The sequence below is a fragment of the Polypterus senegalus genome, chromosome 3 (assembly GCF_016835505.1).
Source record: "Polypterus senegalus isolate Bchr_013 chromosome 3, ASM1683550v1, whole genome shotgun sequence".
In the NCBI taxonomy this organism is placed as follows: Eukaryota; Metazoa; Chordata; class Cladistia; order Polypteriformes; family Polypteridae; genus Polypterus; species Polypterus senegalus.
Genome location: NC_053156.1, coordinates 31,642,939 through 31,715,027, shown reverse-complemented (window position 1 = coordinate 31,715,027; position 72,089 = coordinate 31,642,939). Strand labels below are relative to the sequence as shown.

The 72,089-nt window shown below is 39.5% G+C and overlaps 1 protein-coding gene across 1 annotated transcript; it reads right to left on the bottom strand.

Moving 5' to 3' along the window:
- Positions 1 to 34,012: 34,012 nt before the first annotated feature.
- Positions 34,013 to 70,697, bottom strand: LOC120524991 (asialoglycoprotein receptor 1-like). The gene is made up of 7 exons (XM_039746908.1): positions 70,458 to 70,697; positions 62,578 to 62,679; positions 49,984 to 50,130; positions 47,820 to 47,972; positions 42,889 to 43,040; positions 38,272 to 38,378; positions 34,013 to 36,233 (listed from the first exon to the last, which is right to left on the bottom strand). The coding sequence occupies exons 1-7, from the start codon at positions 70,675 to 70,677 to the stop codon at positions 36,083 to 36,085; spliced, it is 1,032 nt and encodes a 343-aa protein (XP_039602842.1). The 5' UTR covers positions 70,678 to 70,697; the 3' UTR covers positions 34,013 to 36,082.
- Between the last annotated feature and the right edge of the window lie 1,392 nt (positions 70,698 to 72,089).

The following is a 72,089-nucleotide window of genomic DNA, read 5'->3' as shown; positions in this document are numbered from 1 at the left end:
CATTCACTTTAGTGCACTCATATGTATAATACATTCCTTTGTACCAAACTCACTCTACATGGATACGTGTGTTGGGACATGATACAAGATGCAATGTGAATAATACCCACTAAGCACTAGTCAGCTAGCATGTAGAACATATGTAGTATCTAGTAGATATGGAGGTACTGGACATACTGTACTTGTTTAAGAACAAGTGATACATTATTCTAACAGAGATTTATGCTGAAGGAAAAGAAATAAATCAGCCATTTAGTAAGTCTATCAATTTATTTATTAATCAGAACACTTTCTATTCAGCCTTAGTTTAAAGGCCATTATAATATCAAGTTTCTCTTCTACTGCATAGTAATCAGTATGATGCTTTTATATTCTATCATTTAAAAACTGGAGTAATGTTTTCTAAAAAGGCTTAGTTACAGACTTACCTGAGGTTCCAAACGAAAGAATTCTAGTCGTTTACCACAAGGTTTGCCTTTTTCTACCAGGTAAGCAGAGTAGAGAGGAATTCTCTGGCCCCTGTCATATAAAGTGGCAAAATAATACTGTTTGCTGTCTGGTATCTTGTGGCAGATATAAGCGGGTGAACTTTGCCGATAGGCAGCTAGACATTGGGGTGCATTGCTGTCAGGGAGAGACTCTTCTGGAACAGGCAAGGCAGTCTTCTCAAAGCCAGTTGGGGGTTTTCCCCCAAAAAAGTATTTAATACTAGACGAGAACAGGCCATTCAGCCCAACAAAGCTCGCCAGTCCTATCCACTTGCTTCCTCCAAGAAAACATCAAGTCGAGTTTTGAAAGTCCCTAACGTCTTACTGTCTACCACACTACTTGGTAGCTTATTCCAAGTGTCTATCGTTCTTTGTGTAAAGAAAAACTTCCTAATGTTTGTGCGAAATTTACCCTTAACAAGTTTCCAACTGTGTCCCCGTGTTCTTGATGAGCTCATTTTAAAATACAAGTCTCGATCCACTGTACTAATTCCCTTCATAATTTTAAACACTTCAATCATGTCACCTCTTAATCTTCTTTTGCTTAAACTGTAAAGGCTCAGCTCTTTTAATCTTTCCTCATAATTCAACCCCTGTAGACCTGGAATCAGTCTAGTCACTCTTCTCTGGACCTTTTCTAGTGCTGCTATGTCCTTTTTGTAGCCTGGAGACCAAAACTGCACACAGTACTCAAGATGAGGCCTCACCAGTGCATTATAAAGGTTGAGCATAATCTCCTTGGACTTGTACTCCACAGATCGTGCTATATAACCTAACATTCTGTTAGCCTTCTTAATGGCTTCTGAACACTGTTTGGAAGTTGATAGCTTGGAGTCCACTATGACTCCTAAATCCTTCTCATAAGGTGTACTCTCGATTTTCTGACCGCCCATTGTGTATTCAAACCTAATATTTTTACTTCCTATGTGTAATACTTTACATTTACTGACATTAAATTTCATCTGCCACAAATCTGCCCAAGCCTGTATGCTATCCAAGTCCTTCTGTAATGATATAATGGATTCCAAATTATCTGCTAATCCACCTATCTTGGTATCATCTGCAAACTTAACCAGCTTGTTACTTATATTCCTATCTAAATCATTTATATTTATTAAAAGTAGCAGCAGTCCTAGCACTGACCCTGTGGAACACCACTCTTAACATCGGCCAGTTTTGATGAGGTTCCTCGCACCATCACCGTCTGCTTCCTGTGTCTGAGCCAATTCTGCACCCATCTAAAAACATAACCCTGAACTCCCACTTCTTTTAACTTGATGCCCAACCTCTCATGTGGCACCTTATCAAATGCTTTCTGAAAGTCCAGATAAATAATATCATAAGCTTCACTTTGATCGTATCCTTTTGTTGCCTCCTCATAGAATTCCAACATATTAGTAAAACACGACCTCCCTCTTCTGAACCCATGCTGACTGTTCAGAATAACTCCTGTCCTTGTCATGTGTTGCTCAATCTTATCCTTAATAATTCCTTCCATTAATTTTCCTGTCATGCATGTTAAGCTTACTGGCCTATAGTTGCTTGGATCTGCTCTGTCACCCTTTTTATATAATGGGATGATATTTGCCATTTTCCAGTCCTTTGGAATCTCTCCAGTGCGCAGTGACTTCCTAAAAATATGTATCAAGGGTTTATATCTGTACTCACTAGCCTCCTTAAAACACGAGGATAAATATTATCTGGGCCTGGTGATTTGTTTGATTTCATCTTATTTAATCTGAGCAGCACTTCTCCCTCTACAATTTCCAAATCCCTCAGTACCTCCTTAGTAGTCCTGTTTACCCCTGGGAGGTTATCCACTTGCTCACTTGTAAACACCTCAGAAAATGTAAGTTTAGGACATCTGCTATTTCATTGTCTGTATCTTTTAATTCCCTTTACTATTCCTGATGAACTTGACCTCCTCCTTAACTGTTCTTTTACTACTAAAATACTGAAAGAATCTCTTGGGGTCTTCTTTCGCCTTATCTGCTATATTCCTCTCCAACTGTCTTTTAGCCTCTCTGATATCCTTCTTAATGGTTGCCTTCATTTTCTCATACGTGCTACGATTCTCTTTGCAGTCATTAGTCTTATATGCCTTATACAGCAGTTTCTTCCTTTGCAACTTCTTTTTTAAATCTTTATTAATCCATCATGGAGTTTTTTTTAGTTTCCTATTACTTCCAAATTTAGGTATGTATCTGTCCTGCATTACATGTAAAACATTTTTAAACCTGTTCCACTGCTCCTCGACTGTCTCCACATTTAAAAGCTTATCCCAGTCTATCCTACTTAGACTTTGTCGCCTTTGTTAGACTTTGTCGCATCTGCTCAAAATTAGCCCTACAGGGTACTTCCAACTGATCCAGAAACACTTCCTGGAGACAATGATTTGGTAATGAAAATACTGATGAGTCAGGTTTAAAAGGGAGCCCACCTCATGGCCCAGTGAGTTGGAGTTAGATGTGAATGAAGGATAAAGCTCACCTGGGAGGGCTGGAGGAAGAAAACAGTAAGAAAAAAAATTATAATGTGTATTCTGGGTTGCAGAAGAAAACATTTATGAAAGATATTCTGTTTATGAAACCCAAGACTGTTGCCTGTGTAGTTGCGTCAAGTGAATGGGGCTCAGTTACATAAACTGATGGACACAATTGTCGTAATTGGCAGAATTTTCCTGGCCATCTGCTTGGCAGGGACGTGCACATTATTAAATTAATTGTGGCTAAAAGCTCTGACACATCTTTGCACTTTATATTTAAACATGATTGTCAAACCTTTATTATGGTAGAAAAAAATGCTAAAAGGTGTGAACAACCTTGGGAAACAGATTTTCTGTTGACATCACTCACCTGTGAACTTGCTTGGAGTGGAATAATGAATAGGGAAATCAGAGATGAATATCCAAGGTATATTCACAAACTTAAGAGGACTGCTGCATAGACAGCAACAGCAAACTCAGCATTATGGAGATGTTCACCGATGGGCCAGGCAGAGAGGTATGTGCCATCACTGGGTCTAATCAACAAGGGAATGACTTACAGTATTTCTCATGTCTTGTAGCTACCTGCACCTTGTAGTGAGAAAGTGGCATGCTATCTGCCGGACTTCCAAATCCCCAGACAAGATGGCGATGATACGCTGAGGGCGAGACTATTACCAAAGTCCTTGGTCCACCATTGGCAGATAACGATCTTGTGAGCGAAAGTGGAGAACCCTGGGACCATCATAATGACAACTTGATCCCGGATCTATTTTTTCCTGAGCCAAATGCCATTGATCAAACCTATCAAAGACATTTCGTGAGTGACTGTGTTTTGAACGTATGTAATATTAGAGGACGGGATTCCAGCAGCCTTTACTATATGCACTTCAGAACAGGTCATCCACCTAAAGCTAAACATGTTCAGGCCCAGCTAGTACTTGGATGGGAGACCAGCCAGGAATAGTTGGGTTGCTGCTGGAACAAGTTTTGAAGAGGCAAGCAGGTGTCACTTACCCTGTGGTCTGAATGTGTATCCCAATGCCCCAGTTCAGTGATGGGGACTCTATGCTGTAAAAATCATGCTGTCCTTCAGATCAGACATAAAACTTTGTTCCTCAATCTTGGTGGTCATAAAAGACCTATGGACATCCTTTGTAAAAGGTAGGGTGTATCCCGATGACCTGGCTAAATTGCCAACCTCAGCCTAGTTATTCTGGCCACCGAACAATCTCCTGTTTCTAACTGGCTAACTATCTCTCACTCCTTCAGCACCTAATAGCTCACATGTGGTCAGCATACTGGTGCAAAAATAGCCAACAATGCATCATTCAGGTGGATGCTACACATTAGTAGTGATTCTCCCCACTCACTATGTAAAGTGCTCTGAGTAGTTAAGAAAGCTCCATATATAATTCTAAAGAATTATTATTATAATTATAATTATAATTATTATTATTATTATTATTATTAAATTGATGCCGGGTTGGTCATGTAAAACACCAACAAGATTAAAACTGGATATGAGGTATGACTTGATCCTGGAACTATAGCCTGTGTAGTTGTGTCAAGGGGTTGGGGCTCTGTTAGTGGTCATAGTGGCTAAAAAATTTAAAACACAAAATTACTGAAAGCATAAGTATTCACACCTAAATTCTCAATGGTGCAGGCATTTGGGTTTAGAAGTTCCAGAGTTAGTCCAATGTAGATTACCCATGTGGTAGTTCAGATGGCTGCTGTATAAATGCACTTGTATGTGGTAGGACCAATTTGTGGAGTGCCTGTATAGTGGGCTAATCAACACAATGAAGACAAAAGAACACTCCAAGCAACTCTATGAAAAGGGTTTGAAAAGCACAAATCAGGGAATGGAGTCAAGATAATATCAAAGTCACTGAATTTCCCTTAAGGTCCAGTTAAATCAATCATTATGAAATGGAAAGAATATGAATATGGCACAGCTGTAAACCTCCTGGAGCATGCCTGAGTGATCGTTCAAGGAGAGAATGGGGGAGGAAGGCCACCAAAACACCAATAAGAACTCTTAAGGAGTTACAAGCTATATTGAGGTAGATTGGAAAGACTTTGCAGACAGTTCTTGCTTCAGGACTTCAGCAGTTGCAGGTTTATGGGAGAGTAAGAAAGAATAAAATGCATAGGACATCTTGACTAGAGTTTGCCAGAAGATACACAGGGAACTCTGAGGACAGCTGGAATAAGGTTCTATGGTCTGATGACACAAAATCAAGTTTTTTGGCCAACTAAATAAATGCAATGATTGAGCACTGCACTTATTTAAAAACCACCATGCTGACTGTGATGCATGATGGTGGCAGTGTTGTGCTGTGGAGATGCTTCTCTGCAGCAGGTTTAAATGACACCTGCATCTGAGGAGATTTGTTTCCCAACAAGACAACAACTATAGGATACAATCAACGCTATGCATGCTTGGCTTAAAAACAACAATGTTAATTTCCTGGAGTGGACAAGTCAGAGTCCACATCTCAATCCAACTAAGAGTTTGCGGCTGGACTTCACAAAGGATAGAGACCTGTACACACGGACTCAGTTGTACACACAGAATCTAATGAATACTGAATTTATGGGGGTGAATACTTTTGTGACAAATATTTTGAGTTTTATTGTTGTAAATAATTTAGACCACTTTGTGGAGAAGCCAAATTAAAACCATGGTGATTTAATTTTGCATAAAAATAAAATATGAAAACTTCCAAGGGGTGAATAGTTTTTAAAGGGATTGTAATGTATCCAGAGATTTTTTTTTTATCTTCTGTGATTGGTTATGTACAAAAAACTATGCCACTAAAGAGGCAAAGTAAGTGTATTAAAAATGTGCACAAGCACACAGTCAGGGGACAGTAGGCTCTGTGAGTTTACAAGTTGTTCCCCAAGTGCAATATCATGGAAGAGACAGAGAGAGCTGCAATGTGGGAGGAAGTCACTAGTGTTTTCATAATACTCATAAGGGTAGGTAGACCCAGCAGTTGCTAGAGATATAATGCTAATTTTGTGGAGGCCAGTAAAGGTTGACAGGAATACATTCTAGTCAATAGAAGGAATCACTCAGCCGCAGGTTAGCAGAAGTGGGATTATGTTTCCTTTTTAAAGGAGGAGGCTAGAAGGACTGACAAAGAGGCCATGAGATACCCCCTAAATCTATTAGTTGGCACTGCACAGTATTAAAATGAAAGAAAACTAATAAAACCAGAACATTAGGAGAACAAATTAAAGTGGTCTGAAGAAGCCACCAGATGGTACTCTGACTTGTTGACCCTTAACAAATCAAACTGTGCAAGTATTACAGGATTTGGTTAAAAGTGGCTGTGTGAAGCTTGAAGCCACCTCAAATTGTGGACCACAGAGCTTAAGGCTGTGATGGGAGCTGGGGTTAGGGCTTACTGGCTGGATTAAAAGGAGGCAGAATAAGTACAGAAGAAAAGAAAGAAGATAAGAGAAGAGAGTACTTTATATGTTGCAGAGGTGGGGAAATGGCCAAAGAACTCTTTGTGGTAGAAAAGGAGTTAACACCTATAAATGTAGGCTTAGGCAGGCTGGAGTTGTTTTCCTATTGTTACTTTGTCTTTGTCCAGATTTGCCACTTCTGTGTAATTTTGCTTCCTTGTTATTTAGTTTAAGTTTAGAGGGTAATTATTAAGGTCCCCTCCATTTACAATCCTAATATGTTTCTTAAAGTGTTAGACAACATTAACAATGGCAATCAAATGAGGGCAAATTCCTATTATTGAACTGACCATATAAGCAAAGGGATATATAAACTCAGATCTGAAGAAACCCTTTAACGTTGGCTTAATGCAGCAGAACAGCAGTCAAAATGAGGACAAGGTAAACACATTGGGAAGGTAATACAGTGCAATCCAAAAAGTATTCACACAAAGTTAGTTTGAATCCTATGTTTCATCAGCCTTATAGCTTCATATGCATATGCATGTATACTTGTAAAAGATTAGTATATATTAACAACTAGCAAAATACCCGCGCTTCGCAGCGGCGAAGTACTGCATTAAAATTTTTATTAAGAAGAAAATTAAACCTTTTTAAACTTAGGGATAATATGCCAATAATTATTTGTTAAGGATCTCTTTGTATGCCACGTTGTCAGTTCGGCCCTCCGGTTGTAATTTGACCAAGCTGTGCGCTGAGCTTACTCTTGAGCATGCAACATACAGTTGGCCATGTGAACAGTAATCTTGTTTCAAATCTTGGATTGCTGCTGTCATAATCGTTTTGAGTTTCATGGTTTGTTTCAATTATGACAGTATTGCAGGACTTGTGTTGAAGTGACATTCGGCATCTGTCAAGCGTTGTAAGCATACAACCGGTTTCATCGATAACTTCACATCCAGCTTTTGAGAATTTAAACATTCATAAACATCAAAGTGTCCACTACTGTAATCATCGCCTGTCAATCTAAGATGTTTAAGAGGAATTGGCGGTTGTCGAAAGGTGTAAAATATTTGGCTATTTCGGTACACTTGAAAGCGACAACAGAACAATTCAGCGGCAGCCATCAACTCACATACAGAACCATAGTTGAAGGGCTTAAGCATTTCACTCTTATAGTGCTAATGTGTAGTATAATTATCTCCTGTACCGTCATCAGTCCACTTGAACCTTGAACTTGAACCTGTCCCAGTCATTCAATACATAAGACACAATGTTCCTCCGGATATCAAGAGTGAGCCTGATATGGCCGTGCAATATATAACAAAGAGAATGGAAAAGGTAGGTGCCATCTCCAGGCATGGAGATAATAGTTCTTTGATCGATAGTGATCATCTCGATAGACATGGTAATAGGGGTACGGTTGGAATGACAAAGGATATGGGTACCTGAACAATGTAAAGTAAGTCTAAAATACCTACACAATAACTATAATCATGATAAATGAACAATAAAACAGCGGAGAAGCCGTGGATTAAATAAAAAGGCTGTTGTTATCAGTAGGGAGACGAGAATCCCATGGTGAAGCAAGGAAGGGAATGTAGAGATCGGAGCGACGGACAGCCTTATATAGGCAGGCAGCCAACAACGTGGGAGGCGTTGGGATGGGGGACCCAACGCTGCCTCACACGGTGACCGAGCTGCAGGCTATGGACGTATATATATACGTAAGTAGGATTCAGTTAGCGTTGGGAACCCGTGTACCAAACTTCTTGAAGATGGGCCCATAAGTAACAAAGACTGTTGAAAAGTTCAATATGGCAGCAGACAGTGGCATCATATCACCGAAATAAGTACGTACATTGGTTTCGGTTAGCGCAGGGAAGCCGCCTACCAAATTTCGTGAAGATGGGGCCATAAATAAGATGTTGTCGACCGTTACATGTAGAATTTCAAAATGAAACCTACTCAATTTTTGTAAGTAAGTTGTAAGGAATGCGGCTGCCAAATTTCAGCCTTCTACCTACACGGGAAGTTGGAGAATCAGTGATGAGTGAGTCAGTGAGTGAGTGAGGGCTTTGCCTTTTATTAGTATAGATGTAAAGTTCTTTCTAATTAGGTTTATTTCATTTTTCCAAACAGAACTCAGTGTATCATGTAGGTAATGCTGTATGCTTTATCATATTTAATTTAAGATCTTACTGAAATTTGTTTAAATTAAAAAAATAAATAAATAAAAAACCTATCTACAAGTTCATATTGAATGATACAGCTTGAGCACCTTTACCACTTTTGTGTGAACAAAGTTCAAATGACCACTCTGACTAATGATAAACCACAGCCTGAGAAGACCTTAGTTGCTGTCCTTTCCCAAACAGATAACATCTTTGTTTTTTACAGACACTTTTTTTAGATTACTGGAAACTCATACACACCTGTGGTCACAGTGTATTGTCCAACAAACAAGAAATGTCACACCTTCAATATCTTCGTAGTACATGTTTAATCATTCCATCCATCTATCCATCCAGGGTCGCCTTAGTCCCAGCAAGCATACCACAGCCTGAGGAGACCTTAGCAGTCATCTTGTCCCAAACAGATAACATCTTTGTTTTTTACAGACACATTTTTAGCTTACTGGAAACTCACACACACCTGTGGTCACAGTGTGTTGTCCAGCAAACAAGAAATGTCACACCTTCAAGAAAATGCAATCCTCGATATTGAACAGAAGTTGTCTGACATTGCAAAATGTAAACTAATGCTTAACTATAGTTTGACTATTTAGTTTTGAAAGTGAAGAAATACACAACATTTGAACCCAGGACTCAGGAGCTATGAGATAGCACCCAGTGTGCCGTCTTGCCACTAATCACTTCATATACATGCATGTTAAACAGTTACATTTTAAAATTAAAGAAGAAAATCTAAAAAAGTAATGTAACAATATAAATATTAGATGATTTACTAGATAATGAGCAGATCTGGTAAATAAAGGTTATTTTTCCATTTTCTTTGCATGTGTAAATGTATTAAATACAAGGCAAACTTTAACAAAGAACTGATTCAATGGATTGCTGCCCTTGTAGAATATCTTCATGATTCAGAAGTGACATGATATTCATTTGAGAAAAAATATTTTACATTTTGTATTTGTCTTTCTGTGCCTCCCACTGCATTGGTGTTAGCGTTCTTGTTCAAAGACATGATTTTCCTTCAGCTCTTCTGCCAGGTAGGAATTCACCATCCTAGAAACGAAAAATAAAGGACAGAAAAACATTATAACAGACATAATAACAGGAGCTGCCGCTCCTCCCTGTTAACGCTAATACTTTATGTTAAAATTTGAGTTAACTTTGCACTTCTTACACAAATTTCGCTTTTTTTATTGTATATTGTGGACACTAGGGGTTACTGTTGCCCTTTTAAACCCAAAACACATGCTCAGGACACAGGGTAAAAGCACTAAGAAGTATTTCTATTCTTATAAACAGTGCCCTAAGCACCACAGCCAAAATTAAACAGGCGAGAAATACATACAATAAACACAATTCTCTTCTTTCTCTATTTTCTCCTCCATACCTCCAGGCAAGCTTTGTGCACCACCGCCCGACTCTGGGTCGCATGCTTGATCTTCAGCAGTACTTTAGATAGTCCTTGACCCTGAAGTGGGAAGTGCTTCTACTCCATGTGACTTTCCAGCACTTCTGGGTCAGATGGAGAATTAAAGTTCTTTAATCAGCCTGGAAGTACTTCAGGGCTTCCATCCTCATGACCTCCTAGTACTTCCGGGCTATAAGGGAAGCATGACTCCCTAGGTCCTTTCACAGCACCCCTTGGTGGCACGCACGGCACCCAACAGAGCTGAGAAACTGAACTCCAAGTCCCAGGATCCCCTGTTGGACACCGGGCCACCGCTACACTCCAGGGGAGCTGCCATCTACCAGCTTTTGTTCAATCTCAGGGGCGTCCCGGCTGGGTTGAGCTGCCGGCCATATCTTACAATATATAGTTCATAGATGCTTCTTACTCAAATTGCACTGATTTGGATTTATTTTATAGATTTTTACTTGACTGGGTTAGCTGCCTCTAGGACAAATGAATGTTTCTGTGGTTCATGTGACAAGTGTTTTGAACATTTCTTTGCACCGATGGTGATCTAGGAACCGGGATGGTCTTTCTTCTAGTTTACAATGAATATACAATGGAATGGATTGCTCTCGATTACTTCTATACGTGCCCAATGACTGAGAAATTATCTAATTTTACACCCACCTGGCTTGTGGCTATCCGGTGGAAATTTTAGGAATTTGTGTGTTCCATTTATTTATTTAGTTTCTAGTATTGTTCCTTTCATTTTTTTTTTAAACTGAGTGGGATTATTACTTACATGTGTTTTTGAGATTTTTTCACTATTATTTGGGTGTTTTTTGTGTGTGGGTTTTGTAGTCTTTTCTGGAATGACAGTGATCACCATCACTCTGGTAGATCTAATTTAGCCTGAGTCATGTGTGCCAAATTGGGACTAATTGGGAGGTAGGAATTCTACTTTAAAGGATCGGCCAGCAGTGTTTTGAGGTGCTGGACCCTGGTTTGAACTTAGGGATGTTGTGTGTGGTTCCCTGAGAGTGAGTGCTGCTGTTGGCTTTTTCAAAGGAGTGCACACAACTGGAGGAGATTGCTTTACACCAGTTACATGCAGCGGGTGCTTTGCCTTAAATTGACAGAATCCAGGATGGCTGGTATGAATGGCATGAAGGAGAAAGGCTCAGTATGTGTGGTAAGAGATCGGGGAACCTACTAGCTGGTGTTTCCAAATGACTTCATGCTGTCTGGGTCAATCAAACACAGGAAGTTCTGCAGTCTACTTGTGACTTTACATAATATAGTAACAATAATGGCACCTTACTACACAAAACGGTAATTCTGGAAAGTGACCAGGATTAAACCCATGACCTCTTGATTATGAGTCAGCAGTTCTTACCGCTGTACCACCCAAGCAGTTGTGTCAGCATCATACCCTATACTGATTTATTTTTCTTCTGTTATATTCTTGAATAAAAGTGCACTTGTTTTGTTATACATGTATCTTTTGTGAAAGTGCTTATTTGATATTTGGACGTTAGCCTTCACACTTTATACACTTCATGTCAAAATTTTGTCATTAGTACTATAACATGAAAAAGTTTCTATTTTAGGTATCTGTTCAACATTTTTTGCATTTCTCGAATTTCCTGTTATCCTACATTTACATAGATTGTTATAGACACAAAACACACATGAAATGCCTGTGTTCTACATAAAGATATATTATTTACACCAGAACTCCAGGCAGCTCACATTCAGACAAACAAGACTTGAGCTGGGAGAAATTTTTGCCCGAGCTGAGCTGCGGCTATGAGGGGAATGGGACAGCAGGCTGCTTGCTGCTTGTGCTGATTGACACATTTACAAAACAAAAGATATTAATAGAGAGGTGCGAAGGAATTTAACATGGGCCTGGGTTATGAGTTTTTTCGTAGGCTTCAGGGATTCAAGTGTTAAAGAAAGTCAAGAAAGGACAGGAGTCAGACACACTTGCTGATGAAATAGTTAGCTTTAAAAACACAATGGCAGTTATTTGGTATATTCTGGAAAGTGCAATTCGATTTCAATCCATACAGGCAAAAATTAACCCTTAAAAATATATATACAATCAAATCCAAAACTAAACAAACAGAGAAATGAAACTGAATGAAATAAATTAAACATAAATTCTCAACATAACCAGCCTAAGCATAAAAGATGCACAAAACATAACAAAACAATCAGGACAATCATGAGATGAGAAAAGTGTTTGAAATTGTGTGCATGCTAAACTGTGCCATCCTAACTTAAATGTATATACGCATCAGCACATTTAAATTAGAAAGGATATCATATATGACATTTATTTCACTTTAAACTTTGTTTTCTGGTAACAGATTATGTATAACAAGTCTTATTTCTTTTAACCAGGTATTCACCTATGATTCTTAATTATTCATTATTTTGGAAGTTTTGGAACATTAATACTTAATAACAGAGGTGTGTTTCTGGAATATACCATTTATCTGTATGCTGACTGGTGTGTTTCAGCTGCTTCATAGTCATTATATTTAAATGAACCTACAGTAGATGATTATAGGAAGATTTATGTAAAATTTTTTCAGTAGGCCACGATGCTTTGAAGTTGGCATGTGGGGGCTCCATCAGTTGATGTAAATAGACGATGTCCATTTCGTAAAAGCTCCACAGCTGGATGTAAATGTTTTCGCTGTGATGAACTGGGACATCTAAAGGCAAGTGTCCCAATACTTTTGGCAATATAGTGTAGTCCAGTTGAGCTTTGGGACATCAAAAGCAACATGCCAGAGACCCGATTCCCACTAGAGTTCAAGGCAATGTTTGGCAGACTGCAGCTGCGGAGGACAGCGAACTGGCACAACATATTATAATGGTTCAAAGACAAGACGAAGTGTTGTTCAAGAAAGCAGAAAAGGAGCAAGTGCGATGGCTTGCTAGCTAAACTAAAAATTAATGCTAGCAGACCAGCTATACAGTCACTTTCCTATCTAATGTGGGCACATTGGAAAACAAAGTAGATATAATTTGGCAGAGACTAAACCACTAAGAGATGAGGAATTGTTGTGCCCTTATTTTCATTGAAAATTGGCTTAATAGCAACATATTGGACTCTGCTTTCCAGCTCGAGGGGTTGCTTCTTTTCTGAGCAGACAGAGATCAGCTATCAGGAAATCTCGAGGTGGGGGACTCTGCATATACATCAACAAAGGTTGTTATATGAATTGTTCTTTGGTAATCGGTTATTGCTCTGAGGCAGTAGAACTCCTAATAATAAAACGCAGACCACATTATCTATTGGCAGTAGCTCATGGCTGTGATTAGAGCTGTTTATTTCCTTCCCCACTAAGAGAGCTTCATGTCAGCATTAACTCACTTCATGGGAAGCACCCGGTGGCTCTTTACATGTTTGCAGGAGACTGCAATCACATTAAATTGACAGATACTTTACCAAAGCTTCACCAGCATATTAATTTTGCCACCCGAGGGGTAAACATACCTGACAGAGTGAACACAAACTGGAAGGGTGTTATATAAAACCATCCTCTGCCTCCATCTTGGTCTCTCTTTCCATATTTCCATTTTGCTAATCCTTGCATATTGCCCTGTTTTTAAGTATAGGAAATCAATACTAAAGTCCATCAATGTGTGGCCTATTGATGTCCCTATGCTTCAGCACTATTTTGTATGCACTGACTGGCAGATGTTTACGGAGGCAGAAACAAGTGGGGGAGTTGTGGACTTGGAGGACTATGATCTAACAGTTTTTAGTTATGTCCGTAAATGTTTTGAGGATGTTTCACACCCATAATCTGAATTTGTTTTGACAGGCTGGCATTGGTGGAGATAAAAAAGACCATCAATGTATTAGTGGAGCCCCATCAATTTGTTTATAGAACTGCTCCACTGCTGACATCATCTCTTCTGTGATATATCTGGCTCTCACTCTCCAGGGACCTTATACATAACACCATGCGTAGAATTCACATTAAAATGTAGCATAAGGACAAAAGCGGAAATGTGCGTACACACAAAAAAGTCCAGATAAATCATAAATCTGTGCGTTCACCAACTTCCGTGTTCTTCCACTCCATAAATCCCAGTCAGCGTGAAAAGTAACGCACATGCACGTGTCTGCTATCACTCCCCAAACTCTACCCAGAATTATACCTCTTTGAATACTGTATGTAAATCAATATAAATAGCCCTTAAGCTCAGCGTTCTGTGAAACGGCAATGGCAGAAGCATGGGGGGAAATACAGTAAAAGAATGTGAATACCAAGTGGAGACAAAGAAAAACTTACTATTTGTTGGTTTAAACATTGGTATAAACAACAAAAGGAAGTTGATCGAGTGACATTGACTGTCGGAGAAACTCGGAAGCTCAAGTTCACAAAGTTGCACAGTGCCGAAATAAAAAAGAAGCTGTAAGATATCAAAGTGAAAAGACGAGTCGTAGCCCACCGTCTGAGTGTCATATGAAAGCTTATTAGGGTAAAGAGAAAAAAAAAAAAAATAGGCACACAGTTGGAAAAAAGCATGAAATGTCAACTTTAATCTAGAAATTTCCACTTTAATCACGTAATTTATTTTGTCATTAAAGTAGAACATCATAAACTTCATCTTAAAATCATTAATTTACTAGTTTCTCAAATCCCATCGTAACTAAAGTAGCATGTTAAATGTTTTGTTTTGTATTTGATCTTCAGTGTGGTCTATGTGTGTGAATCACTACGTGATTCTTAAACGGGCTTTCTCTTCGTCCATCAGGACACAGAATCCATAACATTCATGAAATTACAGCTCTCTGAATAATTAACATACTGAGATGTATACTTGATATCATTTTTATGATGACAGAAGTTAAAGCATGTTATTAAACATGGGAATACGGTGGCGCAGTGATTGTTCATGCCTCACGCAAGATGCTTGCTGCGCCATGTGCAACCTTCGATGAAATCATTTAGTGCAGCAGTATTGCCTCTTTCAAACGTACTAACCCCCAATTCCTGTCTTTACTTTTCTTTCTCCAAATATCCAATCACCACTCAATCAGCTCTGTAATAGACATTAAGCCAACTGTAAGCTTAGAACGGTAATTCTTTAAAACTTTTAAGGAACATTGAAATATCTTCGTAGTACATGTTTAATTATTCTATCCATCTATCCCTGCAGTAAGAAACAGAAACAATCTGTGAACGGAGCGCCAGCTCCTCGCTAGCACTGCGGCACCATGTCCTCACATCTTTAATTATCAACAATATAGATTATTTAAATGAAGTTAAAGTTTTATCTGTATAATATAATAAACATTTTGCTGCATTTCATCTTAAAAATGATATCGATCATCATATGTAAATATGCACTTTATAAAGTGGCTCAGGTTGTGCAATATTATAACTGTATCACAAGTTTACAGTGAGGTAATTGTACTTATAAGTACAAAGCAATCTACAAGGAGCACTTGATGGACTGATTGAGTGCGTTTATAGTTCTTCTGCTGAAACTGTTTCTGAACCGTGAGGTCTGTACGGGAAAGTCTCTGAAGCGTTTGCCATATGAGAGCAATTCAATAGACAGCATAACTGAGGCAGCTTGTACTAGATGCTGTATACCGATAATTCTCTTTCCAGTCAGCTGCCGTAGAGCTGTGATTCCACACTCAGATACAGTGATATAAAACTCTGAATGGTACAGTGAGAGTAATATGGAAAAAGATGATCTGCGGTGACACCCTCTACCAGGAGCAGTTGAAAAAGAAGAAGAAGGTACAGTGACAAGAAGGTAGAGTAACAACGCTAAAGCAGCTATGTATTTAGAATAGTTTGACCATTCTGTGGACCATTATATTGTTACAGGTTAATTACAATCAGATGCATTAAACTAATAAACAATATGTGGTTACTTTCAGTGTATTTATAAAGCCACATCAGGGATATGGATCTAAAAAGAAAGGGAAACCACACTGGAACTGTAGCACTGCTTTGACGCTGGGTACCGCCAGTTTGCAAAACTGAGCGGAGGACTTGTGTATGCCAAGCATTTAACTACAGTGAAAATATGTGTGGCTTTACACCAAGTTTAGGTTTTATACATCACGATTTGAGCGTGGAAATGGGCTTACGCAACATTTTTGTGCGTACATACCGTTTATACATGAGGCCCCAGGAGAGGAAGGACTCCCTTGTCAGATTACTCTTCCTGGATTTCAGCTCTGCCTTTAACACCATCATCCTCCAAACACTTGTGAACAAACTCTAATCACTTGGATTTAACTCAGTACTTTGCAACTGGATTTTGGACTTTCTAACAAACAGGCCCCAGTCTATCAGAATCCACAGTATTACATCTTCTACCATCATTCTCAATACTGGGTCCCCACAGAGCGCTGTTTCGAGTCCCCTACTGTATACTCTGCTGACCTATGACTGCATATGTCACTATCCAAACAATCACATAGTGAAATTTGCAGATAACATAGTGGTGGTAGGACTTGTCATTCATAATGATGATTCAGCATACAGAATGGAAGTGGCTAAACTGGAGGCTTGGTGTAAGGAAAACAGCCTTAGCATCAAGAAAACTAAACAAATGATTGTGGAGTTTCAGTGGACTTCTACTCTCCCTCCTCTCCCCTTCTTTACATCAAGAAAAAAGAGGTTGAAATTGTCAACTGCATTAAATACATGGGGTGCATTTTGCAAATGACCTCTCTTAGAGCTACAATACAGCCTGTCTGGTAAAGAAAGCCCACCAATGCCTCTACTTCTTGAGGAGACTAAAACGGGCTGGTCAGTGACCCTCTATACTGACCTAATTTTACAAGTGTGTGGTAGAGAGCATCCTTATGTCCTGTATTATGGTGTGGTAAAGCATGAGCTCGGTCACAAACTGGAGAGCACTTCAGAAGGTCTGCTTAGCGGATCACCAGTAGCAGCCTACCCACTCTCAAGGACCTTTACATCAGCAGGTGCAAAAGTAAAGCCTCCTCCATTATGGAAAAATGTCACTAATCCTGCACATGAACTGTTTTCCCTCTTCAGTCATGAAAGAGATTAGGCTGACACTACCAGGTTAAGCCAAAAGCTTCTTCTTGAATACTATTAGACTATTGAATATAACATCAAGAAATCAGACTGTACACTCTGTATGACTTATACTACACTTTTCATTTTAGTTTCAGTAGTTTCATGAACTAAACTACTTGCTGCTGTCTTTTTTATTGGCTGCTAATTACAGGGCATACTGCAATAATATTTCTTTAGTTATAGTTGTCTGGCTTTATATTATATATTAATGTTATTTTTACATGTTTTATTGTGTTATCTGTCATATCTTTATCACAAAGTTTATGGGGCTAAGGGTCTACTTATGAGGTACTTTTTATTATGAAGTTTTTTTATGGGATTATCGTGTGCACTGTTTAGTACTGAGACAAGAGTACTGAATTTAGTTTCTGCATATGGATGTTGGAATGACTGTAAAGGTTCCTTGATAAAGCTGAATCCTACTTCTTACACCAATGCAATGCTGCATGGTGCTTGCCAGTGCTGATCCAATGGATTCATGATCATTTTATGCTCTTATAGTATCTTCTTATCCTTAAAGAGACTGCTAGCTTGAAGCCAAACAAAGATAACAAAAAGCTTGTGACTACGCAGGTTTGCCGTTTTTATAGGCTCTCCTGCTACTAGTGATGTGATGCCAGCTCATACTTCTGGTGATTCATCCCTAGCTGATATGACTTCTCCAGGGCTGCTGCAGTATTAGCAATGAGATTGTCATTTGCTAGTAAATTGAATCCCCTACTGATGAGTAGCTTTTATGTTAAGTTGGCATGGTTTTGCAGTCATTAGCGCTACTGCTTTGCAAATCTAGCACTTACAGTAAGTATACATACTGTGCCTGGTTGTTGTTTGTGTCAACAATATTTACAAAGTACAGCTTTTGTTTTTTCATATGGACTGATATCCTATAAGTACTGTTTTAAACTTCAAGAACAAGTGCAGTATTATTTTTACATTTATATGAAAAATGAACCACTTAGGAACCCAATTTATTGTGACAAATTAATGTTTTAAGTGTGCACAATTCCCTGCTAACATCTGTGCTGTTGTTCCGTGTGTATTGTGTACTCATAGACTCCATACTTGTTTTTGTTTTCTGTTCAGTGTTGGATTCTAATTGTGTGTTACTTGACAAAGCAAGCTTTCTGTTGCCTTTAATAATCAACATGCTGAGTGTACTTTAAGTATATAACCAACACTTTAACTTCTAATAACATTTAGTTGTTATATATGTAAAAGCATCATGATAACCACATTTCTGTTTGCGAATGACCAGATTATTAATATTATTTACTGTTAACATTCAAGGGCAATATTGCATTAAAAGAAAGGTATTTTCCTTTCTGTATACAAACACAGTCTTGGTCCTCAGTGCCTGTATTTGGAAATTGGGTTAATGGTGCCATCTACTGGTTGGCTTAAAGAATAACATTTCAAATTTAAAGGAACCAAAATAGTTTGTAATTACTCTTCCTGGGAAATCTATAATGTTTCAGTTTTGCCAATTTGATTGTTTGTTTGATACGCACTCCATTGGTACTTATGTTCTTACTGTATTTATTTAGTTCTGTTTAGATAAAACACACATATGCACATACAGTATCTATCAAAGTGTTTGCTACAAAGCCTGAAAGGGCGTTCAAATGACTTATTGGTGTGGCTTGCTATTCTTTCTGATAGAAGAATTAGGTCAGCTGGTGAATGTATCCTTTAAAGCACATTATTATCACTTATTGAAGTATTCATTTACCAAAAATGACACTAAGCAAGGCAACAACTGAGCATCAACTTCAATTCTCATATAGTTGATAACAGAGACAAGTGTCTGCCATGAACATGACTAGTCCCAGAGATTAAAATTGAAACTCTAAACTGTCTAGGATTAGATTTGTTTAATTGCTAAATATGTAAACTCAAAATTAAAACAAGCAGAATACAGAAAGTCAAACAACTGTGATTAGATTTGTAAAAAGGGTGAGACTGGAATCATCGTTCAGAGGGTGCTTAAATCAGAAAATTGACATTTTTAGTAAAGTTAAGCTTTCTATTTCTAAAATAAAGTTCAAACTTAGCATTCTCCATAACCCTTCATCTTTAAATAGCTTGGTATTTATTAAAGAACTCATTGGCACTAGTTCTCACAACAGCATCGCTGCAGGGATGCATTCATGGAGACCAGAGGGGCACTACAGTTCAGTATGTCATCAATCCCTGACCAAAAGAATGATAATGTAAATTAAAAAAAAAAAAACAGAAACAAAATTTTATGAACACCCAATTGGTCAAACGCAGTAGGAATCATACCAAAAAACAGCATTGATAGATTTGAATTAGATTATAAACATCTATTTTGTTCCATTGCCATATAGCTACACTAAAGAAGCTGGGGAATGTTATAAAATATGTTTGGAAGGAAGAAAGCCCCCAACAGAAGGAAAACAGGACCAGCACTTTCAGTGCACGTTGTTAAGTATCTTGCCTTGGTTAAGTAGCAATGTTAATACCCCAATTTACATAAAGAAATGTTGTGTGCTTTGCCTTGTGGGAAAAAGGAAGTGTTGGTAACTCACATCTGAAATTGAGTAAACAGCAAATGAAGTTATCCGGTGTCTCTGTAGTTATTATTTGCTGGAGTTGGAAGGAACACAAAACACGTTGTCTCCAAAAATGTGGCTTAATTGATCACACCTCTTTATATTAAACCAATTAACCATCGGGCTCCTTCTCTTATGTTCCTATATAGTAAAGAAGAGAAAAAAAGTTATTTGGAAAAGACTGATACTAGAAAAAAGAACATAAAGACATCAGAAAACTTGCAAATGACAAGCACTTATCCATTAAGGTTATTTATTCAGGTACTAACTAAGTTAATCCATTATCTTATTTAGATTCTTTTATAAGCTGTTATATTTTCCACTTCACCTACATAATAAATCAATTTGTTACAGATATCCTCATCCCTTTTGCGTCATAAGCAAAACAATATTTGCTTAGTTAGCCTCAATTGCCATTGGTTCTATTTTCCATTCATTTCTTAAACTTGGGCTTTACATCCCTTAATGAAAAAGAGATAATCGAAGTTCAGAACTATCAGGTTTCTTATTTCTTTCTTTCTATGTTTGCCTACAGCGTCAGACTCTCAAGACTACAGCTGAAGTGTGGACAGCACAAACTGACACTCAACCATACATACAGCAAATCTGAAACCTGTGTTTGGCCCAAAGATTCTTAAGCTCATAAGCAACTAAATCATTGTAAAACTAAATACCTATGCAATTTTCAAATTAGTAATACTTTTAACAGTCTATTTGTATACAATCAAACTTTACTTCTTTTATTTTCCAAAACCTCTTATTACAATGTGGGTTTGTTGGCTAGGTGAAACCTCAATTACAAACACTCATTTTAATATTCATTTTTCCTAAAAAAAATAGTGCATATTAATTTAAGATTTGCATAACTTGCTCTTCTGATGTATAATGTCACATTTTATACTAAACAATGTGAATGCTGAAATAAGCAGCACATCACAAACTACAACACCACTGACACAGTGTGACCCTGAGTAAGACACTTCACCCCGTGTTCCAATTGGTAAAAAAAAAAAAAAAATGTAACCACCAATTGAATCTCAAACATTGTCAGTAGCTTTGGATAAATGCGTTGAGCAGATAAGTAAATGTAAATGTAAAATGAAAATGTACAAAACGTAGCAATTCAATTCACCGTAATGGTGGATGGCAGCCTATTCAGGCAGCATCGGGCACTGGGCGGACTGGGACAAAGTAGCAGACCATCGCAGATCCCAGTTAAAAGGCAAACGCTATATAAATTTAAAGGAGCTGTTGGATGAATTTAAATTTTTCTGCTATCACGTTGTTGTGCTGTACAAAATCTGCAACTTTTGGTCTATATTTTCATTATACTTTGCTCAAGACAAAACAACAGATGAACTTATATACAGGACACTTGCATGGGCAGTTAACAGCAAAGGCAATCTGTTTTCCTGAATCACAGTACCATTTGTTTGATCTGAGCAGGAATTTAGGAGACCCTCAAGCTGTAGTGGTGATTTTATCATCTATGAAGGGAAGGGCACCAGGACTAAATTGGTTTACAACTTGAGACAGGAGATTGTTAAAACATAAAAACTGTATTGGATGAATGGATTTTCCCAAGCATTATCCAACCTGTTGTATCCTAACTACAGGGTCACGGGGGTCTGCTGGACGTACTCAAACTGATGAAAGAGCTTGAGAAAATGCATCCATTATATCGACAGCCAGCCAATCAGGTGCATGTAGCAATTACATCTTGCAAAACTCCCATAGCGTTTCAAAATAAATGTGATGGACTAAATGAAGAGAACAGAGTGCAACATCAGATGAGAACAGAACAATGTCAGAAGAGGGCACCAGCAACGCGTGGCCGTTTTTCATCTGATCGTTAGCAAAACATTTCATGAACAGCATCAAGTGCTAGATCACAAGCCGTCTGCAACATTCATCCCTGACATGTTTACTTTATCGTAAGCTTTTAATAAAGACTATATATATATATATATATATACTAGCAAAATACCCGCGCTTTACAGCGGCGAAGTACTGCCTTAAAATTTTTATTAAGAAGAAAATTAAACCTTTTTAAACTGAGGGAAAATATACCAATAATTATTTGTTAAGGCTCTCTTTGTATACCACATTGTGAGTTCGGCCCTCCGGTTGTAATATGATCAAGCTGTGCGCTGAGCTTACTCTTGAGCATGTAACGTACAGTTGGCCATGTGAACAGTAATCTTGTTTCAAATCTCACAGCTTGGATTGCTGCTGCCATAATCGGTTTGAGTTTCAAGGTTTGTTTCAATTACGACAGTATTTGCAGGACTTGTGTTGAAGTGACATTCGGCATCTGTCAAGCGTTGTAAGCATACAACCGGTTTCATCGATAACTTCACATCCAGCTTTTGAGAGTTTAAACATTCATAAACATCAACGTGTCCACTATTGAAATCGTCACCTGTGAATCTAAGATGTTTAAGAGGCACTGGCGGTTGTCGATAGGTGTAAAATATTTGGCCATTTCGGTACACTTAAAAGCAAAAACCAAACAGTTCAGCGGCAGCCATCAACACACATGCAGAACCATAGGTGAAGGGCTTAAGCATTTCACTCTTATAGTGCTCCTGTGTAGTCTAATTATCTCCTGTACCATCATCAGTTCACTCCTTGAACCTGTCCCAGTCATTCAATACATAAGACACAATGTTCCTCCGGATATCGAGAATGAGCCTGATATGGCCGTGCAATATGTAACACAGAAAATGGAAAAGGCAGGCGCCATCTCCGGGCATGGAAAGTGACATTTCTTTGATCGATGGTGATCACCTCGATAGACATGTTAATGGGGGTACGGTTGGAATGATAAAGGAAATGGGTACCTGAACAATGTAAAGTAAGTGTAAAATACCTACACAATAACTATAACCATAATAAACGAACAATAAAACAGTGGAGAAGCCTTGGATTAAATAAAAAGGCTGTAGTCATCAGCAGGGAGATGTGAATCCCGTGGCGAAGCAAGGAAGGGAATGTAGAGACCAGAGCGACGGACGGCTTTATATAAGCAGGCAGCCAACAACGTGGGAGGCGTTGGGATGGGGGACCCAACGCTGCCTCACACGGCGACCGAGCTGCAGGCTATGGATGTATATATGTACGTAAGTAGGATTCAGTTAGCGTTGGGAACCCGCGTACCAAATTTCTTGAAGATGGGCCCATACGTAACAAAGACCGTTGAAAAGTTTAATATGGCAACGACAGTGGCATCATACCACTGAAATAAGTACGTACATCGGTTTTGGTTAGTGCAGGAAAGCCACCTAACAAATTTCGTGAAGATGGGGCCATAAATAAGAAAGTTCAACATGGCAAACGTTGTCAACCGTTATGACTGTTACGCGTAGAATTTCGGAATGAAACCTGCTTAACTTTTGTAAGTAAGCTGTAAGGAATAAGCCTGCCAAATTTCAGCCTTCTACCTACACGGGAAGTTGGAGAATTAGTGATGAGTGAGTGAGTGAGTGAGTGAGTGAGTGAGTGAGTGAGTGAGTGAGTCAGTCAGTCAGTCAGTCAGTCAGTCAGTCAGTCAGTCAGTCAGTCAGTGAGGGCTTTGCCTTTTATTAGTATAGATAGACTTTACTATAAATCTTATATTCTGTAATTCTTTGTTCTATTTGGTATTATTATTCATGTAATAAATACCACACTGCTTTTAACTTTCTATGCTTTGTCTTCATGTCTATAATGTTTGAAGTAATAAGGTATATTTCTTTGAGCATGTGGAGTAGCCTGAAGTTTGCCATACGCTCCATGCTGCGAGGTTTATTAAGGTCTGAGGGTGTGACCTCCACCCAGTGATAGGGAGCAGTGCGTAAGGCATTCTTGGTTGATAAATGGCCTATAGCCAAGGATGTTGAGCCATTGTATGTTTTGAGTATATTCCTAGAGACCAAAGTAATATTTTACATCTGAGATACGACTTTCGTGGCTTCACTCCATCATGGGTTTTAAATGTTAGCATATCTAAATATATATCATGGATTTTTCGCTTGTTCGCGGATTTTCTGCGGACAATGGGTCTTTTAATTTATGGTACATGCTTCTTCAGTTTGTTTGCCCAATTGATTTCATACAAGGGACGCTATAGGCGGATGGCTTAGAAGCTACCCAATCAGAGCATATATTACGTATTAACTAAAACTCCTCAATGATATATGATATGCTTCCTGCGCGGTGCTTGATTGTTTGCTTTTCTCTGTCTTTCTCACTCTCTCTGACATTCTCTGCGCCTGACGGAGGGGCTGTGAGCAGAGGGGCTGTTTGCACAGAGGCTGTTTGCCTAGAGGATACGGACGCTCCTCTAAAAAATGCCGCTTTATCGCGGTGCCTCTGCATACTTAAAAGCCCAAAAGCACGTATTGATTTTTTGATTGTTTGCTTTTCTCTCGCACTTTCTCTCTCTCTCTCTCTCTCTGACATTCTCCGCTCCTGACGCGCGCACTTCTTTGAAGAGGAAGATATGTTTGCATTCTTTTAATTGTGAGAAAGAACTGTCATCTCTGTCTTGTCATGGAGCACAGTTTAAACTTTTGACTAAAGGGTGTTATTTCATGTCTAGAGGGCTCTAATAATGTTAACAGTGTGGGAGAGTTTATAAGGGCTTAAAATATATAAAAATAACCATACAAACATATGGTTTCTACTTCATCTATCGCGGGGGGGGGTTCTGGAACGCAACCCCCGCGATCGAGGAGGGATTACTGTATACTTAAAACAACATATGTTGTTCATGCCAACAATAAGTAAGTCTCTTGCAGCGCCAGAAGAGTGTCAGGCTGTTGTGTTGTTTAAAGTGCTAGAGGTTAACCAGCTGTGTGTGCCATTCAAATGGCACTGTTGAGTTTCTGTGTGTATGCATATATCTATGTATGTTGTGTTAATCTTAAGGTGCGATAACAAACAATACAATACAATACAATACAGTTTATTTTTGTATAGCCCAAAATCACACAGGAAGTGCCGCAATGGGCTTTAACAGGCCCTGCCTTTTGACAGCCCCCCAGCCTTGACTCTCTGAGAAGACAAGGAAAAACTCCCAATAAAACCTTGTAGGAAAAATGGAAGAAACCTCGGGAAAGGCAGTTCAAAGAGAGACCCCTTTCCAGGTAGGTTGGGCGTGCAGTGGGTGTCAAAAGTAGGGGGTCAATACAATACAATATACACAACAGAACCAACAGACCAACTCAGTAACGAACCTAATGACTACACTTACTCCTAGGTAAAGGGTAAGTACAGGGAAATATCATGATAACACATTTTGGCATAGTCAGCATGATTTTGGGGTAACCATGTTTTGTACCCTGTTTGTAAATACTGTTTTGATGTATGTGTGTGTATGTGTATGTATTTGAATTTTAGGTCACCCAGTGTACAAATGAGGTGGAAGTAAAACATTGCTTGGTTGCAGAATTAAATTTAACCAAAAAAAGTTCTGAGACTTCATGTGTACTCCTATAAACCTGCATGTTTGTTAGTGCTGGTGGTAGTGAATCCCTGATTGGAGAATAGTGGTGGTGATTGACTGTGCAAGCATCACTCACATGTACCTGAATGTATGGAATCTTATGCGAAGCACTAATGAATGACTGGCAGAGTAGACATCATTCATAGTAAGTGCTTGTGTGGATAGGAATGGTGTCTGCGTGTGTTAGTGTTAACTTACATGGGAAAAAGTAGGCCAACCCATAACAAATTTGGCAAATTGTATTACAGAAGCATTGTGGACTCAGAAATGCCAAAATTCATATTAAAGTCGTCCATCTTCCAAAGGAGTGGCAGAGGCAAGCGGGCTAAAGTTAGGAAATGGAAACCCGTAATGTAGGTAAAGAAAGCAGAAGCTGAGCCGAGTGTGCCACAAAATGGAAGAGGGCTGGCAGGAGTAAAAGTAGTAAAATAGAGATCTTAACTATCAAACCATTGCTGTTCTTATCAATGATATAACACTAATGTCTAAGTTACAAATAAAGACATACAAAATATTTATCAACTTATATACAAAATTTCACACCACAACACACTTTGATCATGAATATTATAGGTTAACTGATACCAATAAAGCACAAGCATTTACAACTGGAACACAACATAAATAATTCAATGTTTCCTTGAACCGTCACCTTATCGTGGTGGAGGGGTTTGCGTGTCCCAATGATCCTAGGAGCTATGTTGTCCAGGGCTTTATGCCCTGGTAGGGCCACCAAGGCAAACTGGTCCTAGGTGAGGGATGAGACAAAGAGCGGTTCAATAAACCTCCAATGAAAATAAAACTTGGACAACGTTTTCCCTTGCCGGGCGCTGGTCACGGGCCCCCTCTGGAGCCAGGCCTGGAGGTGGGGCTCGATGGCGGCGCCTGGTGGCGGGCCTGCACCCATGGGGCTCGGCGGGCACAGCCGAAGAGGTAACGTGGGTCCTCCTCCCATGGGCTCACCACCTATGGGAGGGGCCAAGGAGGTTGGGTGCAGTGTGAGTTGGGTGGTGGCGAGGCGGGACCTTGGCGGTCTGATCCTCGGCTACAGAAACTGGCTCTTGGGGCGTGGAATGTCACCTCTCTGAAGGGAAGGAGCCTGAGCTAGTGCGCGAGGTGAGAGGTTCGGCTAGATATAGTCGGGCTCACCTCGGCGCACAGCTTGGACTCTGGAACCAATCTCCTTGAGAGGGCTGGACTCTGTACCACTCTGGAGTTGCCCGGTGAGGGCCGAGCAGGTGTGGGCATACTTATTGCCCCGACTGGAGCCTGTGCATTGGGGTTTACCCGGTGGGCGAGAGGGTGGCCTCCCTCCGCCGGGTGGGGAAGGGTCCTGACTGTTGTTTGTGCATATGCGCCCGAACAGCAGTTTGGAGTATCCACCCTTTTGGAGTCTCTGGAGGGTTGCTAGAGGGCATACCTTCTGGGGATTCCCTCGTTTTGCTGGGAGACTTCAATGCTCACGTGGGCAATGACAGTGAGACCTGGAAGGGCGTGATTGGGAGGAATGGCCCCCCCGATCTGAACCCGAGCGGTGTTTTGTTATTGGACTTCTGTGCTCGTCACGGATTGTCCATAACGAACACCATGTTCAAGCATAAGGGTGTTCATATGTGCACTTGGCACCAGGACACCCTAGGCCTCAGGTCGATGATCGACTTTGTGGTCGTGTCGTGGACTTGCGGCCATATGTCTTGGACACTCGGGTGAAGAGAGGGGCGAGCTGTCAACTGATCACCACCTGGTGGTGAGTTGGCTTCGATGGTGGGGAAGATGCGGTCAGACCTGGTAGGCCCAAGCGTGTTGTGAGGGTCTGCTGGGAGCGGCTGGCAGAGTCCCCTGTCAGAAGTAGCTTCAACTCCCACCTCCGGCAGAACTTCAACCCGTCCCGAGGGAGGTGGGGACATTGAGTCGAATGGGCCATGTTCCGTGCCTCTATTGTTGAGGCGGCTGACCGGAGCTGTGGCCGCAAGGTGGTGGTGCCTGTCGTGGCGGCAATCCACGAACCCGTTGGTGGACACCGGCGTGGAAGGATGCCGTCAAGCTGAAGAAGGAGTCCTATAGGACTTTTTTGTCCTGTGGGTCTCTGGAGGCAGCTGATAGGTACCGGCAGGCCAAGCGAACGCGGCTTCGTTGTTGCTGAGGCAAAACTCGGGCATGGGAGGAGTTTGGAGAGCCATGGAGAGCGACTTTGGACGGCTTCGAGGAGATTCTGGTCCACCGTCCGGCGTCTCAGGAGGGAAGCAGTGCAGTGTCAACACCGTATATGGTGGGGATGGTGCGCTGCTGACCTCGACTTCGGGCGTTAGGGTCGGTGGGAGGAGTACTTGTAAGACCTCCTCAATCCCACTAACATGCCTTCCAATGAGGAAGCAGAGCCTGGGGACTCTGAGGTGGGCTCTCCCATCTCTGGGACTGAAGTCACCGAGGTGGTCAAAAAACTCCTTGGTGGCAGGGCCCGGGGTGGATGAGATCGCCGGAGTTCCTTAAGGCTCTGGATGTTGTAGGACTGTCTTGGTTGACACGCCTCTGCAACATCGCATGGACATCGGGACAGTGCCTCTGGATTGGCAGACCGGGGTGGTGGTCCCCCTCTTTAAAAAGGGGACCGGAGGGTGTGTTCCAACTATAGAGGGATCACACTCCTCAGCCTCCCTGGAAAAGTCTATTGGGGTTCTGGAGAGGAGGGTCCGTCGGATAGTCGAACCTCGGATTCAGGAGGAACAGTGTGGTTTTCGTCCTGGTCGCGGAACAGTGGACCAGCTCTTCACCCTTAGCAGAGTCCTGGAGGGTGCATGGGAGTTTGCCCGACCGGTCTACATGTGTTTTGTGGACTTGGAAAAGGCATTCGACCGTGTCCCTCGGGAATCCTGTGGGGGTGCTCGGGAGTATGGGGTACCGGACCCCTGATAAGAGCTGTTGGTCTCTGTACAACCGTGTCAGAGCTTGGTCCGCATTGCCGGCAGTAAGTCGAGCCCGTTTCCAGTGAGAGTTGGACTCCGCCAGGGCTGCCCTTTGTCACCGATTCTGTTCATAACTTTTATGGACAGAATTTCTAGGCGCAACCAGGGTGTTGAAGGGGTCCGGTTTGGTGGACTCAGGATTGGGTCACTGCTTTTTGCAGATGATGTTGTCCTGTTTGCTTCATCAGGCCGTGATCTTCAGCTCTCTCTGGATCGGTTCGCAGCTGAGTGTGAAGCGGCTGGGATGAGAATCAGCACCTCCAAATCCGAGAGCATGGTCCTCAGCCGGAAAAGGGTGGAGTGCCCTCTCAGGGTTGGGGGAAAGATCCTGCCCCAAGTGGAGGAGTTCAAGTATCTCGGGGTCTTGTTCACGAGTGAGGGAAGAATGGGCGTGAGATCGACAGGCGGATCGGTGCGGCATCCGCAGTGATGCGGGCTCTGCATCGGTCTGTCGTGGTGAAAAAGGAGCTGAGCCGTAAGGCAAAGCTCTCAATTTACCAGTCGATCTACCTTCCTACCCTCGCCTATGGTCATGAGCTATGGGTAGTGACCGAAAGAACGAGATCGCGAATACAAGCGGCTGAAATGAGTTTCCTCCGCAGGGTGTCTGGGCTTTCCCTTAAAGATAGGGTGAGAAGCTCAGTCATCCGGGAGGGGCTCAGAGTAGAGCCGCTGCTCCTCCGCATCGAGAGGAGTCAGATGAGGTGGCTCGGGCATCTGATCAGGATGCCTCCTGGACGCCTCCCTGGTGAGGTGTTCCGGCACGGCCAACCGGGAGGAGGCCCGGGAAGACCCAGGACACGCTGGAGGGACTATGTCTCCCGGCTGGCCTGGGAACGCCTTTGGGATTCTCCCGAAGAGCTGGAAGAAGTGGCCGGGGAGAGGGAAGTCTGGGCCTCTCTGCTTAAGCTGCTGCCCCCGCGACCCGACCTCGGATAAGCGGAAGAGAATGGATGGATGGATGGATGGATGTTTGCTATCTATGTTTGTGGGAAAACTAAAATTCGATTTGGTAATTCTTACTATAGTCTTTCAGTTTTAAGGTTTGTTCTTATTATTGTAAACACCAATGATTGTTGCTACAGCACTTACCACATGACTGATTTTGTAAGGTTTGTCTTTAATATAGGGCGGCACAGTGGCGCAGTGGTAGTGCTGCTGCCTCACAGTTAGGAGACCCGGGTTTGCTTCCCGGGTCCTCCCTGTGTGGAGTTTGCATGTTCTCCCTGTGTCTGCATGGGTTTCCTCCAGGCGCTCCGGTTTCCTCCCACAGTCCAAAGACATGCAGGTTAGGTGGACTGGGGATTCTAAATTGGCCTTGTTGTGTTTGTATGTGTCCTGCGGTGGGTTGGCACCCTGCCCAGGATTGGTTCCTGCCCTGTGTTGGCTGGGATTGGCTCCAGCAGACCCCCGTGACCCTGTGTTTGGATTCAGCGGGTTGGATGATGGATGGATGTCTTTAATATATTTTGCAGTGATAGCCATTACTTTATATACTAAAACAAATGAAGATTATTTTAAAATTTTCTTTTAACTTTTGAAGTGAATTATAATCAAAGTAAAGATAATAATCTCCAGCAGACCCCTGTGACCCTGTGTTATAGTGGATTGGAAAATGGATGGATGGATGGATGGATAACATAAACAAGGAGCTAGCTGATACCATTGGGTCTCGTATTCTGGTTAAGACAGCATCCCAGCTGAACTACATAAACCCACCTTACTTTGTCGGACTCACTCTAAATAAACTATCCAGTCAATGGTGAATTTCATGTGAGTGAGCAGTACTCTGTGACTCGTGTACCAATAGGAGGGGGCTACCTTCGAAGAAAATTGACAACTTATATTTCAGAAATTCAAAATTGGCTAACAGATTAGCCAATTGGGGAAAGTATTAAACATATTTAATTGTGGGTTATAGATATATGAAGTAGTGTAAGTAAAATCAGTGATACGCCAGGTCAATGTTTTTCTCTCCCAGTTTAGCCGTTTTCGATTGTCGCCTGTGGAAAAAATTAGATTTCACGGGTTGCGTTTTTTAAGCTACAGTATTGCAGTAGTAATGCAGTATTCTGGGCTATATTTCAAAACCCCAAATTAATTTTTACTATGTTTTTCATCCATGTATCACCCCTTCCCCTGCTATTTGCACTTGTATTATGTTCTTTACTGTTCTAAACCCCCCATTGTGTGATGGTATATCTCAAAGTTAACCACTGAGGCTTTGGTATGTACCTGATCCTTTCGCTCTAACACCATCCAAACCCAACCCCGTTTTCTGGAGTGTCATTTTCTGTATCTCAAGCACTAGGCTATTTTGGGCAAATCTTAAAAATCTTATATGTATACAACATCTCCATTCAACGTATAGCAGATGGGCTAAGTACATAAGTAAATTGATAATTTGTTGATGACATCTGCTTTGAATGGCAAATCAAGATTTAAATGTTCACTTCATACAATGTGTTCTGAAACCAGTAAATTGATCAATATTTACCACATTATAATGCAATATAAAATTTACTTAATTATGTAATATTAAGAATAAATTAACAGATGCAAGATACAGTATATGAAATAAACTATTGGTAGTTCAAAGTACATCCAAGAGATTTTACATGTTAAGTTTCAAGTGTCTGATTAAATAACAGAACAGGGAAGTTCAAGTTCAAAGCTTATTGTCATGTGCACAGTAAGCAAACACATTTCCCTGTACAGTGGAACCTCGGTTTGCGAGCATAATTCGTTCCGGAAACGTGCTCGCAATCCAAAGCACTCGTATATCAAAGCGAATTTCCCCATAAGAAATAATGGAAACTCAGATGATTCGTTCCACAACCCAAAACTATTCATATAAAAATGATTAATACAAAATATAAAGTAAAAATACATAAAACAAATTAACCTGCACTTTACCTTTAAAAAGAATCATGGCTGGTGTGAGTGAGTTTCTAAACTCATGTGGGATTCCACCCAATGGGACGATACGCGGAAGAGTGTCCCAAAGCAATCGCAGTCTCCCAGCGCTGTAGCAGTTTGCCGTATAAGCGCATCCAAAAAAGATCACAGACATGCTATAAGCGCCTGCCGTCAATGGGTGATACAAGGAACATTATAAAGATCCCGCTACAATAAATAACAGCGCTGTTGCTGTTTCAAGCTAAAGGCGGCTGGTGTTGTTAAAGTACTGAGACTCAGCTTCGTGTTTTGGGGCGCGCACACACACACACACAGTCACAATGCTGTAGTAAACAGTATACGCTCGTATGGATGTTGACTATATGAGTGAGGCACACAGACTCAGACGGAGAATAGGAGACAATTGCCCTCAAGAGAAGAGAGAGACGCGCTGCGCGCAAGCAAGAGAGATAAGGAGAGAGAGAGAGACGTGTGTGCAAGTGAGCGAGTAAGATAAGGAGAGAGAGACGCGCGGGAGCGAGGATAAGAAGAGAGAGAGAAACGCGCTGTGCGAGCAAGAGAGAGAGAAAGACAAGTGCGCGTGAGAGAGAAGAACCATCAGCTCAGTTGTGATCACATGACACTCAGCAGACAAAGTGTGTCCATACTGCTCGTATTGCAAGACATCGCTCGTTTATCAAGTCAAAATTCATTAAAAAATTTTGCTTGTCTTGCAAAACACTCGTAAACCAAGTTACTCGTAAACCGAGGTTCCACTGTACAATGAAATTCGGTCTTTGCTGTCCACACCAAATGACAAAACCAACGTATAAAGATAAAAATAAATAATAAGTAGCAGATAGATAATAAATAACAGAGGCAGCATAAAGTATTAAAACAGAATAGAAGTATAAAGTGTAATGTGCAGGTAGGTGTGTGATGGACAACTTAAATACAGTTGTGTGAGGTAGATAGAATGAGGTGAACCATAGTTAGAAACTCTAGTCAGTTATTTAGGAGTCTAATGGCCTTGGAAAAGAAAGAGTTCTTTAGCCTGGAAGTCCTGCATTTCATACTTCTATACCTCCTGCCTGAGGGTAGAAATGTGAACAGTTTGTGTTGGTTGGGTGGGGTTCCTGAGGATCGAGGCAGTTCTCCTGTGGACTCTGCAGTTGTAGATGCTCTGCAGAGAGGGCAGTGGGGTCCTGGTGATCTTCTCAGCAGTCTTTACCACTCTCTGCAGGCGTTTGCGGTCCATAGCAGTAGTGCTGCCATACCACACGGTGATGCAGCTGGCCAAGATGCTCTCAACAATGCAGCTGTAAAAGTTGCAGAGGATCTTAGTCAACATACCAAACTTCCTCAGCCTCCTTAGAAAGTACAGCCGCTGCTGAGCCCTCTTGACCAGCTGTGGTGTTAAGCATAATTAACAAATGAAAGCGGTACAAAATAGCAATATGATAAACTGAAAAAACAAAGCACATGTATCAAGAAAAACAGACAGAGTTAATATCAAATAGCAGGGCAGTGATCAAAATAACATAGACCCTGGAAGTCCATTAATGAAGGCTCAGCAAACCAAACTCCAGAAATAGCTGGTGGGCTTCCAGCTTAGGTTTGAAAGTCAAGAAAATTGGAACCTCATGAAAAAAGTACTTGCCAAGATATAAGGAGTCCAACATCAGAAAATCTCAGCTCTTTGATAGGTTTATATGGTGCAAGCAACACATGCGCATATTGTACAGGGTTGGATAAACAGCTTTGTAAGCCAACTTTAGGGTCTGCTGTTTGAGAGGAAGTCAGTGTGGATGGGTACCCTTAGGGGTCATGTGGTCAGTTTATTTTGTTGGGAAAAAGACTAATTGCATTTTATGAGTAGTTAGCCACAGCATGCTTTCCATCAAAAGGCACAGCTTGTTTATCATGCTCACCCTGTGATATTTACATAACTGAATCTACTGATATATAATATAATAAGAAATAATATGTTGAGACATAACATTAATTCTCCAGATTGAAGTAGTGGAGAATTCCCACATGTATAAATTTATTATAAACACAAGTAAGTAGTCCATATTTATACACTTCTTTTACATTAAGCTTTCTTTATTTCTTTATACACACAAGCAGGAGCTTAGTACAGTTCTTTTAAAATGACATTAAAGCATTCTTGGAAGATTCTAAAGAAGCTGTGTGCAGTTGCATGTAAATATATATATATATTTTTTTCTAGTTTTAGATCATTTAAAATTTTTTTCCATTGAGTTATGAAGATTGCATTAGGATTCCTCAAATTAAGGAGAATTAGATGATGTGGTGTTAGCATAGTGTAATAAAATAATGTTCAGTTAATTACCAGATAATCTAAACTCTGATAAAATAACTGCAAAGACTGCTCTAGGAGGATTTGCAGTGATCTTAAGTCCTACATTATCTGGTAGATAAGAAAAAAACCTTTTTCCAAAATGGCTTTAGTTTTGGACAATCCCAAAACATATGCCCAAGTGAGGCTGGAGCTCCCTGATAAATTTTATATTGGTTTAATTGGGAAAGGTGTATACTTTCATCAGGATTACAGTGTGTTTGTATGAATTGAAGGAGAATGAATGTTGCAGATTTTCGACTTCCACTCTTTGCCTGAGATAGTGAAGAAGTGGTCTCTTTCCCAGGACTGTCAAAGGTGGAGTACTGTGACAATACTTGATAAAATCTGGAAATGCTTCCTATATTTTACTGATTTCTAGTTAAAATGGGTGGAGTGATGGCTCTGAGACTAGGGATCTGCGCCTGGAATTGGAAGGATGCCAGTCTGAATCCTGCGAACGCCAGAAATTACTCTACTCCATTGGGTCCTTGAGCAAGGACCTTAACCTGCAATTGCTTAGTCCTAGGTATGTTAATCTGCATCCTGCCCTGCAAGCAGGTCCTCCAACTTGCAGGGTACACTTCAGGGTTCGTGGCAGGATTGGCACTCCAGCCACCATAAAAAAAAAACTCACACTGTTTCAGTGTGGTGTTGAGGTTAAACTTGGGTCTCAATCCAGGTGGTTCGTTGTGTGGTGGGTGCGTCAATGTCCTCTATCAGCGCATGTTCCCAACTCCCTCCTAGTTAAAAAAATTTCAAGTGTAGGCTCTGGAGGTGGATTAGGGAAGTTATGCACATTCTTTTTTGTAAAGTTCCTAACAGCATTTATATACTTATAAGTGTTTTAACACTGTAGAAGTTAATTTAACACTGGTAACTTATTATATTGCCCTTGTATTATGAATCATTATCTCTTTGTTGTGTAATACTTCTTTGATCTTAGGATGTAGTGATCTATATAATGTTGCTCTAAAATTGTTTGCTGAGTTCATTTATAGTTAACACAATTAAGAAGAGTGATTTATAAATGATGTGTGGCCAAATTCTAAAATCCTAAATCATCTAGCTCCATTTTTTCAAGAAAACGTGAATGTATCAAGCAATTTTGCCACTTGTTTGAATTAGATAATGCCAACTAAATTGTTAAAAGTAACCTCTTACAAAGTATTCATATGCTGACACATAGCTGAGCGTTTCAGGTTATTTCTTAACCCAATTCTCTCACCATCTTTTACAGTGCATTGAGCATGAAATTTTTCACCACAAACCTGTTTTATAATAATTGACCATCCTAAACTGTAGTAGTGATGGTGTTTTAGAACAAATGTCATTTAGAATGTGTGCATAGTGTGTGAACAAACAAACCATTTTAAATGGGTAGCAAAAAAGTATATGGTGGGTCAAAACTGACACATGGGACACGGCAGTGTTCCGGTTTTGTAGAAGCTGAACACAAACGGGGTATTTGGGGAATTTTTTTTTTTGTAAAGTTAGGCCCCATTACTAAAAGCCTTCACAATTCTGAAAAAAGATGACACTCTGGATAGTTTTATATATGGTGAACAAACATATTACCTTAAATGTAGCAGAAAATCCATTAAGGTCAATGGTGGGATAAAACTGACCCAAAAGAAAATAAAAAAATAAGCATTTTTTCATCCGTAAGAGATTAACTTTAGGGTACTTTTAGTGAATTCAACCCCAAAACCAGGTCAAATTTGATCCAAAAATGTTGTAAGAGTTAAACTGGAATGTTTCGAAAGTGGCCATTTTCAGTGATATGTTACTTAAAACCAGGTTCTTGGTTGTGGGGTATGAGATGTCTGCCACCATCAAATAATTCACTGACACAAATTCAGTTATTTGTATTCCTTTTTTGATTTCCATTCGTATTTTTCTCACTATAAAAGACAGAGGACTCCAATCCATTTGAACAAGTTTTCAAAACCTTTCTGCAGTGGGCTAAAGACCCTTCTAAGAGTGGTTGTAATAAGTAGGTACAGAAAGTCAATGAATAGCATATGGCATCACTGTTGATGAGTGGAATCATCATCATCATCATACAACAATTTGCTCTTCAGTATGTTGTTTTCCCTTGAGAGAGTAGAGTTCATGTAGTTATTCTGGAAACATTCCAGAACAATGTTGTTCCATGCATCATTTGATCTGCTTATCCATTTCAGGGTTCTACCATTGATTGTATAGCATGAGCCAATCCAGTCGATCACACTTGCCCAACATTTGCTAATGACTCTGCATTTAACTTCTTTAGAATGAGGAAAAAAAACCTAAAATATTTGGAAAAAAAGCCTATCCAGATGCCTACAGGATTCTAAACGACAGCAGACCTGTAAGGTAGAGGCACTAACCACTGTCCCACCATGTCACCTAAGCTAACAGGAGAACCAGTATAACGGGGTATTTAATTACCAATATGGTAGAAAGTTCACAAACAACAAAAACAATTGTATGTTTCAGTTTGGTAACAAAGTAGTAAAAATCCCCCTACAAAAGTTTGTTATGCAGCAGTGGTGACATAAAACCTAAAGAGTAACAACGTGAAAAAGTTTACAAATGAGAAAGAACTAATCAGTCTAGCAGATTTTTTTTTTACTTAAACATATTAGAAAATATTAAAATTTACACATGAATGACTTTTGAAGTAAATAAGATGGTAAGCAACTGCTTAGAGAGAATTTAATATTTCTTTAACTTTTTTCACAAACTCTTTTCATGCTGGAATCACAAGATATATCATGCCAGGTGTTTAGGGAGTGTGCCCACGGTCTTAAATGAGCACAGTCCTCCCCAGTTGGATTAGTTTCTTTCCAATCATCAGGCTGTCCTCTTGTCCAGTAGCTGAATTAAAACAAATAATAATAATAATAATAATAATAATAATAATAATAATAATAATAACATTAAAATGATTGATTTGCATCCTGACATTCAGTTATTTACAATAAATTAAAAAAAAAATTTAGACCACTTCACCTTTCTTCACATTTTTATGTTGCAGCCTTGCGCTAAAATTATTTAATTTAATTATTTCCCTCATCAAGCAACACTCAATACCCGAGAATGACAAAGCAAAAGCAGGATTTTAGAAACTGCAGACCTGAAATATTCTCTGTACTTTGTTCTGTTAAACTTTTCCTCCACTCTGTCTGGTCTTCCAGCCCCTGCTACTGTAAACCAACCCCACAGCGTGATGCTGCAACCACTGCACTTTACTGCTGAAAAGCTATTGCACAGGTGATGAGAGTGCCTGGTTTCCTCCTGATGTGACAATAATTTTGGTTTCATCAGACCAAAGAATCTTGTTTCTAACAATTTCAGTTTCCTTGAGGGTGCCTTTTTTACAAAATTCAAGTGGGCTTTAATGTCTGTTCTACTGAGGTGAAGTGCTACAGGAATAGTTGTCCATCTGGAAGTTTCTCCTGTCTCCACACTGGTTCTCTGGAACTCAGCTAGAGTGACCATTTGATTCTTGGCCACTTCTCTTGCCAAGGCCCTTCTCTCATGATTGCTTAGATAGCTCTAGGAAGAGTCATGGTTGCTCCTAACATCTTTCATTTAAGATTTATGAAGGCAACTGTGCTCTCTCTGGAACCTTCAATGCTGCAAGAATGTTTTAAGAGATTGGGAACGTATGTATTTCAAGCATATGTTTGCATATATTTTGGGAATGTCCTCCAGTCTCACCTTTCTTGTTTTCTATTGCTAAAGTCCTCTTCCTCAGGATTTTCTCTTACTAGACCTCATGATTTTCTCCCTTCTAACCAAAGAAAGATCTTTTTCCTAGACACAATAGCTGCAAAGTCTTTAGCATCTCGGTGGAAATCTGATGTTTCAGTCTGCAATTCAATGTTTTCAAATTGCATCTAACTCTTCTGGAAATGTCAGTGGCGATAGTCAATGGCTTATCTGCTTCATATAATACTGAAAGGCATGCTCTTGTGCAGTTTCTGCATATACAGATGGCCTGTGATTGGTGTGGTTCTTTCAATCTTTCTACTTTGCTTAAACTTTATCTCAAAAGCTCCTGATATCCGGACCATGTTTCCCTTCTAGGTTTTTTTCTCAGGCAATTTTCTTTGTACCATTTCACCTTTTTAAAAGGACACATTTTGTGGGTGGTTGGGGTGGGGTTGTATTTGTACTGTTATTTCTGTCATCATCATTGTCCACTTTTGACATTTTAGATTTTTTTCAATTCAATAAATTTTTGATTACAAACTCTTCCACAGAGTATTTATCCAAACATTTAATCACAAATTCTTCCTGAGACCGTTAACAAAAATGTACAGAAAAATAATCAAAAACATAAAACTAAAAAAATAATGCACAAGACAGTAATGAAAAAATGAGCACCTACAAACACAGATTCCTTTCCCCCAAAAATATATACAAATTGGAAGTAAACTGTCCTCACTAATATTTACAATTTGAAAGCACACCTGGTGAAAATATAGTGGCATTGGTCACGTACTGTGGCATAGTGCTGGTTCAAGCCCAGAGAGCCCTCTGACTTGCAGGCCAAATCAGTGGGGAGACACTGGACACCAGGGCAACTTTGCCCGTCGTCACGTTCTCTCTCGCTAGAGTGCTAAAATAACAGGCAAGTAACTTTTACCTCTACTATAACTATTTATTTATTTGTGATAAGCTGTAAATAGCTATACAGAATGCTACTTGTAAATTGTCTGCTGGACTGACTTATCAAAGGGCAACACTCAGTCTCCTGTTAACCTAACTTGCATTTCTTTGTGAATGTAGGAGGAAAACTCAAAGTCACAGGAATAGGACTCAGAATACAGCAGCAGCATTAACTAGCATATAAGTGGAAATTAATTAAACAAATGACAGCAACAAGAAAAAGAAAGAAAAATACTACCTTAAATTGAGTGCTGTGTTGTCTATCCAAAGCCAGTTTTTTTCTTGTTTTGAATCGGTCAGACCTATCCATGCATCTGAGCTGGCGACATGTTTATTCAAAAATCTCTAAACATAAAAGGTAATGCAGTAATGATCGCAGTCAGTCTAGCAATGTATCCATATTTTCCGAATTTGCTATTTTCCATTGCAAAATCACTGGGACCACGGCTCGGTGGCAAATGGGCGACAGACAACTCAGCGAAAAGACAACTCGACAAAAGACAAACCGGTGAAAAGACAACTCGGCGAAGAAACTATAGAACTCGACGACATCCTTTACCTGTTAGGTAATAGTTGGGTTCAAAGAGATTTTTAAAATATATTTAAATGACAATGTGATTGAAAATCTTGAAAATAAATACATTTATATAATTGACAAACAAACTTTATTCTGCAGATGGAACAAACTCCATCTTACATTATCTTCTGCAACCAAAATTGCTAACCCTTTATATAAATTGATTGTAATCGTATGAATAAATAAAAAAGTTTGTTCGTCAATTATATAAATTTATTTATTTTCAAAATTTTAAATCACATTGTCATTTAAATATAATTAAAAAATCTCTTTGAGCCTAACTATTACCTAACTGGGAAGGGATGTCGCTGAGTTGTCTTTTCGCCAAGTTGTCTTTTCACCGAATTGTCTTTCGACTAATTGTCTTTTCGATCAGTTGTCTTTCGCTGAGTTGTCTTTTCACCGAGATGTCTTTCGCCGAGTTGTCTTTTCACCGAGTTGTCTTTTCACCGAGTTGTCTGTCGCCCAGTTGCCCCTGAACGTGGAACCACAGTCATTCTTGGCACCATCAGTGTTAAAGGAGATACCAAAACTGGATATGATGATAGTCACCATGAGAAACAGTCACTTAGTCATTCAACATTCACACAGCAACACTCTCTCAAATTAGACAAATTTAACAATGAAAATTAAACTAATGTAGCCAAAGGTGTATCATCAGTGAACATGTCACATTTCTGGGTTAGTTTAACTGCTTTAACAAGTAGAAACTATAGAAACTTAAGCTCATCTATAAGCTGATAAAGCCATCACAATTATACAATTGTCTGTGGAAAATGGTTCCTGTTATCATGTATCAGGGTATGCTATTATCAAGGTTGTTACCTAATTATAATCACTGTTATGAGTGCCATAAAAAAGCCAGAAAGCTTTTAAACATTTTCTGACTGGGAAATTAAGCTACAAGGCAAAGAGTAGACTGACGTGAAGAACAAAGGGTATCATGAGAATGTCAATTTTCAAAGCTGAGAATAAGGATTGAAAACCATTGCCAGAGTCAGGAGCCTAATAATCTCTAGTCTGTAAATCCTTTACTTAGTTATCAAACATTGCAATTTTTGTTTCATAAGGAATGATCTAAAGCTAAGTTGGCAACTGTTGCGTGAGTTTGATTATGTCAAATGTTGGTGATTATGCAAAATGTCATCACCCATAAATCAAACCATTACAAATTTATCAGTTTTGGAATATTATTGCTATTATTTTGAATTGCTTTCTAATTAAACATTATGTTTAATTTTGTGTTTATATTTTTTCATTACTTTTGCTGCGTTTCCATGGTGCCATTTTGTGACTTCTTTACATTCAAAATGGTCCCATTACCAAAAGTGTTTGGAAGTTGTGTTGAGACATCAGCATGCAGACAGATGAGCTTCTCATCTGTCCAAAATGTGCATTCTACTTTCAGATGTGTATTCATTTCATTTGCGCACATAATCACCCCTACGACTTCAGGAAGTGTGAAGAAAGTTAAAGAGCAAGAAGCTAGATTTAGAAGTGTATCAAATACAATACTAGATAGGTTCCTCACAGTACAAGTTTAGAGGCATTAAAGGATGCGTTTATCTTGTATTTTTCAAAGCAAAGTTATTTCTTCATAAACATGGTATAAATGCATTTGCCATCTGAAATTGTGTTCCAAACTCCAGTAACTTGTAAAAATTTATAAAACAACTTGCCGCCCTAGCATTTTACATTGGAGTTAATGGGGTATGGGTATAGTCACAAAAGAAAACCCTTAAAACTTTCGTCAGTTTTTCAAGCCAAGAATGATGTTTAATATTGATCTACATCTTGCAATTACACATACATTGTAAAGTAGCTTATACATATCATATCTGAACAAAAAATATTATGAAATTCAGCCTTAAAAAAAAAAGAAATAAATGGCCCTTGTAGTCTTTCACAAACCCTTCATGCCCTACAGACCATGGTTTCCTCCAAGTCAGATCAATCATAGTTAACTGTTTGTACTGTGTAGTTGGTTTTGTTGTGATTTACTTCCGTATTTATGTGCAAACTCAAACTAGCAAATAGAAAACATATCCTTGCCTTGAGAAACATAGTACCAGGAATACATAATAAATTGATTATTTCCAGATCCCTTTTGTTGTCACAAACATGCGTTGGTAACACGGCAGGCATGAATTCTTATCTAAACACTTAAAGAGGACGTATTTAGTAAGTTTTAGGCTTTTATTTACCAGTGGTGCTTCATGCTCCATTGCCTCTATGTAAAGTGCGGGCAAGATATTTTTAAAAATTGATAGAAATTGCTGCATTTGTAATGCAATTTCACAAGGAAAATGTATGTACAGTATTTGTGAACAAATTATTTTGACTTGAAAAATACCAAACTTATCCTTTAAGACAACTCCACAAGGGGTATAAATTAGGAGTACAGAAAGAGATTGAACAAATTGTATATCCTGTACAAGACAAATAAACTCAGTACTAGCTGTAGGGTTTAGTAGTACATGAAAGCAGTATGTAAAAAGAAAATTATAAATTCAGTTAGTGAGAAAAATTGAGGAAAATGCAAAACTCATCCTTAGGAGAAGGTACACTTATAAGAAAAGAATAAATTCTACAGGAAAAGATTATAAAAATTATACAAAAAGGAATGTTCCCAAATCCTTCCTTTTTTCCCAACATTTTCTAATTTCAAAATGTTAATAAAATTTCATTAGCTATTGGGAATATTAAGGATTAATATTAAATATTAATAAACAAAAATTAAATATTAATATCAAGGATTCAGAGAGTTCATTAAGATAAATGCTAAGATTACAAATGCTCAGGGCTGGGGGTTGATTTGTTTCTAATCTTTTTTGTTTCTATTTGTAAAACTTGAGTTATGTGTATAGAATGTTATTTGATCCTAATAAATTCAATAAAAAAAAGATTACAAATGCTGAAATCAAATAAATTGCCAGGACCAGAAAAAATAACGTTTCTTGGGTTAAAGAAGTACTTGGGGATGCTGCTTAATGAGAAGGAGAATAAAATGGATAATGAGAAAACAGAAGGACTGAGCTATAATATTTTGGTAGAGGAGGTTACAAGAATGCTGAAAAAGATAAAGATAGGAAAAGCAGAGGGGCTAACTAGGGTGTGTCAAAAATGGCAGGGTTTCTAAATGTTTAAAAAGTAGTGTGCTCATTTCAGTATACAAGGGAATGGATAAAGGTAAATTTTGCATTAATGTTGTAAACCTTATTTCCACAAAATAACTAAAGATATGGGGAACAGTTTACCAAGTAGTGTAGTAAGTAGCAGTACTGTGGGGACCTTTGTTTTTTGTTTATTGTGCAATCGAAGCTTTTGACTTCTGAACCAGGAGCGAAGCCCTCTTTCTGTTTTGCTTTAATGTGAAATGGCTTTCAGTTCTATTAAGTTGCTATTAAGGTCACTTTCCTTTATGTCACATACCTATATAGAAATATAGCAGATTTGACAAATGAGAGTAGATCACTGAGTCCTTCAAATAGATTTGGTTTGCTAAAGGCTAAGATGTTCCATTATCTCATCCAGATATATTTAAAAATTGTGAAGTGTTCTCTTCGACTTGATGACTCAGAGTTGTATTTTTCTGCAATATTGAGTGTGTGCTCTCAGTGTTTCATCTTTAATGCACTTCCCTTCATCCTTCACTACGTGTCCTTAAGTGTTCCATATGTTTCTTAACTGAAGGAATTCTGCTGGATTACATCCTTCCATGACTGCAGTGATGCCTAGCCTGTCTGTGGCTGTGGTGCTGTTGACCCGTGCATATTTACAATTTTTGCTGACGATTTTGAGCATGAAAATGAAATGTAGGTGGATATGGCTTAGGTAATGGTATCATAAAAGTAATTTAAATCTAGAAATACCATTAGGGTGTTGGCACGGTGGCGCAGTGGGTAGCACTGCTGCCTCGCAGTTAGGAGACCCGGGTTTGCTTCCTGAGTTTCCTCCTGGTGCTCCAGTTTCCCCCCACAGTCCAAAGACATGCAGGTTAGCTGCATTGGCAATCCTAAATTGTCCCGTGTGGGTGTGTGTGTGTGTGCCCTGCTTTATGCCCTGCGGTGGGCTGGCACCCTGCCCGGGGTTTGTTTCCTATCTTGCGCCCTGTATTGGCTGGGATTGGCTCCAGCAGAACCCCATGACCCTGTAGTTAGGATATAGCGGGTTGGATAATGGATGGAAGGAATACCATTAGGATTCTCTCCTAGTTATTCACTGAGACTTGCCAGAGTAATATGGGTGAATGCTTAGTATACAAGAATTCCATCTCACCTGCTCACTTTCATTCTCAATTATCGCCAGATGTCCACCTTTAGCTAAACAATCATCTTGACTAGCTGTCCAATCCATGTGATCAGTCGAGATGAAGTAACATGATGTATGATGGGTCAACCATCCTTGTGGACAAACTGGGCACTTCTTTTCTATCAGAAGAAATAAAACATACCATTAATGAAGCACCCACACATACATACATATATTATCAAACTAGATTAATTCAGGTTAGGGTTTAGCTACATCAAGGCCATGGCGATTCCAAGACACTCTGTTGATGTCCAGTCACCAGTTGCCTATGGGAGATGGGAGAAAAGCTGGAGTATCTAAAGAACAAGTCCTCCAGACATGGGAGATCATGTACACTCTGTACAAACAGACACTGACCAACAAAAGCTTTGAGGCAGCACACCAAACCAGTACACACCATGCAATTCTATTAATTCATTCTATTAATGCAACATTTCATTTTAATTGTGGAATGCAAGAAATGTATACTAAAGTTTATCAGAGTCAGGTATTCATGGCTAAGATACTGAAAACTTTCATTCACTGCAGTCCTCCTAGACAAGAAGAAGAAAAAAGAGACAGCAGTAGACTGTATTAGCAATTACATAACATGGATATAAATAATTAAGCTATTTTTTATGTTTCCTCACAAATGATTAGGTTGATAGTGTGTTCATTTCTCAATTTGTTGACAGTTAACTCTGACAGCAGTTCAGGCTGGACACTGATCACACTCTTCAGATCTCCCTCTACTGCCACACCTGAACGGCTGAATATTGCAAAAATGATTGAACTTGCATTTTAAGAAATTTGAATCAAGATTGAGTGGTAAACAAAGGATATTGCAAGCAGGTAGTGTAGTGTTGTGACAAAGTCAGTGGACAATAAAACCATAAGGTTTAATTTCTACCCTGCTTCAATTTGTGATCCTGATTGTTAAACTGTCAATACTCTGATTGCTAAAAATGTGTGCATGAACACTCATTATATCTGTTCAAAGGTTTTAGTATTCAGGGGAAATGTTGAAGTGGAAGTGGTATTTATGAGATGGTGCATAAATCCAGCCCTGCTGAGTTCTGTGGGGGTCGGGTGGAAGAGGAAGAACCTTGTTAGAGGAGGAGTGGAGAGGAAAGAGAGAAAGAAGAAGGAAAGGCTTTTGTGCTGCACTGTGCATTTGGTCCTAGTATTGTGTACTGTGCTCTGGGGAGAAGGGAAATAGCGCTCGTCACAAAAATAAAAACGTGTCCTGCGCAATACTTGTGTCTCTGCCTGTCTGTGTCGGGTTAGTGAGGCTGTAGTCCACAATATATATATAAATGTTTGAGTAGAAGGCAGCTAAAGGGCCTGAGTAAATGTAATGCTACACCAGACCAGGGGGTGGCAGAGTGTGCTGACTGTCTCTCTCAGGTCCTTGCAGACCATTCCCGGGAAATCTTGCCAGGTCCCGACACCTCTGATGATGTCACTTCTAGCTCCAGCACCTCTGATGACATCATGTCCAGCTCCGGCATAGATGACATCATTGTCTCCATCAGCCCTTAAATCCGCCATCTTACATCCAAGTATTCAGTCCTCTTTTGAACTCAGTCTTGTGAACATCTATCTCTGTTCAACAATTTCAAACTTTTACAGCCGGGATATAATATACGGGTGGCTACCTTTATAATGTCTGGAGAGTCATTCTTCTCACTATAGATATATATATATATATATATATTTATTTATTTATTTATTTTTAAAGAGTTAATATGTCTAATAGCTGTCCAAACCAGCCTCCATTTTGGACCTGATCACAAGCCTGGATAAATGGAGATTGTTACCATCAAGAAAGGCATCCAGCCATAAAAATCATGCCAAAACCTCTGCTGGAGATGTCAAGTCAAGTATAAAAAAATAACCCCATTTAAAAATGAGAATAGCAACAGAAAAAGAAGTCTAATAGCTGCCCGTAAGTAAGATGGTGTTGATTATAACACGAGTTTTATGCATGCATAGAAATTACTAAATAAAATGCTAAGAATGCTAAAAATAGAACAAAACTTCAAATATGAGAAACACTTCATTGTATCCTGATCTTGTTGTTTTACCCTGTTAAAGACATTGACCGCTCACATAATCCTTCTTCCGCTTCAAATAAATTACTCTCCACAATATGCATTCATATTTGTTAGGTTTCTATTGAGACCTTAAAGGAATACTCCTTTTTGAGAAGAACATGAGAAAAAAAATGTAATCTCCTTTTTATATTCAAAACAGCGAGATATCAAAATTTATATGTAATATATGTATATAGTCATTGATGGTGGACAACACTAAACAATATTAAAAAACCATGAAAAATCTCACGTTACACAGGTCACATAATTCACATGTCAAGTCATCTAGTTGAATGCTCATAACATCCCAAACACGTATTTTTACTTAAATAAAGTACTCAACCTAGTATTGAACATTGACCTCAGCATTAATGTTTGCATTGCACCAACTTTTGGAATTTATTTTGTAATATATGTAGTTCTAAAATGCATTGTACTTCTCATTTTAACAGATGTAACATCACAAAAATATGTAGTAATAAAATGCCTTACTACAAGTGTTTGTGAAGTGCCATCTGCTGGAGTGTGAAATTCAATGCATATGTCTGTGTTCTATGACATTTGGTGTAAGATTCATGAAAAGTGTAATCATTTGTGATGTGCCATTTGCTGGAGTGACAGAGACATAACAACCGTATTGACACACAGACACTTATCCTTTATTAAGGTGGATAAACCAATTCTGGAAAATGCTCTTCATGCGCCTGAGCATTTGAATTAAAGATTTGCTGCATTGCTTGATCAGGAGTCAGGTCCATTAACAGCTTATTCATTGGCTAAAAATTTATAAGAGTTAGATGATAAGCTTGTGTGTTGAGGTTAACTAGGACAAGTTTAGAACTTCAGGTGTAATTCAGTGTCATTTTTTAGCAATGTCCTGGATATCACCATGTGATTGCCTCTCTTCAATTAAGTGATTGCTTCACCACATTGTGGAAATAAGTTTTGAAATGAATTTAATGTAGTGCAACCACAAGTGGGTGCCACTGAGTGCCGAAACCACAGACACAGTAGTACCCAACACAACTCTGAACTTAAAAGTAAAGGGTTTTATTTCCTCCAACACCTCCCAACAATGAACACAGCCAAAATATCCCAACCAAACACAAAGTAGACACTCGTTTCTCCTTGAGCTCCTCCAGGTGAGTTTTCCCAATGTCTTCCAACTTTGACTGTCTGTGGTGAGGCAGCGGGTTTCTTTTAAGCCACTCCTGGAAGTGCTTCAAGTGTAATGGGATTGGTCATCCAGAGAACTTCTGGATCACGTGGGAACCAGGGCAGTCCCCACCCGCCAGTTCCCTTTGGTGGCACCCAAAGACCCCACCAGGGCTGCACTTTCTGACTCCAATTACCATGCCACCCTGCAAGTGTGCTAACTGGGATAACATAAAAGAACTCCGCATCCTACCGTGTGGGGACATTAACTGCTCCTGCCATCCACATTCTCCCAGTACATCCATTATTCTTACCTCCCTGCCGGGATGAAGATTGTAAAGCATTCTGCCAGGTTATGTCACCAATCCCATTATCCTTCAATTATGGTCTCCTGAAAATCAAGAAATCATCTTTCATCCCACTCAGGATGCCTGTCCTTCCTCTGTGGTATTTGCAGTAGTTCGTTCAAACTAAGCGTACTCTGCCCGCTAAAGCAAACTTCATTTCATGTTATTACTTTAGTAATCCTTGTAATTCAAATTTATAAAAGGTTCACTTTAAAAACTAACCCATTAACTGATTTCTGTTTGTAGGACACGATGGAAGTTAGTTTACATTAAAAAAGAATGACAAAAATAACAAATGGAAGTTTCTTGTTCAAATTGTCCAATACCATTGACATATTGTCACATATCAGGTTCAAGAGTTGCCCAAATAAAACAAAAACAATTCTTGTAGCCGCCGATGTAAGGCAAGATCAAGCACTGGTAAAATGTGTGCCGAAAGAAATCTCTCAGTCCAAAAGTTTGTTTTAAAAATATTTAGTGAAATTTAAAAGCAAATAATCCACACAAGTAAAAAAGAAAAAGTAGTTACACATGTAGAATAAAAGTAAAAAAAAAAGAAAAAATGTATCTTGTCTAAACTTAGCTTTTCATGAAGATCTTTAATTATTTCTATACTTAAAAGTTCTTTTTCTGTACGCTATAAGCGCACAGCTTCGAGCTTAAATAAGCACATTATCTTTACGTGTTACTTCACACATTCAAAGAGCCCGTAGGCCATCAAACACGGTCACATGCACGAGCACGAGCACGGTTTAAAACTGTATGCCACAATACCTTACACAAGGCAAGGCTGTCACTAACTGAAGAATATTGTTTACTCAAAGCTGTTAGAAATGGCAGGAATATACCAATGCAAATTCTATTTATGGGGGTTATAGGAACATCCCATATGTTATGCATTGTAATCCAGTAAAATATTCATGAATCTTATATAACTAGGAAAATGGCTTTTACACACTCTTTATCCTTAAATTTGTGGAAGCATTCCTTCAAACCAAAAGTCAAACTTAATTTTCAAAGAATTTCAACTCAATTTGTGACTTCTTGGTACTGATAAAATTCAAAGTCACCCTTTTCAGCAAAGGAGCAGAGCAACACAATACACATCAAGAAGCAAGAATCTCAAATGGGGAAAGCAGATGCCATCTTACTTATAAGTGTTTTTATTACTATGAGATATGAGACTAGTGTGTAACCCTGCTTTTGTTTGACTAGTGTCTGTGTGAAAGAGTGTTTTCTTTGTAGCTAAACTAGCTCTGCCCCAAATATCACAATATCTAACACTCATCATATTGTCATTATTAAAAAATACTTTACTTACCTAAAAGTCTGTTGTATTTATTTTGAAGAATCTCGTGGTCTGTTGATAATTGGGTGAAGCTGTTCGTTAGATGGTTGAACCTCACGTTTAGCACAGAATGACTTTCTGATAAGCTATTGTGTGCCATTTTCATTTCCTGCAATTTATTTTCAGCTGGTAATGAGAGAAATGTAACACCATTATCAGAATCACAATTTGGTGCTGACATCATCTTTGCTTGGTGAAGCATGGCTTAGCATTGCATGTTACTTCCATGTGAGAATTAAACAAAATATAAAGTTTGTTATAAAAGTTTGTTTTTGGCAACTCCTGTGGGGCCAAGCAAAAGTTTTTTTCCTTCAGAAATGTTTTTTACTGTTTTGAATTTGAGATTTTGAGGGAGGCTAAAAATACACTTGTGTTCAAACTTTGCAGCACTGCAGAGTGTGACAAGCACTATTAGAAGCCAACAGGGCGGTAAGTAAGTAACTAAGGTGTACAAAAGGATTTCTGGATAAAATAGTAACACTTATACAGGAGAGTGTTAGCACTAGTAGGAGAATGAGGACATAGGCATTTATTTGTAAGGATTAATATGTTTATTTTGAGTATAATGCAGCTGGCAGCCCAGGGTTTGAAAGCAAAAGAGGGACTCCGCATTAAGAAGACAATCACCTAGGGAAGCAAGAAGGAAAAAGTGAAAGTTTAGTTACTTCAAAGTCACACAGCAGAAAGTCAAGAGCTGAGAGTATTACATGAGCTTAAGGGGCCAGCAGGTAATAAATAAGTGAAGCAATTGCCCAAAAATGAATGTAATTAAGTTTATGTAATTAGGATGTAATTAGCATATGGAATTATAATTACTTATAATTAATGACATATGATGTTCTAAATCGCTTAATCTAGTCCAGAGTCACAGGGGCTGCTGGAGCCAATCTTAGCTAGCATAGTAACACCACATCACCTAACTAGCAGCCTTTGGAAGGAAATCAGAGCACCCATTGGAAATTCATGCAGGCACAAGGAGATCATGCAAACTCCATGCAGGAGGACCTGGGAAAATAATTCTTTTCTCTTTATTTTGGGACAGAAGCACTACCACTGTATCACTGTGCCACCCTCTGTGATGAAGGGTCTGTGGTGTTGAGCAGATTTTTAAATAAATAATGAGATCCTGACAGTGTGCAGGCTCAGAATGGTGCAGGTATGTGCCTGACACTGTCACTACGGGATTGATTCTGGTGCTTGGCTTAATGTGCACTCACACACAGCATTCACACTTTGTAGTGAGTGGAGTATCACACCCGTGCCCAGTCCGGCATGAAAGATAAAAAGGATCCTGCACAGTTGAAGGAGAAAAATAAAAGACAAAGAGTAACAAGAGACACGGAGGTTAAAGGATAAAGAAGGAATGATGGTAACATCAGGAATGTGAGAAGCCATTGTGCGATAGGATGAAGGCAGCAGAGCACAGCAACATCCTCAGCATCTTCCTCCTGCCCTTTTTTGAGGTATATTTTGTGTGTTCTGTGTCTGCCCTTCAGTCTTCTTCTGGTAGACCTTCCCTTGTAAACCTTCCAAAAGGAGCACCCAGGGTAACTACATGTCCAGACCACCTCTAATGGCTCTTCTCAATTAAGGAAAAAGTGGCTGTTTTTCTACAAGGATCTCCTTCTAACCAACTAAAGCATACAGTAATTCAACAGGCAGGTGGTGTGGAGCAATAGCTAAGGCCAAATCCACAAAGCATACTTCATGGGCTTTTATTTAGTAATCACTTCTATTCTAACTTGTAACAAGTTGTTGTGAATGTCTTTTAGAAATAATCCAATACTGAAAAACAAATTAAGTGGATTGGAGATGTTAAATTGTCCCTAGTGTGTGTGTGTCTGTGCATGTGTGTGTGTGGGTGTAGAAGGGCGTGAATGTGTTTACCCTGCGATAGACTGGCACTCTGTCCAGGTATTGTTTCTGTCTTGTGATAAGCTCCAGACCCCAGCGTCCCTGCTCAAAATAAGCAGGTTTTCGAAAAGGGATAGATGGACGATATTCTAAACAAGTCATGATTTCTTTTGGTAAGACATGATGCATGACAATCAATTTAAGTATACTATTCATATATACAAAACTAATTGTACTGTCGTCATTATTTTTATTTCTAAAAAACATACCATACTTTACTTACCTGTACTGTGATTAATTTGAAAAGCCATGTCCTTTTTTGACAAATCGGTGAAGTTATTCCTAAGTTGATCATGCTCCTTTTCTATGAAGGAATGATTTTCTGATAAGATGGCATATGCCTTTTTCAAATCCTGTAATTTATTGTCACCTGGTAAAGGGAAATATTAAACAAAAAATATCATTTTTATTCCATCTTTCATGGTGTGAGTTGCAGAAGTAACATACAGGAATGGACTGACTAGGCCTTCCTATACACAGTATCTTCCTCCAGCCCTAAGGGAATACAGTGGAACCTCGGTTCACGACCATAATTCGTTCCAGAACGTTGGTCGTAAACCGAGTTGGTCGTGAACCGAAGCAGTTTCCCCCATAGGATTGTATGTAAATACAATTAATCCGTTCCAGACCGTATTAACTGTATGTAAATATGTAAATATATGAAAAGATTAAGCACAAATATAGTTAATTACACCATAGAATGCACAGTGTAATAGTAAACTAATGTAAATACATTGAAGAACACTGACACAAAACACCCAGGCTCCCTGCTCAGCCTGCTCGTGCTCTCTCTCTCTCTCTTTATCACACACACACACACACACACCACCCACCCCCTCTCTCCTCCTCCCTTCCCTGTCAGCAGCGCTTGCTCTCTCTCTCTGCGCTTGCTTGCCACGCGCTCACTCTCTCCCTGTAGCACACACGCACACACACACCGCTGCTGGAAAAAAAGGAACATTAGAACAAATTTGAACTTTATTAACCAACCACAAGCAACCAAAAAATATTGCAGGAGTTCATGCTAATAGCCTTATAGCTAGATCGCTGTAAACACTTTTTTTAAAATTAGTTTTAAGCACAGCGGTAAAAAAGGAACATTTGAAAAAAGAGGAAAGTAACACTCTGCGGTGGGTTGGCACCCTGCCCAGGATTGGTTCCTGCCTTGTGCCCTGTGTTGGCTGGGATTGGCTCCAGCAGACCCCCGTGACCCTGTATTCGGATTCAGCGGGTTAGAAAATGGATGGATGGATGGAAAGTAACACTGCACAATTCACGCTATGAACTGAAAATTAACTTTTGAAAAATCCGTAATACAAAAACCACCAAGAAAACTAACCTTGCATGAGTCGAGTTCTGGCATGAAGTGTTTTCCTTCAGTTGTTTTCTCTTGTGATTTCTTAGGTTTCTGGTGCTTTAGCTGTTTAGCTGGTGGGAGTGAAAGCCTCATGCAGCCATTCCAAAAACATGTGACCCAACCCTTCGTGTTTGCCCTCCACATTACTGGCATTCTGGCTTTGTTTACATTATGCTGCTTGAAAGCACGAGGGTTCTCAGATTGGTAAATGAGTAAACTGGTAAACAGTTTTTCCACCTCTTGTAATTTCTTTCTTTACTTCGATTTCAATTTTCTTCAAAACTTTCTTCTTACCACTCTTCACTTGCTTAGAAGCCATAGTTAACTGCAAAAGCACACGAAATACTGTAGAGCACAAAGAGAGTGCAGGTAACGCATGCACGTCTGACTGAGAACAATGAACAGGGCTCTTGCAGGCACGCAGCTCGCTCGCTTTCTCAATCTCTCTCTTTCTCTCTCAGCCTGCCTGTGCCGGGGTGGTGGGGGTTTGCTTGCACCTACTGCCTGCAGATAGGCACGCAAACATGTGCAGCAATCTCCCCCTCCCCAGCAGGCACTTGGCTCGCTCGCTCACTTGCTCTCTCTCTCTCTCTCTCTCTCAGCTCAGCTCAGGCAGGCAAGGGAAACTGGCTTGTTCGTATACCGAGTGTGTGGTTGTGAACCGAGGCAAAAGTTTGGCGAGCTTTTTGGTGGTGAACCGTTAAAGATGTTCGTGAACCGAGGTTCCACTGTACTTAGATGCTCACAGGACAGTTGAAATATATAATCCTCCCAGTGTGTCCTGAGCCAGCCTGTACTACCACGGATGAGAGGGACACAATATGTTTAGAATAACGAACCAATAATATATATTTATATATATATATATATATATATAGGAATTTGTACACAAAACATTGTGATATTCATAATAGACAAATAAATTGGCAGAAAGATGGGAATTCATTTCAGCATTTTAATTATCCTTCAGATGTGAAAGCAAATGTCACCATTGTGCTTTTGTGGCTAATGGCTGGGACCTTTACCCAGCTGGGATGCCTGGAGGATAAGAAGACTGGGAGGGAGGCAATACCTTCCCCAAGACGGCGCTTGGATGATTCCGGGAGCCATTAACTGCAGCACTTCTGCCACACCAGGAAGTGCTGCAGGAAGATCATCAAAGAGCACCTGGAGCACATCCAAGGACAATACAAAAAGGGCCTCATCACTCCATTCGGGGAACCAGAGTCAGGAGGCAGAGGACAGAGCTTGCAAGTGGAGGAGTGAGGACAGCAGTGAAGACAAAAGAAAGGAAAGAGAAAAGGAGAGAAAAGAACCGTGAGCATTATTGCAGTTGATTTAAGAACTGAGTAAGGTGTTGTGTCTTAAAAGGAGAAGAAAATTAAATGTGTGTTTTTTGGGGCTTCCCAAACAGAAGGCAAACCGGCCATGCAAAATTCAAATTTAACTAAAAAAGGTTGAAACCACTGTCAGGCATGCCGGGGCGATGACCCGGCCGGGACACCATGAAGGACCGGAAGAGGGCGTGCGCCCACCTTGGACCACTGGGGGCTGCCACCCTGGTGCTTTTGGGGGCCATGGGTAGAGGGCTTGGAAGCCCATCCCTGTAGGGGCCTGTGGTCACCGCCAGGGGGCGCCCCGAGGCCTTGGAGACCCTGGACCTCAGCACTTCCGCCACACCAGGAAGTGCTAGGGGGAAGAGAAGCAGGGACACCCGGAGTGCTTCCGGGAGTACAGCCAGCACTTCTGCCACACGGGGGGTTGTCGGTGGAAGATTGCTGGGAAGCACCTGGAGCACATCCGGGTGTGGATAAAGGGGGCCGCCTCCCTTCATTCGGGGCTGGAGTCGGGAGTGAATGAAGGACTGAGCTTGAGAAGGAGGCAAGGAGGCGGCCTGAAGAATGTAAGGCGTTGTGTGGCCAGGACTTTGAGGGTTTGTGTGCACTTTGGACTTTGTAAATAGTTGTAAATAAACGTGTGGTGGTGAAAAACAACATGTCTGCCTGTCTGTGCCCGGGTTCCGTTCACACCACCTTAAATGGCTCATCTCAGAGAAGAATCAGCCACTCTACTCTGATGTCCTCCCTATGACTAAATTTCACACATTTTTTAAGAGATGAAATTCAACAACCCTACACAGATACCTTACCTTGCCTCATTATTTCACTCACTACCAAGAGGTCATGACCATAGCTTGAGCTGAAAATGTAGATTGATCAGTCAATCCAAATCTTTGTCCATGGACTTAGCTTCCACATGACCATCATTAGCTGGTACAGTATTTTTAAAACTGCTGCCACTACTGGAACTGTAATAGAATTCAGACTTGGGCAAATGTGTGGCAAACAGGATTTTTGGTTATGGAGCAGTCGATGGAGGTGATACCTCAGCTAGATAATTCAATTGTGATACCTTATCTGGAGTACTATCTTTAGTTTGATCTTCATATTATGAAAAAGACATAACAAAGCAAAAGAAAGTTCAGAGGAAAGAAATCTGTGTCTAAGGTGTATGAGCTTTGAGGAAATATTGACTTTGGTTTAAGGAAGCTGAAATTAAGAGGTGACAGGGTTGATATGCTAAAAATGAAGAAAGGAATTACTGTGGTGGATGCCGACTGTTATTTTAAAAATTAATTTTTCAATAATAACATTGGGCCACAGATGAAAACTGGTCAAGGATAGATTTTAGATTAGATTTTTTTTTTTCATCCCATGGGGATATTCAGATACAAAATTTTCCTTCACAAAGAGAACCATAGTCACACCAAGTGGTGTGTTAGACATTAAAAGTTTGTGGACCTTCAAAACTAGACTTTAGCTTATTTTGATGAAATTAGATGAATATAGCGGACTGGTATTATTAGACTGAATGGCATCTTCTCATCAAGAAAAGTTCAAAAGAAAATTACCTGAAACTGGAAAAGGCGGGAGGTCCGCGGCTTCAGTTACGCAATCACGCGGACTGGAGCAGCGGGACACCGCTTCAGCAGAGTCTGCTGCTTCATCTACGGTACAAGAAGGCACATTTGAGCTATCTGAACTGAAAGTGTTGCTCGCTGACCTCAGGCAAGATATAAAGAAAAGCGAAGGCTAATGAGAAAGCAACGGCAAAGGCACATGAGAGACTGAAACAGGAGATGAAACAGGCCAATGAATGTCTGCGACAGGAAATCCAACAGGCAAATGAAAGGCTCAAGAGGTACAGCTTGAACTTCGCCAGGTGCTGGGTAAAATTGAAGAGCGCATTGAGAAAAACTCGCTAAACTGAGCACGCTTGCTGATCGATTGGAGCATCTTAGTGAGACATTCACGAATCGGATCGAAATAGCCGAACATCTAGCTGCCAGTGCCGAGGAAAGAGCAGTAAATGTCAGTTCGAATGTAAAAACTCGGAGAAAAACTTGGAGACAGACTGGCTGCTTTAGAAGATGGGAATAGAAGGTATAATGTCAGAATTGAAGGCTTGCCGGAGAATCGAGAAAGTTTAAACCCGTGAAATTCGAACTGAACTTTTTCTAAAATAATCGGGGCGACTTTAAAGCAGAATCTGAGATAGCAGCGGCTTACGCGTTACGCGGATCAAACACCGTCAGACCCCGACCAAGATCTTTTATAGTCCGTTTTGAACGATTATCATTTAAGTTAGAGGTGATGGAACTCCTCAGGAAAAAAAGGAAGATATTATATATGAAGATTGCCAATTCGCGCCTTCCCTGACTTCTCTCCAGCAACAGCTATCAAACGCCGCCTTCTATAATATTAAACAGCTGCACGGCAAGCCAATGTCAAATACGGCCTCCTGTATCCGCAAAACTGAAAGTGGAATGGCAGGGCATTTCTATGTTTTCGCTAGCAAGGAGGAGGCAGAAAATGAGTTAAGAAAGCTGATCCCGGACTATTCTGATACATAATTGTGAGTCATGGCGGTAAATGATAAAGCTAGGATTAATAATCTACTGTCTGATCTATTTGTTTTAAAATACGGGTTTTTATCAGCATATATTCTCATATTCTTATATTATTATTACTTACTTATTACTTATCATTACTTAGTATTACTAGGGCTAAATGTTTGTGTTTTATTGTGCTTAATTACGTTTTCCTCCTCTTTTTTTTTCTTTTCTAATTATTTCATGTGTACCCTAAATGAGACTGTTCAATATCATACCCTTGGTTTGCTGTTATTGCTATTACTGCATTAAGACTTGTTATGCTTGTTTTGGACACATCTTTAACACCATCACCTGGGTTTATTATCTGGGGATATCATCTTAATGCACTAAAATTGATGAAGATTATATGTATGTATGTATGTATATATATATATATATATATATATATATATATATATATATGTATATGTATATATATATGTATATATATTAAGTGCAAAATTCTTTTTTTTTTTTTTTTCCTCTTTTAAAGACTATATTGGTAACAGATATCTCTATCTTTTAACCTTAAAGCGCCACTGCATGGGGGCTTGATGTGCTTTGGACGTGCTCTGTCTCTGGGTATGTCAGAGGACTGGGACTGCATGAAGTGGGTTTTAGCCTCACCTGGGGAGGCAAAAAGGGAGGGTGGGGGTTAAGGGGAAGAGAAAGAGAGCAGGCTTGATCTATATCTAATCTATCATCTCAATCTTTATAATTATAACTATCAACGTAATAATAAGCTGCATGGCAACAACTCTTGGGGGAATAGGAAATTAAGACCTAAACTATTTCACTTCCAGTTAAGACTATAATATGACACCAAAAACTCAGAATCAGTGTCTCCATGATGGGACAGTTAACTTCGTAAGCTGGAATGTTAAAGGCCTGAATCACGAATTAAAGAGAAAGAAAGTACTTTCTCACCTAACAGGTCTAAATGCTAAAATAGTATTTTTACAGGAAACCCACTTACTAAGTAAGGATCAGTTCCGCTGCAAAAGACTGGACTGGCCAAATGTTCCATTCTAGTTTTACAAAGAAAACTAGAGGGGTGGGAATTCTCATACATAGAACAGTACCATTTGTAGCATCAGATGTAGTATTGGATCCTGAAGGGAGATATGTGATGGTCATGGGAGACTTATCTAACTGTAAAATGATTTTGATAAATGTTTATGCACCTAATGTTGATGATAAGGAATTTATACAAAATTTATTTGCATCCATTCCCAATCTGAACACTCATAAACTTATAATGGCTGGGGACTTTAATTGTGTTCTAAATCCACTTTTAGATAAGACTTCCTCCACAGGGGAACGCAACTAACACCGCAAAGATAATTACAAAGTTTATAACTGATCACAACTTATCAGATCCCTGGAGGTTTTAAACCCAAATTCAAGAACATATTCTTTCTACTCACCAGTACATCATTGCTACTCAAGGATTGATTACTTCTTTATAGATAATAACTTCTTGCCTAAGATTAAATCTTGTAAATACGATGCTATTGTTATTTCAGACCATGCTCCGATGATCTTGGAGCTGAAATTACTAAGCCCCATACACTCACCCCGCAGATGGCGCCTCAATCCGCTTCTATTAGCTGACGAGAATTGTACTGAATTTATATCCAAACAAATCGAATTCTTTCTAGAGACAAATACATCCCCTGAGATCTCTGCAGGAACACTCTGGGAAACTCTTAAGGCCTTCTTAAGAGGACAGATTATCTCATATCTTTCCCACAGAAATAAATCCGCAAGAAAGTAGCAGAGATAAAAAGCGAAATTACTAAAATAGATGAAGAACATGCCAGACTACCAAGCGAGACTCTACATAAGAGGAGGCAGGCTCTACATTCAGAATTAAACCTCTTGACAACTAAAGAAACCGAACAACTAATTTACAAATCCAGACATCATTATTATGAACATGGAGAGAAAGCTAATAAGCTTTTAGCGCAACAAATTCACAAGCAAGAAGTGCAACGCAATCTCGTAATTACTAACACGAATGGAGATAAAATCATCGAACACAAAAATATAATGTACACTTTTAGAGACTACTATAAATCCCTATATACTACTGAGTTTAAAGAAGACAATATACAATCTAATGCATTTCTGGATAAATTACAGATACCACAAATTGACGCTATTAGTGTGGAGGAGCTCGATAAACCTCTGTCATTATCAGAATTACTGGATGCTATAAAGTCACTCCAAGGTGGAAAAGCAGCAGGCCCTGATGGCTACCCTGCAGAGTTTTACAAGAAATTCTCCGCTCAGCTAGCTCCCTCCTATTAGCAACATTTACAGAAGCCAGAGATAACCAATCTCTTCCACAAACCTTTCGCCAAGCACTAATCACTGTCTTTCCAAAACAAAATAAGGACTTATTACAATGTGCATCATACAGACCAATTTCACTTCTGAATAACGACGTTAAAATACTCTCTAAAATCATAGCTAGAAGGATGGAGAAAGTGCTCCCTCAATAATATCACAAGACCAAACTGGATTTATTAGGGGCCGACACTTATCTTCAAATCTTCGACGCCTGTTTAATGTAATATACTCACCAACTAAATCAAACACCCCAGAAATATTATTATCATTGGATGCAGAAAAGCATTCGACATGATTGAATGGAAATACCTTTTACTATTTTGGAGAAGTTTGGGTTTGGCCCAACATTTGTGCATGGATTAAATTACTGTATACTAACCCAGAAGCTTCAGTTTGCATCAATAACATTTGCTCAGACTACTTTAAACTAGAACGTGGCACAAGACAAGGATGCCCTTTGTCACCACTGCTGTTTGCAATTGCCATTGAACCACTGGCAATACATTGTCGAAATACTGATCAGATAAAGGGGATTAGCAGAGAAGGACTGGAACAGAAAATCTCATTATATGCAGATGACATGGTACTGTATATATCGGACCCAGAAAATTCTGTGCCTGCAGTCTTAGCAGCACTCACAGAATTTCAAAAGCTCTCTGGTCTCAGAATTAATCTGAATAAAAGTGTACTCTTTCCGTGAATTCGCAAGCATATAATATTAGATTAGACACCCTTCCTTTTATCATTGCAGAACAGTTTAAATACCTCGGGGTAAACATCACAAGTAAACATAAAGCTCTTTATCAAAAAATTTCGTGTCTGTATGGAAAAAATTAAACAAGACTTGCATAGATGGTCAACCCTTATCTCACACTAGCTGGAAGAATTAACACTGTTAAGATGAATATTCTTCCTAAGCTCCTTTTTATTTCAAAACATACCAATATACATTAATAAATCGTTCTTTAAGCAATTAGATTCAACAATAACCTCATTTATTTGGAATTCTAAACATCCACGCATCAAAAGAGCGACCCTACAAAGACAAAAGGCAGAAGGCGGCATGGCTCTACCTAACTTCCAGTTTTATTACTGGGCAAATATACAGTCGATAAGAACCTGGACACAAATAGAAGAACATACACAGGCATGGACCGCAATAGAAGTAAAATCCTGCAGTACTTCTTTGTATTCCTTGCTTTGTGCTCCAATAAACACACGCTATCGGCAATAGACTAATAACCCAATTGTGCTCCACTCACTTAGAATCTGGAACCAATGTAGAAAGCATTTTAAGACGGAGAAGCTTCTTTCTGTGGCACCCCTGCAAAAGAACCACCTCTTTCAACCCTCACAAACATATGCAGTTTTAATATCTGGAAAAATTTGGAATTAACTTGCTTAGAGATCTTTATATAGACAACGTCTTTGCATCCTATGAACAATTACGTTCCAAATTTAACATTCCAGCTACAAATTTCTTTCACTATCTTCAAATCAGGAACTTTGTTAAACAGAACCTTCCAGATTTTCCTCATCTTGCACCCTCATCCACGCTGGAAAAATTATTGCTCAATTTCAAGGAGTTAGACTCCATCTCTACAATATATAAAATCCTTTTACAATCCCTTCCTTTCAAAGATCCAAGAGGACACTGGGAAAATGACCTCTCAATTAATATATCAGAAAAGGAGTGGAAAGTAGCAATGCAGAGAATTCACTCAAGCTCCATATGCAAAGCATACAATTATACAACTCAAAATTATATATCGAGCACATCTGTCTCGACTAAAACTCCAAAATGTTTCCAGGGCATGATCCAACCTGCGAACGTTGCAACCAAGCCCCAGCCTCACTAGGTCACATGTTCTGGGCCTGCTCCAAATTAACATTATTCTGGACAAAAATTTTTAATTACCTCTCAGACAGTCTTGGACTCACAATCCCTCCTAACCCATTAACAGCTGTGTTTGGGGTTCTTCCAGAGGGTCTTAAAGTGGAGAAAGACAAACAAACTGTGATTGCATTCACTACACTGTTGGCACGCAGACTTATTCTGATAAACTGGAAGAACCCAAACTCTCCTCTTTAAGTCAGTGGGAAACTGATGTGTTATATTATTTAAAATTGGAAAAATCAAATACTCAGTTAGAGGATCTGTGCAGACTTTTTCAAAACATGGCAGGATCTAATCAGTAATATTTTGAAATGATTTTATAAAGCACAGAGAATTTGTTGATTTAGGTATTTTTAAAAGCCTTAAATTTTACACCGTTTGGCTTGCTCTCTCTCTCAAGGGTGGGGATCGATCTGTTCTTAGCATAATTTTTTTTTTTGTAAAACTTGATTGCTATGTATTGATTGTAATAAAATTAATAAATAAATAAAAAAAAAAAAAAAAAAAAAAAAAAAATTCTAATTATTTTAATTATGAATTTAATATGGTTAAAAAAATAGTCCAATTTTGTGTTTGGGTTCATACTTCTGTTACTCTTGTCTCCAACCCCCAAAAGACATGTAAATTAGATTGTTAATTGTAAACCATCTATTTATGACATTGCATTGGAGAGTTAAAATTGGTGATACCTGGCATAGGTTGATCATTTTTTTAATTAATGTCTAACAAATAATATCTATTTTTTAAAATGTATAACCTGGCAGTAAGGCTAGAGAGGATATTTTCTAGATCAGATCGATAACCTGATTTCTATGGGAAATGAAAGGCAAGCAGGGTTATTCTGCCAGCTGGCCTGGGAGAATACAGGTGGCAAAGATGAAATGCCTGGGATGAAATGAAGGCTGAGTTGTGCCTGAGTGGGGTTTGATGCAATACACCCCCACTGGTCCAAGAGGTTTGCCAAGAAATATATGACTAGATAAACTGAGGCTTTCAGAGGCATGCTGTTGTCTCTACTGTTCCATCCATGCAGATGGCCATGCTGGGTCTCTTCTGGGTCTCTGCCATCCATGTGTCATGCTGGTCCTTGTCAGATTGGAGACCAATCACCATTCTGAAACAGAGACCTACCTGGTAACCTAAACAAGGTGAGCTGCCTATTATCCAGGTTGCATTGGTGTTATATAACCAACAGTCATTTTACTCTGCTTATATTTTGAGCACAATCAAAACCCTCAAGTTAAACTATGTTAGAAAAGAAGTTGAAGTTTCTCTTCTGCCTATTGTGACACTCATTGCTTGATGTTATATATGTAAAAGAAAGGGGGAAGTGTTGAACCACAGAAGCAGTCAACCCTGACAGTGACCAGGCTGGCAAGAATAAACATATAAGGAGTGCAGACGGGATATAGGGCATTCTGTTCAGGCCTACATAATCAAGAAACTCATGCATAACGCTGTACACAGAATTCACATTAAAACATAGCATACAACAAAACTGGAAATATTTATATGCACAAAAATACAATGAATGTGAAATTTAACACATGTGAATGCGACTAACGCCCCACCCTGACTTGTCACAGAATTTTGTAAATTTGAATATGCAAATAATTATAAATACCCCTTTCTGTTCAGTGCTTTGTTAAAAGACTATGGCAAAAGCACATGGAAAAAAGAAGAATTTCAGCAAATGCGAAATGGAGACAAGGAAAAATGTACTATTTGTTGGCTTAAGCAGTGGTATAAATAGCAAAAGGAAGTTATGGAGTGATATAATGAGAAAAAGTTCAAGTTCAGAAAGTCACACAGTGCAACTAAAAAAGTAAAAAAGAACTGGTCAGATATCAAGTTGCTGTGAAAAGGTGAGTCACAGCCCACCATCTGTTTATTCTGCTTTAGACAATATTACAAAAGCTGACCCCCGTGCTGAGTATGTAATGATCCCGCTGGCTGCATACACACCTCTGCATTGGAAACCGCTGGGTGACCATCTGGCTGTGTGCTAACGAATGCTGTTCTGCAGACACAAAATGAGTGGATGCTGTAAGAGACGGTTGATCATTTGGTGGGTCAGGGTCAGATTCATCATATCATCTCTTCAGGTATGGGCCAGCCATGACTGTGTGTCACATTATTCAGGACACAGAATGCAACACACTTTCTGTGGACTATAGAGCAGCACATTAATAGAGTGGAAATGCTATCTATTTACATAAGCAAATGCATTCTCTGAAGGCACTTTTATAGTGTAGCATCTGCACTGAGCGCCACAACGGATCGATTCTCTGGTATTTACATGGCTCTTTGAGGTGACTCGCTATCCTTAAAAGGACTGCTTGCCTTGTTCCACACTAGCTGACTGTGCGGAGTTTAGTCTCTTCTGCTATAGATAAAGTAATGACAGCTCATTCTTTTGCTGATCCATCCCTGACTAATGTAACTGTCCAGCACCATCGTAATAGCAATGTACATGCAGTTGAGCGCTCTGATTACATTTGAAAAACTGGACATTGCTGCGAATTGCACTTTGATGTTTTCCAGTTCAATCACAATGTAAGGAAATCTTATCTATCTGGATGACAAGTGGATAATACCATCCTGTGCAGCTGGCGCAACTCAGCAATGTTTGTAAAATACCCGATCAGTCACCAAGTTCACGTTGAAATCCACCTGTGGCTAAAAACCCGAGACTGGACAGAACTTGCAAATGAACAGGTAGAGCATAGTTCCTCTGCCTTTGTAAAGCCGACGCCAGTACAGCACACAGCTCCAAGTGGATAGTCTTGCAAATCTAAATTTATATCTATAAATACATGCTCTCTTCTAATTCTTCCATTTGTGATGTTTTCTAGCAACACTAATGCAGCTATGGTAGTTGGAATAGTTTGGCTATTCCATGCACCATTATATTATTACAGAATAATTGCAATCAAGTGAATTAAATTTGTACATGATATGTAATTAATTTTGGTGTCTTTTATAAATCCCACATCATTGATGTAAATCTGAAAAAAGGGAGACCACGCAATAGTAGTAATGCTTTGACACCGGGTGCCGCCAGTTTGCAAAACCGAGCAGAAACTTGCGTATGTGTAAATGAGTGCATGCAACATTTGTATCCATACGTGCTATTTATACATGAGGCCCCAAGAGTCTAAAAAGGAGAATGGGGTCACCCTGAGACCCTACCATAAAAAAGAGATTGTATGTGAGAACAGAAATGCTTTGATTTTAAAATATCAAAAGGTTCAGTCAGCATAAAGTTACTCACTGTGTATAAAGAACATTACAAAGGAAATCAAGCCCAGGACCAGCAACACAGCAAGAGTCACCACCACCCAACAGCAAGAGTGGGCAGACATACCACAGCAGCCTGCGGAAACAAAAGAACAAGACACACCACATGGGCTGTTAATGATAAGATATGCATTTTATTTTTTTCAGCTAGAATGCCATTCACACCTTTAAATATGATTAATCACTTTACCAAGAAATAAATTATTAATTATGTCAAAAACACCTTTTATTTTATTTGATATAGCACCTTTTTGTGGCAAACACCATCCCAAGTTGCATTATAAGACAACACAATTGAAGAATTATTTTTTTACACTTCAAGGTGTGACAGGTGAAGTGGCTTAGTGAGGGCCGTGGAGATTTACTTGTTGAAGTTTAACTGATAATTGTGCATTAGACTTCAAAACCTTACTTCCTATGTCAAATTTAACATGACACCTTGTCTCAGTAAATTCCAAACCAAAGCCTTGACAGGTCCTGCACATTTGTTTACACATCTGAACAATTAGGTACCGCGCTATATATTGAGATGGTGGTTCCTTCAGGGAAGGTGATATAGAAGATATACAGCAAGCAGCTTTTATGTGCCTATCTAGAATGAAAGCTATTGTAGTGCAGGTGTTTCCATACTTACATATTTTGAACTCTAACATGTTAAGTTTGAACACTTTTTTGATTTTTGACTATATCTTTTCTCCCTGTTATTTTTCAAGTAGCTCTTGCTAGTTTTACTAGTATATTGACAGGCTACTAAGGCTACTTTTAGATTGCAGCTAAAAGTGATTTGATTCTGATTTCTGGCTCATATTTAAGTTTTTGGTTTAACAGTGTGATAATAATACGCCAAAGACATCATAAAGGTTTGGGGCAGCCACCCACATATTGCTCTTCCCAGCTGCAAAAGGGTTTGTTGTATCAGAAATATCAAGTGCATTTCACAGAGTCCAAACTAGAACTGCTATAGTAGCCCAAGATGGAGGCTTTAAAGGTCTGGAGAGGAATTGATGTCATCGAAATGGCCAGAACCAGAAGTGACGTCTTGGAAGTGACGTCAGCAAAGGGGCCGGCTTCGGAAGTGACGTCTTCTGAGGCGCCGGAACCTTACAGGATTTCCCAGGAAAGGTCTGTAGGAACTGAGAAAGACAGCGCACTCTGCCGCCCCCTGGTCAGATGTTTCATTACACTTACTCAGGCCCTTTAGCTGCCTCCTACGCGCACGTGTGTGACAACAGTTAAAGTCAGCTTTGCAGGTGATCCATACCCAATATGACTGTATGCAGAGATCCATCTTGAACATGCCTCGCATGCAAAAAAATTAATAAAAACTATTTCTGTATTCATTTTCAGCCTGCTAGACCACCTTGAACAAACTTATCATGCTGTCTGTGGCACTACTTCTCATTCTTTTCGGTGTAATGTCTATGAAATTCTTGGCTCATCATGGCAAGGAAAAGAAATAGAAAACAGACATTTGAAGCAGTTTACTTGAGCACAGTGTGACAGATTAGAGTTTCCTCGCACCCTTGTACCCTCAGACACCATGTCAGACACCAGGTAAAAGTCCAATAATAATTGATTTATTATAATAATAATAATGTGCACAAAGCACCCTCCACTCCCAAATGCTCAATAAACAATACAATACAATAAGCCAATCCTCCAGTCTCCCAGACACTTAGCCACCCTGCCTCCCAACTCAGCTCATCTGTCTGGGATCTCCCACAGTCCTTTATAGTCCTCGACCTGGAAGTGTTTCTGAGTTCTCAGTCCATGTGATTATCCAACACTTCCGGGTCAGGTAAAAACTTCTCTTTTTCTTCAGCCTGTAAGTATATCATTTCTTCCATTTCCGCAATCATGAATTACTTCCGGGCTATAAGGAAAGTATAAGTCCCTGGGCCTCCCTGCAGCGTCCTCCAGTGGCCCCCATGGTATCCAGCAAGGCTGTGGTGAAAATCTCCAAGTTCCATGATGTCCTGCTGGAATTCGGGACCCTTCCATGTTGCAGGGATGGCTCCATCTGGCGGTTTGGGGTTGTTGGCCAGGATACACAGCCGGCAATCCTGCACAACAGTTATCTCTGTTGTATTTGTTTGTGGAAACCAATGAACATTTTATAGGAGCTAATAGTGGAGGGAATGAAATGTGGAACAGTTTGATGTAAAACAATAGCTTGTCATTTTTAGAATGTCAAGGGCAAATTCAGTTACTTATGTTAATATGTATCAAATACAACAGACAGAATGCATCACAGAAAGTCAAAAAGGCAATTCAACATTTTGTTTGTTTGTTTGTTTATGAGCTAAAAATGTCCTCACTCCATGCCGTAATGCAGGTTATATCAAGCTGCTGTTAGGAGATGAATTATTTTTTCACAATTCTTTGAAAAGACTGGTCTGGAATCGAAAATTGGCCCTGGATATTTGTCCAGACTGGCTCATCACAATCACTTAGGCACAAACCATCCTTGCATTCTCTTCAGTGTTTGAACACATAACATTCCACATTGATCTCTTGGTGCAGCATCCTGACTGATATAGCATAGGCTATGCAGATGATGCCGTGTCCTCCTGGATCCCAGTGCTTTGTCTTTCTGACTCTCACTGACTCTGCTGTGCCACTCTGCAGATGCTGAATGTGGCTGAATTTTAACAAAAAGCTTACAATGTGTGGGGGTCTAACATAGAGACTAAGTTTAATTTCTTACTAGATAAGCTTTAATCTAATGATTTCTATGTCATATTTAATCCAGTCCAACAGCATTTGAAGGTTGACACGCTTATAAAATAAAGCATGAAACAGTTTAGGTCATTTAGGTCATTGGCTATTTCAAACTACAGGAAATGAAATTAGAAAAGAATTCCTCTAACTGTGAGGTCATCTTGTTTAACACAAGATATTAACAGCATGTTGCTTCACTTTAAAATTAACCTTAACCACTGAAGCTTTGTGTTTTTAAAGGCTTTTTTAATTTATGTGGGGATTTTGGCTTGCTTACATTCTTAAGTGTTAAAAATAAACAGCCTGCAGATTTGGCCATTTTTACTTTCGGACTCTGCTGCAATTCCTCTCTAAGTAGTCCAATAAATCCCTAATTGTCTTACATATTAATGTTCCATTTTTGATTGATTTAATTTTTCCTTTCATTTTTTTCAAACCAAGCTTTCCTTGTATGAAAAATTTTATCCGTCTTGCCTCTCATTTGTGTCTTCTGTTTCCCTTCTACTTCGCTTAAAAGGTTAGGTCAAGTTGGTGGGAGGAGACTGATAGATAGATAGATAGATAGATAGATAGATAGATAGATAGATAGATAGATAGATAGATAGATATGAATGTGTCCCCAGGGGGAAATTTGGCTTTTTACAGAAGCTCTTTTTCAATAAATAAATAAATATACTCACACTGGGGTTTGAACAAAGTAGAAAAATTAAAAAGAAAGAAAACTTTTGATTGGTCAGTCCCAGTCCTAGTGAGACATTATGCAGGTGTTTTGCTTTTAGTATAAAGGAGCCCCCGTTTCTTGACACACTTCTGCTGAATAATTTGTTTGGCTAAAAATCCTCAGTGTTGGTGTGTGACAGAGAGGATGTGCAGCATTATTTATAATGGCACTCAGTTTTGTTTTCAATCTTTCCCTCGTTACAACCTCCAGGGAGATCATAATGTGTCCTATAACTGAGCTTGCCCTTTTAGTTAGCTTGTTAATTCGGTGGGCCTCTCTTGAAGTGATGTTACCAGCCCAGAACACCACACTGGCCATCACAGACTTATAGAAGATGTGAAGGATGTCACTTCCCACATTAAAGGAACAGTCTTCTTAGGAATAAGAGCCTGCACTGCCCTTTCTTATATAGTTCCTCTGTGTTCTGAGACTAGTCCAACCTGTCATTAATGTGGATCCCCAAGTACTTGTAGGAGTAAACCACCTCTACATCCGCTCCTTCAGTCTTCCCAAAAAGCTTCCTACAGCATCAATAAAGGTACAATAAAGCAGCCCACACATTTTTTTCTCTTCTTCTCTCTGTCTCTCATTCTGTATATACCACCACTCCTACCAGCAAGCTTCGTAAATTTTCCTCCCAAATCTGGCCCTTGGAGCAGAGGCAGCTGACTCCTTTTATGTAATACCCGGGAGTACTTCCGGTGTCACGTAAGTTTGGTCAAGAAGCTGAGGTGGGAGCTCAACAAAACAGGTCTCAACAGTCCCTGCAGCACTCCCTAGCAGCAATTCAAGAACACAACAGGGCTGAGCCACCAAACTCCAGGTAGCATTATGCCCCATGGGAATCTGTGGCACTGTAGCAATCCAGGGGTGCAGCCATTTAGTAGTCCAGGGGAGATAATACCCAGTGCACGCTCGCTCCCCTTGTCCTTACATCATGAAAGCATCCTGATCAGGTAAGTGCACCTGCCGTTCGGCAAACATATTTTTGAGGAGAATAAAGACAAAAAAAATATTATATAATACAAGCCAAAGTGAACAAAATTGTTCAACTGCAAATAATATGCTAAATGTTCATGAAAGAAAAGGAACCCTCAAATGTGTAGTATGAGATTTTTTTCTGTGTCTGTTTTTTATAGAGTTTGCTATTGTACATCATTAGCCACTGTTAGCTTGTATTATATATATATATATATATATATATATATATATATATATATATATATATATATATACTGTATATAGATAGATAGATAGATAGATAGATAGATAGATAGATAGATAGATAGATAGATAGATAGATAGATAGATAGATAGATAGATAGATAGATAGATAGATAGATAGATAGATAGATAGATAGATATACTTATTATTATTATTACTCTCCATGAAAACCTGAAATACTTTTTTTTGGTCATCACTAAGATATAAAACAGTATGTTTCTTAGGTGGAGTATTCCTTTAAACATACTTATTTGGAAGGAAAGCCTACTGGGAATAAATTACTCTGCCCCACTTCAAGTCATCCATGCCCTTTTCTCTTTCTTGTTTATATGTGAGTTCATTTGTAAAATGCATCTTGATTATTCCCATTGAGGTGTCTGCCATAGAAAAAATTGGGACTGAAATTAATGCCCTCACATTCTTTAGTTTTTACTTTTTTGTTAATGTCTCCATGTAATCTGAGTGTACACATTTTAAGATAAGGTAACTAAGTATTATCTAGATCAGGGATGTCCAAGTTTTATTAAGGGACAAAAATAGTATCCAATGCAGGCTGAAATGTACAGCATCAACTACTGCCACATTTTCTTTACAAATGACACACAAGTTCCTCTCTGCTCATCACAATCCCATATTTTTCTTTGTGTCTTCCTTCAAACTGTCCTCCCTATTTGTCTGTTTTTCATTTCTTGGACATTGAGGCAAGTTAGAATCTAACAGCATCCAGCAGAGCAAAATCAGCATAGAGTTGATAAAAATGACATCAGTGTCAAGTGGTGGTCGGGACACAGGTGAGGATTTGTAGCTAAAGCAAACTACATCTGTTTACACCTGCATTAACATACGTCATGATTGGATGGCACTAAAACAGGATGTAAACATGCCAATGATGAATCAAACTGACCGCATAAATAGATAGATAGTATTTCTTGATGCACTTCTACTGATTGATTTATTAGCTGAAATACCTCAGTGTTGGTGTTTCAGAGAGAGGATGTGGAGCATTGTTCATAATGGCACTCAGTTTTGTTTTCATTCTCTCCTTCATTACTACCTTCAAGGGGTCCAGAGTGCATAACCATAACTGCGCTCGCCTCCTTATTTAGCTTGTTGATTTGGTGGGCCTCTCTTGAAGTGATGTTACCAGCTGAGCATACCACAGGATAGAAAGTCACTCCAACTATTATTAAGTAACAGGTCATATCCAAGGAATGTAGTCTCCTAAGAAAAAAGAGCCTGCTCTGCTCTTCTTCTATAGTTCCTCAGTGATATGAGATCAATTCTTCCACTACTTTCAAGCTAAAAACATTTCTAATGAGAACCTGCCCATTTTCCTCCCCTCCTTGCTTGTTCTGTTCCAGATGTAGTATTGATCAGGCTTGAACACTCAGATAGCAGCTCTACAATTTATGAATATATTTTAAAGTCTCTTCCTTTCAAAGACCCCAGAGTACATTTGGTATAGGATCTGTCATTTAATATTTCAGATAAGGACTGGAAGGCAAACATGCACAGAATATACCCCAGCTCCATATACGTAAAACGCTCAAAGATTCAATTTAAAATCTTGTATCGGGCACATTTATTGATTTTTAAATTGTCCAAAATGTTTCCAGGACAAGATTCAATCTGTGAATGTCGCAATTGAGCTCCAGCCTCACTGGGCCACATGTTGTGGGTGTGCACCAAATTAACATAATTTTGGACAAAACTTCATACATGCCTATCAGAAAGCCTTGGTGTCATAATCCCTCCTAACCCATTAATAACTGTGTTTGGTGGACTCCCAGATGGGCTTAAAATGGAGAAGGACAAACAAACTGTAATTGCCTTTACTTAACTATTAGCACACAGGTTTGTCTTGCTCAACTGGAAGAATCCCACCCACCATTTTTAAGTCAGTGGTAACTAATGTTTTATATTATTTGAAATTGGAAAAAATCAATTTCCCATATAGAGGATCTGTTCAAAACCTTTTTAAAACATGGCAGAATCTAATCAGTAATATTTCAGAACAAGCTTCCACTTCAGGGAAAAGGGTACTCTTCCTTTCTTGTTTCTTTTTATAGAGTAGCTCAGGGTGCTGGCTCTTCTCTCTTTCTCTTGGGTGGTGGTTGAATTTTGCTTTGTTTATTTGCTTGGTTAACTTTTACCTAACTATATGGAATGTAATCTGCTTCTAATTAAGATTAAAATCAATAGATGCATTTAAAAAAGTGATACAAGACCAGTCCACCTGCCATTGGTGTGGACCTACAAATACTTTTAGCAGTGCACCTCCACAACCTCACCCTGAATAGTGACCAGGCCTAGAGAGTCTTTGGTCAGAAACACATAATGATCATATTTTGCATGAGTGGAAATGCAAATGGATTTTCTATCTACATACAATAATCAAGCCAGCAGAAAAGACAAAAAAAAAACACACATAGAATGGTGGCACTTGTCATGTATTCCATAGAATGGTGGCCAACCCTGGCTCTGGAGCAGCTTTAAGAAGTGAGTGAAGTATTAGCAACAGTGACAGTCATGCAAAGCTACCATCTACTTCATGACACCTTTATAACTGCTCTCAATAAGCACTGTGAGCAGCCAGTTTCCATTATATTACAGGTTAGTAGCTGCTGTGTGTCAATATAATCTGGCTAAATTATATACAGATACAAGCTATATAAGAAACACCCATTCCATTAAGGAAGGGTCTTTGTGAAATCTAATTATCATATGTAACATGTTCTGAACAGGTCCAAAGGCTAGATTGTAGGCCTTGAGTTTGACATCTCTGGTCTAGATCATCCATTCATCCATGTTGTTAAGCCCACTTTAGGTTAGCAGCAATCTAAAAACAGTATTTGAGCTGAACTGGGAAAAAAATCTCTTACAGTTACATTAGGTCAAATAAGTGTCACTAGTTAACTAAATTTGCCCATTTTTATGGATTTAGAAAGATATTTAGATTAGCTGGAGAAAAAACCTATATGAAAGCAGAAAATGCAAATTCCAAAGAGATAATGACTGGCGTCACACCCAATTATTTGGAGCTGACAGGCAGCAGTGCTAAGCACTGTGCCACTGAGCTTTAAAAGTGTAGTAAAAGTTTAAATAAAGCTACGATGGTAATAAAAAGTAGAAAGTGCAAGCCTTTAATGAATAAACAGCAAAGATATATAAAGTAAAAGCCACCTACCTGCTTCTCCTTTACCAGAGAGTTTTTGTTGTCTTTTCATTATTGAAGAGCTGCTCACCTTACTAGTCTTGGTTTTAATGTGGCTTTCAGAAACATTAATGGAATCACTTATGTCCCAAGAATTCATATAGACAGTGTCTACCTGCTTCATAGGATATGAGAATGTCTCCGAAGGGTATAAATCATCATTTATGTAGTGCTCCCTCATTGCTGCAGACATCTTCTGTGCCCTTATGAGGAAGTGACTGTTTAATAGGGCTACAAAGTTGTGGCTGTATGGGCTGGCATACTGAGAAAATTCAGGGTAAAACTTCTTTTAATGTGGGAAGTGACGTCCTTCATATTTTCTATAACTCTATGATGACTAGTGTGGTGTGGTGAGCTGGTTTCATCACTTCAAGAGAGGCCCACTGAATCAACAAACTAATTAAAAGGGGAAGCTCAGTTATAGGATGCAATATGGACCCCCTGGAGGTCATAGCGAAGGATACAATTAAAAGAAAACTGAGTGTCATTGTGAACAATGCTGCACATCCTATCTTTGACACACCAACGCTGAGCACTTTCAGACAGCAAATTATCTGGCAAACGTGTCAAGAAACACTACAGGGGCTCCTTTATACCAACACCAATATGCCTCCTATCAATTGTAAAAGGAGACATAAACAACGTAAAAGGGTTGGGGCACCACCAAGGAGACCTCGTATAATTAAAAGTATTAAGTATTCTATCTATCTATCTATGTCCCAGAAATATTTCTTTGGAGTGATCTTAAAATATGTTTGAGAATGCAAATTTTGACCCTAATTATCTCCATATTATATTAGTCTACTGGGAACATCTAGCGGAGGAACCGGTCAGAAAGATCTTTAACTGCTACATCCAGCAGAACTTCAACCTCATTCCGAGGGAGGCGAAGGACATTAAGTCTAAATGGGCCATGATCCAAGCCTCCATTGTTGAAGCAGCAGAACAGGGCTGTGGCCGCAAGGTTGTCAGTGCCTCTCGTGCCAGCAATCCATGAACCCGGTGGTGGACACCTAAGGTTCGAGAGGCCGTCAAGCTGAAAAAAGTCCTATTGGGTCTGGTTGACCAGTGGAACTCCAGAGGTAGCTGAGGGGTACCGGCGGGCCAAGCATGTGGCGACATCGGCTGTTGCAGAGGCAAAAACACGGGCATGGGAGGAGTTTGGGGAAGCCATGGAAAATTACTTTCGGTCGACACCATGAAGGTTCTGGCAAACCATCAGGTGCCTTAGGAGGGGAAAGTGGTGCTCCACCAACACTGTGTACAATGGAGATGGGGCCCTGATGACTTCAAATGCAGACGTTATTGACCAGTGGAAGGAATACTTCGAGGATCTTTTCAATCCCACCAGAATGTCTTCCTTAGAGAAGGCAGAGCTAAAGGACTCCGGGGGGGCCTGTCCATATCAGGGGCCGAGGTTGCCAAGGTAGTTAAAAAGCTCTGAGGTGGCGGGGCCCCTGGGTGGATGAGTTTCACCCTAGGTTCCTCAAGGCTCTGGATGTTGTGAGGTTGTCCTTGTTGACACGTCTCTGCAACATTGCATGGATTTGGATTTGGAAACCAGGGTGGTGGTTCCCCTTTTTAAGAAGTGTGACCGGAGGATGT

Excerpts from the sequence above, each read along its gene's own strand:
- LOC120524991 (XM_039746908.1), bottom strand. The coding sequence starts at position 70,677 with ATGTCTGCAGCAATGAGGGAGCACTACATAAATGATGATTTATACCCT. Across the intron at positions 43,041-47,819 it reads TAAATACAACAGACTTTTAG|AAAAGAAGTGCCCAGTTTGT; the intron begins GTAAGTAAAGTA and ends TTCTTCTGATAG. Across the intron at positions 36,234-38,271 it reads AACACAGCACTCAATTTAAG|CTACTGGACAAGAGGACAGC; the intron begins GTAGTATTTTTC and ends GTTTTAATTCAG.